General features: G+C 35.5%; 3 protein-coding genes across 4 annotated transcripts; 2 read left to right on the plus strand and 1 right to left on the minus strand.

Moving 5' to 3' along the window:
* The first annotated feature begins 32,732 nt into the window (after positions 1-32,732).
* LOC143532486 (protein JASON-like) lies at positions 32,733-38,441 on the plus strand. Its single transcript, XM_077027523.1, has 7 exons — positions 32,733-32,936; positions 33,015-33,075; positions 33,577-33,665; positions 35,360-35,598; positions 36,042-36,741; positions 36,843-36,925; positions 38,067-38,441. Exons 1-7 carry the CDS (start codon positions 32,862-32,864, stop codon positions 38,167-38,169), a joined length of 1,350 nt encoding a protein of 449 aa, XP_076883638.1. The 5' UTR covers positions 32,733-32,861; the 3' UTR covers positions 38,170-38,441.
* Positions 38,442-40,041: 1,600 nt separating this feature from the next.
* On the plus strand, positions 40,042-43,307 carry LOC143532467 (uncharacterized). Its single transcript, XM_077027505.1, has 9 exons — positions 40,042-40,176; positions 41,179-41,240; positions 41,340-41,423; positions 41,500-41,531; positions 41,632-41,713; positions 41,792-42,020; positions 42,085-42,312; positions 42,399-42,691; positions 42,771-43,307. The coding sequence occupies exons 1-9, from the start codon at positions 40,069-40,071 to the stop codon at positions 43,135-43,137; spliced, it is 1,485 nt and encodes a 494-aa protein (XP_076883620.1). The 5' UTR covers positions 40,042-40,068; the 3' UTR covers positions 43,138-43,307.
* A 438-nt stretch (positions 43,308-43,745) lies between these two features.
* On the minus strand, positions 43,746-47,465 carry LOC143532485 (putative receptor-like protein kinase At2g42960). Of its 2 annotated transcripts, XM_077027521.1 has the most exons (8): positions 47,353-47,465; positions 45,874-46,616; positions 45,684-45,788; positions 45,338-45,460; positions 45,021-45,191; positions 44,803-44,932; positions 44,417-44,623; positions 43,746-43,950 (listed from the first exon to the last, which is right to left on the minus strand). In XM_077027521.1, exons 2-8 carry the CDS (start codon positions 46,509-46,511, stop codon positions 43,864-43,866), a joined length of 1,461 nt encoding a protein of 486 aa, XP_076883636.1. In that variant the 5' UTR covers positions 46,512-46,616; positions 47,353-47,465; the 3' UTR covers positions 43,746-43,863. The 2 variants fall into 2 exon arrangements, with proteins under 2 accessions (XP_076883636.1, XP_076883637.1); XM_077027522.1 differs by lacking the exon at positions 43,746-43,950 and having other exon boundaries at positions 44,516-44,651; positions 44,748-44,932.
* Positions 47,466-60,948: the final 13,483 nt, after the last annotated feature.

The raw sequence follows: 60,948 nt of genomic DNA on the forward strand, positions 1-60,948 counted from the left end.
AGCCTATCCGGTGTTTAAAAGAAGTGCCGATGAAAAAAATGCCCAAGGATGTCCTAAAGGATCTGAAATGGTGGTATGTCGATAGTCAAACAGCTGAAGCGGTTATGGAGGATGAAGATGAACAAGAGGTGCTGAGAGTGTATGATCCTATGCACTTGGTGAATTTGTCTCAAGCTGACTTGCAGGTGCTGAACGAGAAAAAGATATTCTATATTCCTGCATGGAAAGAAGAAGACCACCAGAGAGTTGTCTCTGTCTGTGTAAGACAGGGAGTTCATGCTTGAAGACGGGAGATACAAGATTTTGGGATTACCAGACACGTGATTAAAGATAGAGATATGAAGCTACTGCCAAGGGGGAGTCTGTTGGTACATGATGTCAGTAGTTCAGTATCTAGTGTTATGTTTGTGTCTGTAATCGTGTTAGTTTGTTTTGGTTTGATTTAGATAGGATGTCTCACAAGTTCGCCTAATATAAGCGAACTTGTGGACAAGCGAAGTTATTGACAACTTCGCCTAGTCTGTTAGGCGAAGTTGTCGTAACATATATATACATATGTTACGGGTTGTATTAGAAAGTTTTCTGAGAACGTGTAATTGTGATTGGAACATCACGTGTTGAGGGGTTGCAATACAACGTGTCTCTTGAGTATTGTAACGTGTGTGTGTGCTTGGTTTTAACGTATATCGCATCTAATGCTCGTATCGTCTTACGTAGGGATTCCGCACCTACGTAGTACGAGATACTTCCGTGTAGATCCGGCTGGGAACCTTCAAAAATGGAAGCTATTAGAGAAGCTAAAAGGTGCGAGCAAATTTGTTGAGGTTCCTATAACCTTGCTTTCACATGAAGAATACTCTAATTTAGTTGCAAAACATCTTTATAGTTTCTTGCAAGATGTTATGTAAATTGATTATTGTTTTTATACTTATAACTACATAAAACAACATATTATTGATGCTACTTTGTAAGGCCCCGTTACCGGTGCCCTACTTTGGACATTGGATTTACTCATAAACACAGTTATAAATATCATAGTTAATTAAAAATTTACGCGGAATATAAAACTTCAACCATAACATATTACATAACGTTCATATCATGTCTTATCAAACATTCATAGTCATTTAAAAACAAAACATAGTCTTCAAAACATCATAAAATTTCCTTGAGATGCCAGTACCTTCGATTCCATACCATGTGTCCTCATCAAGCGAGCTGCCTCATCCTACTCACCTGCGTGTATACTAAAAGTCAGCTACGCTGAGTGAGTTCTAGTTAATCACATAACTTACTTTACATACACAAATACGTGCCCAAAGTTACACATTATATACTTAAGATGTTCATCATTCTTCCATATACGTTCATAACTAACCTTACATTAAAAAGAGAGTTTCGCCCCACATACCTCGGATATTATTAGGGTCCGGTACCCTCCATCCTTGGATATTATTAGGGTCCGGTCTCCCTTCGTCCTCGGATATTATTAGGGTCCGGTACCCTCCATCCTCGGATATTATTAGGGTCCGGTCTCCCTTTCTTCCCTACTATCATGACATACCTTTCTATACATATAATTGTAAGTTTCATACGTACATACATCATTCATCCATCATATACAACAATCATATCATCAAACCATCACCTAGCAGTGCATGCAATATCTGAAGATCATTCACGCACCGACAAGCTTTCATTCACATTTAAGATATACATAAATAACATACAAATCATACATGGAATACACTTACCATTTAAGGTTAGTGTATTAACTATCACATCGAGTATGCACACAGCCCCGAAAACATAACAAGGAATGGGGCTAGAAACTCACCTGAACTCGATTACGTTCACCGTTATGTATTATTCCTTTCCTTAGTTATGCGCGACTAACTGTATAACAATTACACGTATCAATTAACTATCACTACTCATATCGCGTTTCTAATCTAGTTATAACCCTCAACGAACGGGGGTCCGGGGGCAGCGCCCCTGGCAGCAGGGTTCTAGGGGCGGCAGACCCTAGCAGGGTCCAAGGGGCAGAGCTTCTTTGTAATTATTATTTTATTTCCATTAACTGTCTTAACACATTTTTCATTAGAATTCTTAATTATTATTTTATTTGCTAACTCAAAAAGTTAGAGGGCTTCTTTGTAATTAATCCATTTTATTCTAAGTCCAGGGGCCTTTCTGTCATTCTTTCAAACTTCTAATTCATCCCAGTCCCTTAACGAATGGGATTCATAACGAATGGACCCATTCATTACTTCATAACGAACTGACTATTATAACGAATCTGTCTTAATGATGAATCGGACCTTATAACGAATCGGTCCTCATAACGAACTGGTCCTTATAATTAATTTGGATTTATTCGTTTGGTCTGGTTAACGAATGAACCCTATAACGAATGGGGTTCATTCGTCCCTCACTTAATGAATTTCCTTAACGAACGGGGCTAGTTCTTCATTCTTCCCTTGACGAATTAGTATACGAATTAAGGCTCGTTAGATAAACTTTCGCTAATGAATTAAGACTTGTTCGTTAAGTTTTCGTTAACGAATTAGGTTTAGGTCAGAGAATGTCGGAATATTCCCTGACATTCTCTAAACCTCGTACCTACATTCTCCGGCGCCGTCATCGCCGAAAAACCGGGATCTCACCGGAAAAGCGAGATCTCAGTTATTTTTCCACCGTTTTTCAATGTTTTTCGTCCTGTTTGATCCAGCTCTGAGCTAGATCCCTAGGCTCATCTTTTGTTCGGCTTATACCCGATTCCACCCGGATCTCATGACTTTAACGGTTTAAGGGTGTCGGCCCGTCGTTTCGCAACTAAATCTAGCGAGTTTGGGTTCATACAATATCATACTATCATTACCTCCGGTCAGAAATCAGTTCTTCTTATTGGTTTCGGCTAGAGAAGAGAGAAATAAGAGAGAGAGAGAGAGCTTAAGTGTGTGTTTTGGGTGGTGTATGGAATATGTGAAATAAAAAGGATTATGTAGTAATTATTGTTTATATATGATGGATCATGGGCTTAAGCCCATGGTCTTTATTTCTTTCCTTTTTAACCCAAGTCCATAACTCACATCTATTTAACCCAAAGCCTAACTCATAATAACTCATATTTTATTTATTAACCGATACAAGAAAACGGGATGTTACATACTTGAAATGACTGAATGGGTTGGGTGATTTCTAATTTTTTTTCTTGAAAGTTTTTTAACATTTCTATTATTTGGTTTATATTTGTTCATTGGATATATATACATCGGTAATCGTTCGTTCATTTTCAATGGTTCAATTTCAATTCAGTTGAAAAATAAGAAAAACATAATTGATTTGTCATTTTAGTTTGATTTTATACAAACCTATCACTTTATAACACCATTTATCCAATATATATGCATATGTCAATATGCATGTGTACAATCAAATCACGTATGCCCATCACTTTACCTTTTTTTACAATTCATTGACTGACAACTTGGTGGCTTTAACTTGAGTATTTATATCATCTCCTTATTAGATTTTAACTCTAATTACTCAAAATCTAACATACATTCAATCAATTATGTTGATTAAAAATCACAAAACCCAAAAACCTACTCTATTAACATATATTTCACAAAACACGATGCATAGTATGCACCTCCGCACAAAATTCACCCAACAAACCATATGCACAAGCGGCAGCGTGCTCGCACTGATAACCCATTACACAACACATCAAACTACACAAACTAGTACAAGGGAATAAGTTGCGCAAACCCGCAACAACGCGGGGCACTTATGCTAGTCTCTATGCCAAGACTATCTAATACAAATTTTAACTTATCTTTATTTTCCACTTGTCAAGTTAGTGAATCGTTGGATTTTCTATAGATAAAAAAATCTAACATTATCTCCATATTATATATAAAATTTCTATATGCCAAGATTATCTAATAAAAATTCTAACCTATCTTTATTTTCCATTTGTCAAGTTTTCATAGAATCGTTGGATTTCTTATAGATAAAAATATTCTTACATTTTCTCTATTTACTATTATATATATATATATATATATATATATATATATCCAAGTTTATCTAGTACTTTAACTTATCTTTAGTGTCCATTTGTCATATTTTTGTTGGATCATTGGATTGTCTTCAGAAAAATATTAAATATTATCTTTATTTAATATTATAAAAATATAACAATATCACATTATTTTGTTTGTATAAAAAGTGTATGGACATGCATTCTTATCCATCATGAAATATTCATTTCTATAATGTCTAGTAGAGAAAACTCGTCTTAGAAATCCGATTTATCGAGTTTGAGTGAGTGTAATGCGTGGGAAGAACAAGCTTTTCAAAGATCTACAACTTAATGTCATCATGTGTGAATTATTCATAAACTCGTATGGCACATCAAGAAAGCGATATTGTGAAGGGGAACGTGAGCAAGGCGAAGCACATTTTGTAACAATTCGGGTTTTCGAACTTATACTTTTACCAGACTCGGTTCAATGTTCGGGTAAGGCCCCGGTCCCGGTGCCCTACTTTAGGGTTGGATTTACTCATAAAAACAGTTCTAAATATCATAGTTAATTAAACTTTCGCGGAATATAAAACTTTCAATAAACATCTCATATCATTTAATAAACTTGTCTTAAACAAACATCTTTTGTCTTTCATAGTAAGACATCATTCACAAATACTTCATAAGTCTTCGGATGCCAGCTTCTTATTCCTCTGCCATGTGTCCTCCTCAAGCTAGCTGTCTCATCCTACTCACATGCGTGCATACTAAAAGTCAACTACGCTGAGTGAGTTGTAGTTAATCAGGCAACATACAATACATTCATAATTACATACTTAACCTATTTTGCTTTCTTTAAAGTATATACACACATACATACTTTCTTTCATACTTTATACTTTCATGCTTTCGTTCATTATATACTTACTTACCTTCATATTTTCTTTCTTTCATATTCATACCTTACGTTTTAAAGAGCATTACGCTCTACTTTCTTCAAGTATTATTAGGGCGCGGTTCCCTCTTTCCTCGAAAATTATTAGGGTTCGGTTCCCTCTTGCCTCGAGTATTATTAGGGTGAGGTTCTCTCTTGCCTCGAGTATTATTGGGGCTCGGTCCCCTCTTGCCTCGAGTATTATTAGGGCCTGGTTTCCTCTTGCCTCGAGTATTATTAGGGCACGGTTACCTTTTCTACCATACAACCATACCTTACTTTTCCTTACCTTTATAATCGTAACCATTATTTATATTTTCAATAGTTGCATTAGCATAAATATACTATTCATACATACTTTCTTTTACGTACTCATTCCATACTTACAACACATTATTCCCACTTGCAGTACGTGCAATATCCGAAGATCGTTCACGTACCGTCAAGAATTTATTCATATCATAATTATAACTATCACATCAATCATTATAACTTACACTTACCACATAAGGTAAGTGTATTAAAATTCACATTGAGTATGCACACAGCCCCGAAAACATAACAAGGAATGGGGCTAGAAACTCACATGTCTCATGTTTTTCGTCTTATTTTATAGTTTACCCCTTCTTTAATTGAGCACGGCTAACTTTATGATAATTACATATAGCAATCACTAACCTTTTACACGTCATTTAAGTTTCCTCCTAAATTTCTAAGTCTGGAGTATTCTATTCGAATGGGGTATTCCATTTGAATGGAGTATTCTATTCTAATAGAGTATTCTACTCGAATGGGCATTCTACGAATGCGTATTCCATTTGAATGGAGTATTCTATTCTAATGGACATTCTATTTGAATGGGTATTCCATTTGAATGGAATTAATTTCTAAGTATGGAATATTCTATTCGAATGGGGTATCCCATTTGAATGAAATTAATTTCTAAGTTTGGAGTATTCTATTCGAATAGGGTATTCCATTTGAATGGAATTAATTTCTAAATCTAGAGTATTCTATTCGAAAAGGGTATTCGAATTGAATGAAATTAATATTTTAAGTATGGGTATTCTATTCGAATAGGGTATTCCATTTGAATGGTATTAATTTCTAAGTCTGAAGTATTCTATTCGAATAGGGTATTCCATTTTAATGGAATTAATTTCTAAGTCTGGAGTATTCTATTCGAATAGGGTATCCCATTTGAATGGAATTAATTTCTAAGTCTAGAATATTCTATTCGAATAGGGTATTCCATTTGAATGGAATTAATTTCTAAGTATGGAATATTCTATTCGAATGGGGTATCCCATTTGAATGGAATTAATTTCTAAGTCTGGAGTATTCTATTAGAATAGGGTATTCCATTTGAATGGAATAATTTCTAAAAATGGAGTATTCTATTCAAATAGGGTATTCGAATTGAATGAAATTAATTTTTTAAGTATGGAGTATTCTATTCGAATAGGGTATTCCATTTGAATAGAATTAATTTCTAAGTCTGAAGTATTCTATTCGAATAGGGTATTCCATTTGAATGGAATTAATTTCTAAGTCTAGAGTATGCTATTCGAATAGGGTATTCCATTTCAATGGAATTAATTTCTAAGTCTGGAGTATTCTATTCGAATAGGGTATTCCATTTCAATGGAATTAATTTCTAAGTCTAGAATATTCTATTCGAATAGGGTATTCCATTTGAATGGAATTAATTTCTAAGTCTGGAGTATGCTATTCAAATAGGGTATTCCATTTGAATGGAATTAATTTCTATGTCTGGAGTATTCTATTAGAATAGGGTATTCCATTTGAATGGAATTAATTTCTAAAAATGGAGTATTCTATTCGAATAGGGTATTCCATTTGAATGGAATTAATTTATAAGTCTAGAGTATGCTATTCGAATAGGGTATTCCATTTGAATGGAATTAATTTTCTAAGTTTGGTGTATTCTATTCGAATAGGGTATTCCATTTGAATAGAATTAATTTCTAAGTCTGGAGTATTCTATTCGAATAGGGTATTCCATTAGAATGGAATTAATTTCTAAGTCTCGAGTAATATATTCGAATAGGGTATTCCATTTGAATGATATTAATTTCTAAGTATGGATTATTCTATTCGAATATACCCACTGTAGTGTTGGGTTTTAACAAGATTATCAAAGTGATAAAATCCTTATTTTACCAAAAACGCAGCGGATATAAGTTTTAAATCTTGTTAGTTTTAGTGTATAGAACCAATTCAATACATGCAAAACCCAAACCCGGATCCAAATACGAATTACACACTATCAAACACATGCATGTCACTATAAGTTCATGCATGTTAATCAACCTTTCAAGTAACCAAAGAAGTGTGAAAAGGATGATGATTGAAAGGCAAGAACTTGAATATGGAAGCTCCTCAAGCTAGTATACCCCAAGCTTCAACAACACACCTTCTTAGCTAGGATTTAAACACTTGATTAACACCTTCTTCCTTGCCTTAGTTTGGCCGAAATCAAGAGAAAGAAAGGAAGAGAGAATTGATGTTTACTTGCATGTATGTTGCATGTGTTATATGAAAAAGAGAAAAGTTTGGTTTTATTCAAAGCCATCTTTCTCTCCACCAATCAAACCCTTTGTAAGTCTCCACTCAATAATAAAAAAAATAATATATTTGAAAGAGTTATTACCTTTTTCTTTTATAAAACTTTAAACATATATATATATCCATACATATATACTTTTATAAGTTTATAACTTATAACTTATAAAACCTATTATATGTTAAGAGACATGCTTGGTTATTATTATTCACATATTGTTATTTAACCAACTTAAATAATACTATGTAATGTTCTTTCATAAAACATAAATCATCCATATGATTTGTTTATTACACAAGTACATTTTATTTAGAAACCCCTTTCCAAATAACTCAAGTGTTAATATTCATTTGTTATGATCACATCATATATGAACGAATATTATCGGTGTTTGTCTAGCTTGTTATTGGGTATGACCCGACTTGGATCATAACGTACTAGCCACATCAATTTAATATGTCTCTTGGGCAGACCGAGTCCAACAATCTCCCACTTGCACAAGATACATAGAAGATTGATGCAAGTAGCAAATACCGCCTAACTACGGTTTACTACCCCTAATACGTATGACGAAGTGCCATTCAATAACATCATCTCTTTCAAGTCCCATACTTGAAAATGATTTAGGTGAAACTATCATTTATCCTTTTGCCACAAATGTCATGTTAAATCCAGAGACACAGAGTGATCATTCTCTGTTGATTTAACTTGTCAGGCCTTAGACATTTAACTCTCAACGAATAAGAGGGACAAATCCCATATTGACCACATACGTCTCTCACTATCACCTTGTACTATAATTGAGTTTAGCCTTATGTACTGACATATTTCAGAGCAGCGAAGAACTAAGTCAAAGCATAATAGTCAATGAATATCAAGGCCCAATATGTATCTCAGGTCGGAGGATACAATGAAGTTCGCCTTTACTCAAATTTACTTATGATCACAAATCCCAAGGATTCCATGCAGTAAAATTGAGAGCGGGTCAGTCCAATATTTATCCCATAAATATCTATAAACCTTGGCAGCAACCCTTTGCTATATTCATACCTCATGAATATCTACCAATCCAAGTTCAAATAGTCTTACTTTCACATTTGTTCCCACAAATATGAACGACTACGGACGTTTAGAATAATTCAAATTATTCACGGATTTAAACATACTAAAATGGAACATAACTCAAGAACATGACCATAACCAAAACCATATGATTGAGTTAAAAAAAATTGTTCCAATATCCAATTACAAATTTTTGATCAAATCCAATCACTAGAATATCGAAGTCCTAAGGCGCAAGTATGACCCTCATGCTTCGGCCTTTCAAGGAGTTTCGTGAGTGGGTCCGTAATGTTTTGATCAGTGTGAACTTTGCGAATACATATCTTTCCCTTTTCAACTTCATCTCTTATGTAGTTGAATCTCCGCTCAATGTGCCTAGTCTTTTGATGTGCGCGGGGTTCCTTGATTTGAGCAATCGCACCCTCGTTGTCACAAAAGATTTCTAGAGGATCCTGAATGGTACGGACTACCCCTAGATCGGTAATGAACTTTCTAATCCATGCAACTTCTTGAGCTGCCAATGAGGCGGCGATGTATTCTGATTCAGTGGTGGATAAGGCTACCACATCTTGTTTTGCACTCTTCCATGAGACAGCACCTCCATTGAGAACGAAAACATATCCCGATTGTGATCGAGAATCATCTCGATCAGTTTGGAAACTTGCATCAGTGTAACCCTTTACTACGAGTTCCTCTTCACCAGAGCCATATATTAGAAACATATCCTTAGTCCTCCTAAGGTATTTCAATATGCTCTTAACAGCCATCCAATGGCTAGTTCCCGGATTTTGTTGGTATCGACTTGTCATGCTCAAGGCGCATGACACATCCGGTCTAGTGCAAATCATGGCATACATGATGGATCCTACAGCAGATGCATATGGGATACCACTCATTTTGTCTTGCTCATCCTTTGAGCTTGGACATTGAGAAGCACTCAACATCGTTCCTCTTTGAATAGGTACCAAACCTTTCTTAGAGTTTTCCATCTTGAACCTTTTCAAGATCTTGTCTATGTATGCACTTTGATTCAAACCTATCAACCGCCTTGATCTATCCCTATAGATCCTTATTCCCAGAATATAGGCGGCTTCACCAAGATCCTTAATGGAAAAACAGCTTCCAAGCCAGGCTTTTACACCTTCCAAGGTTGGAATGTCATTTCCAAACAGTAATATGTCATCGACATATAATACCAGAAAGGTTATGATGCTCCCACTAGCTTTCTTATACACACAAGCTTCATCAGCGTTTTTGATGAATCCAAATTTCTTAACTTCATCATCAAAACGGTAATTCCAACTTCTAGATGCTTGTTTCAATCCATAGATTGATTTCTTCAACTTGCATACTTTGTTAGGATGTTGTGGATCGACAAAACCTTCAAGCTGAACCATATAAACATCTTCATTAAGATGCCCATTTAGAAAAGCAGTTTTGACATCCATTTGCCATATCTCATAGTCATAATATTCGGCTATGGCAAACAATATCCTAATAGACTTTAGCATCGCCACGGGCGAGAAAGTTTCATCATAATCAACCCCTTGAGTTTGAATGAAACCCTTTGCTACAAGTCTAGCTTTATAAGTATCCAAGTTTCCATGCATATCAGTTTTCTTCTTGAAAACCCACTTACTTCCAACGAGTTTGGAATTTAGAGGTGGAGCAACCAAGTCCCATACTTGATTTTCATGCATGGATTGCATCTCAACATTCATGGCTTCTAGCCATTTGTCACAATCAGATTGCGACACTGCATCTCGGTATGTGGTGGGTTCATCCGAATCTACCACATAGCATCCATCCATAAAAAATCCATATCTCTCAAGTGGGGTGCTAACTCTACCAGATTTGCGAATGTTTTGTGTGTTTTGATCAACCATTTGATCATCCTCAACAACCTCTTGTTGATTGCTAGTGTCAACCAAACGTGTATCGACTTGTAGTTCTCGATCTCTTCGAGTTCTACAGTTCTATCAGTTCCTTCCATAAGGAACCTTCTTTCCAAGAACTTAGCCTTTCGAGCTATAAACACTTTATGCTCGCTTGGATTGTAGAAATAATATCCCATCGAATCCGTGGGATATCCTACAAATATACACTTAGTGGATCGACATTCAAGTTTGTCAGGGGTGTAGATCTTAACATAAGCCTCACAACCCCATACCTTTAAATATGAAAATTTTGGAGCCTTTCCATGCCATATTTCAAAAGGTGTCCTATCCACTTTCTTGGTTGGTGCCATATATAAAATACGGGCAGCGGAGATCACAGCGAAACCCCAAAATGATAGAGGTATTGAGCTTCTAGCCATCATGGATCGAACCATGTCCAATAAAGTTCGATTTCTCCTCTCGGACACACCATTATGTTGTGGTGTTCCAGGTGGAGTAAGTTGTGAGACAATCCCACAACTCCTAAGATGTTCTAGAAACGCATCATTGAGGTATTCACCTCCTCTATCAGAACGTAGTACTTTGATTTTTTTGTTGAGTTGATTTTGTACTTCATTTTGGAAGACTTTGAACATTTCAAAGGCCTCATTTTTGTGTCTTAACAAGAACACATACCCATAGCGACTATAATCATCGGTAAAGGTAATGAAGTATCTTTCACCATTTCTTGTCATTGTCCTAAAAGGTCCACATAAATCCGAATGTATGATACCTAATAAGTTTTTCGCCCTCTCATTTGTTCCATTAAAGGGCTCTTTGGTCATCTTTCCCAATAAACAAGATTCACATTCATCAAATGAATCAACATTTGATTTCAAAAGACCATTCTTTCGAAGTGTATGAATACGATTCTTGTTTATGTGACCAAGACGACAATGCCAAAGAAAAGTATTACTCAAATCCATTTTGAGTCTTTTGGTGTTAGCTTGGTACAACGAGTTATCAATGTATGAGTCATCATGAATTAATTCATAAATGCCATTAAACGGCATCGCTTTAAAATAAAAAACATTATCCATGAAAACATAAATACCATTATCAACAAACTTAAAGTCATAACCAGATTGTCTTAATACAGAAACAGAGATAATATTCCTAGTCAAACTAGGGGAATATAAAATGTTTTTCAAAATAATTTCCAAACCATTTAGAAGTTTTAAAACATAATCTCCTCGGGCTTGGACGTCAACCTTTGCTCCATTGCCCATGAAAAGACTTATATCTCCTTTCTTCACTTCATTTCTTCTTTTGAACCCCTGCAATGAATTGCATATATGAGTTCCACATCCGGTATCCAATACCCATGTGTTAGAAGAAATAATATTAAGATCAATGTGAATCATGAAAGTTGTACCTGAGGTTTGCCCCGCATCCCTCTTAGCTTTCAACTCCTTGAGATAGGTCGGACAGTTTCTCATCCAATGACCTATCTCACCACAACCAAAGCACGGATCCTCAGCGCTAACCTTTAGCTTCTTTGGTTTTGGTTCCACCATTGCCTTTCCCTTGAACACCTTCTTGACTTGCCCCTTGCCAACGGAAACCCTTGCCTTTGGTTCCGGGTGATGCCTTTTCTTTGATTCACCCTCATTGATCGCAAGAACGGGTAAAACCTTTTTACCCATGCCGGCTTCGGCTGTCTTAAGCATTGCGTGAAGCTCACCAATGCTTTTGTCCCATCCGTTCATGTTGTAGTTCATGACGAATGTCTCCAACCTTTTAGTTAAGCCATTTAGGATCAAATCCGTGGCTAACTCTTTTGAGACGGGACAGTTAAGCCATTCAAGCCGATCAATGTGGCTCTTCATCTTAAGTACATAAGATGAAACAGATTGGGTTTCTTCCATATTACATGCATGAAGCTCTCGAACCGTTTCGAATCGCTCAACCCGAGCTTGAGTAAGGAACATTTCCTTAAGCTGGGTAATCATGTCATACGCCCCATGATTCTCGAAATCCTTTTGGATCTCGGGAATCATTGTTCCCAACATGAGGCAAGAAACTTGCACCGAATCCTCGTTGTATTTCAGCCAATCCGCATAGGCATCCAAGTTGTTGACATCGGGTTCATCGGGAATAGGATCGTCTAAAATATAAGACTTCTTTTCTTGCTTGAGAACAATTCTCAAGTTTCGATACCAATCCATGAAGTTGTTAAAGTTTAGACGATCCTTATCCAGAATGGATCTTAGTGATAGATTATGCACGTGTGGGATAATTGCGTTCGGTGCGTTGTTTGCGGCCATCTAAAAGAATTTTAACAAAGTTCAAATTAGTATTTTCGATATTAATAAAATTTTGATCTTTAATACCCTTTAATGTCTCCAAGACAATTATTGATTAAAATCTAGAACCCAACGTTTCATTCAAATAGTAGTTAGGTGACCTTTATCCTACTATTCGAATTAACAAGGTAGTCAACGTTTGACAATTGCAACCTTTTGCAACTTCTAGTTTTATGGGATCGGTTAAACATCATATGTTTAGTTGGTATATTAAATCCCATCAACACCTTTGAATGCCATGTTAAGGTGATCCTATAGTCATGGTTTCAAATCAAGTCGTCCTACTTATACACACGTGTGAGTTTACTCATACAAGTGGTTAGGTGATCCTAATGCCAAAAGTACTTGTAAAATCACCTTAAGATCACAAGTTTTCTTAAAAGTGCTTAGGTGATCCTAACCCACTATCAAGTCTACAAGTGACTAAGTGTCGTATAAAAGGATGATGTTTAACTTGTTTTTAAAAGGGATTTTAGTTTTCTAAATTCTAGATTGGAAAACTACTTATTGTACCTTTCATTTGCATGCATTCAAATGTATGGTACTTAGTTGAAAAACCCATTTTCAAAATTCCTTTTAATAAAAACCATTTTATTATGAAATCATTAGCTATTAATAAAACCAATTTTATTACCTAACGATTTCTAAGGAACCAATTTTATGCTAGTTGATTTTAAGTTGTTAAGCAAACCATATTGCAAATAATAAGTAAATCAATCATGCAAGCATAAAATATACACAACCACAAGTTCATAACCATAGCCTCCTAATGTTGACCATACTTGTTGACCGAAGACAAGTGTGTCAAAAAGTCTCTCCTAAGGGACCCAAAAGAACATGCACTTGTGTCGGTGAACTCCCACTTGATTCCGCATCCATATGCTCCAAGTGTTTACTCCCGGTGTTGTGGTCTTCATCATTTTATTTGGGCTTCCATCCATGCATCTTCTTTTACAAAATATATCCTAGTACATTTTTCTAATAAAAGAAATACATCTAATCTACTTATTATTACAAGCCATATGAATGAATAAATAGATTACAAACCCAAATAAATATTACAACCAAATCGAATGAACAAACAACCAACACAATCATTCAACCAAACACAAGGCCATGGCTAGGTTATGAACATCTATTACACATCCAAATATGCAATAATACAAGACCAAAATGGTTCCCCTTTTTGCCTCAAAACTTTCGGCCAAGCTTAAGCAAACCGAAAGTTTCGGGTTTTGTCCAAACAAACTAAACAATCATCCAAATGACTTGGTTTTTCAAGATTACCACATGCATGTAAAGTATAACCTTGAAAAACCATGGGGTAACCAAAACCCCTAAAATTTTCGGCCAAATGGTGAAACCCACCATAAAACCGAAAAATTTTGGGTCAAATGAAGCATGCATTCGTATAAGCGGCTCTTGATGCCATTGTTGGGTTTTAACAAGATTATCAAAGTGATAAAATCCTTATTTTACCAAAAATGCAGCGGATATAAGTTTTAAATCTTGTTAGTTTTAGTGTATAGAACCAATTCAATACATGCAAAACCCAAACCCGAATCCAAATATGAATTACACACTATCAAACACATGCATGTCACTATAAGTTCATGCATGTTAAACAACCTTTCAAGTAACCAAAGAAGTGTGAAAAGGATGATGATTGAAAGGCAAAAACTTGAATATGGAAGCTCCTCAAGCTAGTATACCCCAAGATTCAACAACACACCTTCTTAGCTAGGATTTAAACACTTGATTAACACCTTCTTCCTTGCCTTAGTTTGGCCGAAATCAAGAGAAAGAAAGGAAGAGAGAATTGATGTTTACTTGCATGTATGTTGTGTGTGTTATATGAAAAATGAAAGAGAAAAGTTTGGTTTTATTCAAAGCCGTCTTTCTCTCCACCAATCAAACCCTTTGCATGTCTCCACTCAATAATAAAAAAAATAATATATTTGAAAGAGTTATTACCTTTTTCTTTTATAAAACTTTAAACATATATATATATATATATATATATCCATACATATATACTTTTATAAGTTTATAACTTATAACTTATAAAACCTATTATATGTTAAGAGACATGCTTGGTTATTATTATTCACATATTGTTATTTAACCAACTTAAATAACACTATGTAATGTTCTTTCATAAAACATAAATCATCCATATGATTTGTTTATTACACAAGTACATTTTATTTAAAAACCCCTCTCCAAATAACTCAAGTGTTAATATTCATTTGTTATGATCACATCATATATGAACGAATATTATCGGTGTTTGTCTAGCTTGTTATTGGGTATGACCCAACTTGGATCATAACGTACTATCCACATCAATTTAATATGTCTCTTGGGCAGACCGAGTCCAACATGTAGGGTATTAAATACCATATTTATCATTTTCACTTCATATTATAACATCTATATATTCTTATATTTTAGTGTTCTTTTATCTTTTAAACATGCTCCTTTCTATTCTTGCCTAAGATCTAGCTTACTCATCAATAAAGTTTACATCTTTATTGGTTTCAAACCCGTTTAAGCTAGATCTAGGGTTTCTTCATGAACCGTTCTTACTCACAGGTTCATTAAGTCCACTTTTAACATCAAGTTTATATTTTTATGGTATAAAAAACCCGATTTGCCTTAGTACCAAGCCTTAGGGCAAACCGTTCTTAAAAAACACAACCTTTAACGTAAAGCACGTACCTTTTTACGTTTTATTAGCTACGGTTAGCTTCAACGTACAACTATGGACTTGTTCTTGCTTGTTAAGCTAAAGATCTATCAAGATCTAGGCTCGGTTCTTGGATTTCGGATCTCGGCCGTAAGGAGGTTTGTGTTTGAGAGTATTTGGCTCAAGTGTGTGTTTTTGAAGGTGTAGACTATGGTGTAGAGATGTATGGAAATGGAAAGGATAAGGGTTTAAGCGGTATTTATACTCCCTTAAGCCCATGGACCTTAGGCCCACCTTTCATTTTTAGTCCATAATAAATTTCATCTAATTAGTCTACTTATCCTTCCATCTTTATTATTTTATTATTTCTGTAATAACTCAAGTAAACTTTTCCATCATAAATAAATAATATATTAAATATTACTCTTAGAAATTTCGGGATGTTATAAGTCTACCCTCCTTAAAAGAAGTTTCGTCCCCGAAACTTGCTTAGTTCTTGTAAAATGAATACTTCTTGTATTCAAATCTTTTCTTGAACCGACTTAGCTTTTCCTATCTTATTGATTTATCCTTTTATCTCACAATAATCGAGTGATGTTCATTAGTTTTATGTCGTAGGTAGCTTGTCCATGAAGTCCTCGATGATATGCTTCCTTATATAGACCTGTGACCAGTTTTGGCTGTCTTTGATGCTTCAGCGACAATTGGGCAACTCCCTTAGCATATTTGACTACAAGCTTCAATTGTAATCCTTCTCCATTACTTTCTACAATTGGAGCCCTACTACTTTCGTATATCGCTCTGCCACACATTCTTCAAAAGGGTGTCTGGTTGACACGTGTCTTATCATAGTGTCTAGTACGACCTCCTCGTGCTCGTCTCTTTTTTAGCAGTCATCTATCTTATCTCTAATGAAACATAAACGTTATCACTCTAGGAATTATTTAGCACATGATTCGTAAGGTAAGTAGTTAATGACAGTGGCTAAGTGTAATTAACTCTTTACATTACTTCTCCGGTTTTACATACTTCCCTTTATGATTCACTTGTGCTAGTTTCTACTTATCACACAATCATGTAAACATACATATAATATTCTTATCCATAGTAATTAAGCTAGCATACACGCATTCTTTCTTTAGCAATTAAGCTAACATCATACATTCTTTCCACTTTCATATGAGATGCATATACATATAAATATAAAATCTTTACATGAACTTAATCACGTACCTTATCTTTCTCGAGCTTGCTTGAGTGACACATGGCTTACTTGAACTGGCATCTTCTTTATTTTCTTTCTTAAGTCTCATTCTCTGTTCAAGTCTAAGCATGTAAGATGCTTAATTCTCTCGAACTTATGCTCTGATTCAAACTTGTAAGGCCCCGGTCCCGCTGCCCTACTTTGGGGTTGGATTTACTCATAAACACAGTTCTAAATATCAGAGTTAATTAAAACTTTCGCGGAATATAAAACTTTCAATAAACATTTCATATCATTTCATAAACTTGTCTTAAACAAACATCGTTTGTCTTTCATAATAAGACATCATTCATAAATACTTCATAAGTCTTCTGATGCCAGCTTCTTATTCCTCTACCATGTGTCCTCCTCAAGCTAGCGGCCTCATCCTACCCACCTGCGTGCATACTGAAAGTCAGCTACGCTGAGTGAGTTCTAGTTAATCAAGCAACATACAATACATTCATAATTACATACTTAACCTGCTTTGCTTTCTTTAATGTATATACACTCATACATACTTTCGTTCATACTTTATACTTTCATGCTTTCGTTCATTATATACTTACTTACCTTCAAACTTTCTTTCTTTCATATTCATACTTTATGTTTTAAGCAGCATTACACCCTACTTTCCTCAAGTATTATTAGGGCCCGGTTCCCTCTTGCCCGAATATTATTAGGGTCCGGTTCCCTCTTGCCTCGAGTATTATTCGGGCCTGGTTCCCTCTTGCCTCGAGTATTATTAGGGCCCGGTTCCCTCTTGCCTCGAGTATTATTAGGGCCCGGTTTCCTCTTGCCTCGAGTATTATTAGGGCCCGGTTCCCTTTTCTACCATACAACCATACCTTAATTTTCATTACCTTCATAATCGTAACCATTATTTATATTTTCAATAGTTGCATTAGCATAAATATACTATTCATACATACTTTCTTTTACATACTCATTCCATACTAACAACACATTTTTCCCACTTGAAAGTACGTGCAATATCCGAAGATCGTTCACGTACCGTCAAGCATTCATTCATATCACAATTATAACTATCACATCAATCATTATAACATGCACTTACCACTTAAGGTAAGTGTATTAACATTCACATTGAGTATGCACACAGCCCCGAAAACATAACAAGGAATGGGGCTAGAAACTCACGTGTCTCCTGTTTCGTCTGAGTTAATAGTAATCCCCTTCTTTAATTGAGCACGGCTAACTGTATGATAATTACATATAGCAATCATTAACCTTTTACACATCATTTAAGTTTCCTCCTAAATTTCTAAGTCTGGAGTATTCTATTCGAATGGGGCATTCCATTTGAATGGCTTATTCTATTCTAATGGAGTATTCTATTCGAATGGGCATTCTATTCGAATAGGTATTCCATTTGAATGGAGTATTCTATTCTAATGGGAATTATATTCAAATGGGTATTCCATTTGAATGGAATTAATTTCTAAGTATGGAGTATTCTATTCAAATGAGGTATCCCATTTGTATAGAGTATTCTATTCTAATGGAGTATTCTATTCGAATGGTCATTCTATTCGAAAGGGTATTTCATTTGAATGGAGTATTCTATTCGAATGGGGTATCCCATTTGAATGGAATTAATTTCTAAGTCTGGAGTGTTCTTCGAATAAGGTATTCCATTTAAATGGAATTAATTTCTAAGTATGGAGTATTCTATTCAAATGAGGTATCCCATTTGAATAGAGTATTCTATTCTAATGGAGTATTCTATTCGAATGGTCATTCTATTCGAAAGCGTATTTCATTTGAATGGAGTATTCTATTCGAATGGGGTATCCCATTTGAATGGAATTAATTTCTATTTTTGGAGTGTTCTTCGAAGAAGGTATTCCATTTAAATGGAATAATTATCTAAGTCCGGAGTATTCTATTTGAAAAGGGTATTCCATTTGAATGGAATTAATTTCTTAGTATGGAGTATTCTATTCGAATGGGGTATCCCATTTGAATGGAATTAATTTCTAAGTCTAGATTATTCTATTCAAATAGGTTATTCCATTTGAATGGAATTAATTTCTAAGTCTGGAGTATTCTATTCGAATAAGGTATTCCATTTGAATTGAATTAATTTCTAAGTATGGAGTATTCAATTCGAATAGGGTATTCCATTTGAATGGAATTAATTTCTAAGTCTGGAGTATGATATTCGAATAGTGTATTCCATTTGAATGGAATTAATTTCTAAGTTTGGAGTATTCTATTCGAATAGGGTATTCCATTTGAATGGAATTAATTTCTAAGTCTAGAGTATGCTATTCGAATAGGGTATTCCATTTGAATGGAATTTATTTCTAAGTCTGGAGTATTCTATTAGAATAGGGTATTCCATTTAAATGGAATTAATTTCTAAGAATGGAGTATTCTATTCGAATAGGGTATTCCATTTGAATGGAATTAATTTCTAAGTCTAGAGTATGCTATTCGAATAAGGTATTCCATTTGAATGGAATAAATTTATAAGTCTGGTGTAAACTATTGGAATATGTTATTCCATTTGAATGGAATTAATTTTCTAAGTCTGATATATTCTATTGGAATATGGTATTCCATTTGAATGGAATTAATTTCTAAGTCTGAAGTATTCTATTCAAATAGGGTATTCCATCTGAATGGAATTAATTTCTAAGTCTGGAGTATTCTATTCGAATAGGGTATTCCATTTGAATGAAATTAATTTTTAAGTCTGGAGTATTCTATTCGAATATACCATTGTAGGGTATTAAAATACCATATTTATCATTTTCACTTCATATTATAATATCTATATATTCTCATATTTTAGTGTTCTTTTATCTTTTAAACATGCTCCTTTCTATTCTAGCCCAAGATCTAGCTTACTCATCAATAAAGTTTACACCTTTATTGGTTTCAAACCCGTTTAAGCTAGATCTAGGGTTTCTTCATGAACCGTTTTGCTCACGGGTTCATTAAGTCCACTTTTAACATCAAGTTTATATTTTTATGGTTTAAAATTACCCGATTTGTCTTAGTACCAAGCCTTAGGGCCACCGTTCTTAAAAACACAACCTTTAACGTAAAGCACGTATCTTTTTACATTTTATAGGCTATGGTTAGCTTCAACGTACCCTCAAGCCCATGGACCTCAGACCCACCTTACATTTTTTGTCCTTAATAAATTCCATCTAATTAGCCTACTTATCCTTCCATCTTTATTATTTTATTATTTCTCTACTAACTCAAGTAAACTTTTTCACCATAAATAAATAATATATTAAATAGTATTCTTAGAAATTTCGGGATGTTACAGTTCGGGTTATTTTTATTAAATAAATATAACTGCGTTTGTCTAGTTTAAATCGATTAATATATTATTTTTTTTAGTTATAATTATAACTTTTAGGTTTTGGCATATTTAGCCCAAAAATATAAATTTTATCCTTCTTTGTACAATCCTCAAACTCCAGGGTTCCAAACTGTAACTATGTTATAGCCCATACCACAACCTGGATACCCATGAACCAAACCCGGATCCATTTTTAGTTTTCTTGTACCCGAATATACAGTTGGCTTGCTTGAACCATAATTTTCGCTATAAACGTGTTGTTTGATCTCGTAAATATTTTGATTATGGTATTTTCGGCCTAACCGACGAACTAATCATGTTAACAATATCAAAATTGATCTATTATTCCTTATTAATCAAACCGTAACCCTAATATCGGATTTCTATATAAACAAACATGTTTTCTGCAATTAATTGATTCATTAGCATCCTTTACATGTCCCCTTCAATAACCCCATAATCAATTTCGTTTTGGTCTTGATCCCGATAGCATTTTGATGTAGTTTTTGGTCGTCAACTTATGTATCCCGTTCACCCTCAATCATAACGAATTAAGGTAATTGTTTTATATGTTTAAGATCAGTTTCCGTGGTGAATGAAAGCCTTATGGTTAATTCGTTTATCACTAACGGAATATATCAATTTAATTTGTTAGGGTTATGATCAAACTGGGTTGATTATACTTCTGTTTATATTTAACGGAAACTGGGTTATGTTGCACGTCGTTGGTAGCCCAACTGGTTATTTTGTTTACGTTTTCTTTATAAACCAATTAATAAGTATATTATTAATAATAATAATTAACTAAAACTATTTTATTGAAAACCGACTATATAACACTTGTTTTCACACGTCTTTCGTTCGTGTATGTATGTATGTATATGTAAGCATATATGTATATATACATATATATAATAACATAAAAAATAATATTTTGATATATAAATATATAACAAGTAAACAATATATAAATATATCTATAAAGCTAATAATAATATTTTTAAGGTGTGTTTTACTTTTATATAAACAAACTTACACAATATATCTTTATATACCTTATTATATTAAAAGGGGGTATAATATTAACTTAATAATCATGGTTATCGAGTTTTCATAATCGATCTTGTACATTTACTTAATGTATCTGTACTTCTCTTTGTTCCTTATTAGGCTTTATCATCAACGCGTGATTCCCACATCCTTAATATTCTCATTCACCTTTGTTCGTCTATTGAGGTGATGACCACATTCCCCTATTTTACTCATTTTCCACGTTTTGGTGACATATGCATCAACATATTATTTCTTATTTATATATATATACTCAAACTGCAACTATTGTCTTATGTGTAACAATTTTGTACCATACTTGTTATGTGCTTACATGCTTATGTGAATCGCATTCGGGGAGGTCCAGTATAATCTCATAATAGTATGATCATACGACAGTCGTAATAACTTCGTGCTTTACGACATCTCATTTATCTTTGTTCAATGGTTAAATTGCATATCTCATTTGACTTGTTGCAATACTTATTTTTATATTATATGTACATTAAAACTGGTGTGTTGCTTACTCAACCATGTGTTGACAAAACTATTTTATTTTTAACGCATATGCAGGTCATCGTGTGATGTGAAGTTAGTTCAAGATTGGAAAGATAACTTAAGAATCAAGATAGAGAAATAATAAGACATTTGTTTTATGATTTATCTTTTCTTGGTGAATTATTATATTTTTTTTTTTTGGATATTGTATTGATTAATTTATCTTAATTGAATTTTATTGAATAGATATTGAAATTTCCAATATTGCATGATAGTACCTTGAGAGCTATGAGCAATTAGTTCACGCCCCGGCATTTCCGCCGTAGGTTGGGGTGTGAAACATTTGATGGAAGATTGCTTTGTTGAAAACCCAACATATGATTAAACGACTTTTTGGCGTAGATTTCGCATGCGAAAACCACTTTTCCTTCCCATTGTGGAAGCTATTACAACCAATGACATATATTTCCAGCAAAGGCGCGATGCCACAGTTAGACAAGGTCTTTCACCATTACATAAATGTACTGGAGCTATACGGGTGTTAGCGTATGGGACATCGGTAGATGTGCATAATGAATATTTGAGAATGACTGCCACAACAAAAAGGATTGCTCTTATAAAGTTCGTCAGGTATTTCATGCTTCAGTCAACAGTACCTTTGAATGCCCAACGATGATGGCTTAGCAAGACTACTCCATGTTGGGGAAAATCGTGACTTCCCAGGAATGGTAGGCAATAATGGCGGATGTAGGTTAATGCTAGAGTTAGCATCCACTACCCCTCAACTTCTCGTCGGTAGTGTAAAAAGAATAAAATGGAGGTCGGTTTTCGTGTTTCGTTACCCCTGAAAAAAATAATATTACCGCTTTGCGTTTTAAGCTCAACCAATTTAAATATTTAACACAACTAAAGCCCAAACAAAAGTGTAAAGCCCAACCAATAAAACTCATTAACCCTTAAAATAATATATGTTACACTTAAAATAATATATATACACTTGTTAGACGATATTTTAGGTCTCACAAATACTCTATCAAAACGTCTTCAAAAAAATCAAGACTTGTTAGAAGCGTCTAAGCTGATAAGTGGGACAAACAGAACATTGAATAATCTAAGACAAACCGGGTTTGACAAGAAGTTGGCTAGAGTGACATCTTTTTGTGAAAAAAACATGATTAAGATGTTAGATATGACGAAAAGTTATGGTAATCAACAAAACTGAAAGAATAACATTACTAATCTTCATCATTTTAAGGTTAAAGTTTTTAATATCGTTTTGGATATGCAAATTCAAGAACTTGGAAATAGATTTAGTGAGGTCTCAACTAGTTTGATATAAAATATGTCCGGTTTAAATCCTTGTGATTCATTTTATATGTTTGGCATATCGAAGATAGTGACATTTTCTAATATGTATCCGAATGACTTTAGTAATGAAGAAATAGGGTGTATTTCGGGTGATCTCACAACCTTTTATCACACTTTAAATTAATATGATAGATTTGCAAAATTGGGTGGAATATGTGATCTTGCTCGTGTAATGGTGGAAACTTGAAAACGCGCCACTTTTCCTTTGGTTATCGTATATTGAAGCTAGCATTGGTTTTACCGGCTGCAACTGCAATCGTTGAAAGATGTTTTTATAAAATGAAGCTTATCAAGACTGATTTGCGCAATCGAATCGGTTATGAGTATTTGAACAATAATTTAATTTGTGTGGTCGAAAGAGAAACTCTTGATAGAGTAAAAAAATGTAACATCCTACTTTTGGTTATAATAATTAAATAAATTTCGTCTATTTTATAGTGGGTCGTTATCGGTTTAGATAAATAGAATATGAGTTGGGCTTGTGTTGGTTAAATGGATATGTGTTATGGACTTGGGTTAGAATGAAAGAAGGAAAGACCATGGGCTTAAGCCCATGATCCATAATTATATAAACCTTAAATCACCCATTTAATTCATTTCACACATATTCCATACACCACCAAAACACACACTTAAGCTCTCTCTCTAATTCCCTCCTCATATTAGCCGAAATCAAGAAGGAAACCGAACACCGACCCTAGGTAATAATAGTATGATGTTGTATGAGCTTAAACCCGTTAGATATGGTCACGAAACGACGAGCCGACACCGTTAAACCGTTTAAGTCATGAGATCCGGGTGGAATCGGGTATAAACCAAGCCTAAGATGAGCTTAGGGATCACCCTAGCTCAGATCTGGATCGAACGGGACGAAAAACGGTGGAAAAACGAGTAGGATCTCGTTTTTCCGGCGATGACGGCGCCGGAAAGGCGGTGCCGGAAAAACATGTACGAGGTTGTCAGGGAATGTTCTGACAAATCTGACCTAACCCTAATTCGTTATGGAAAACTAACGAATTAACAAGTAATTCGTTAGCGGAGGTCTAAGGAACTAGCTCTAGTTCGTATCCAATTCGTTAAGGGAAAAAGATAACGAATTACCCTTGATTCGTTAAAGTCATTCGTCATAAGAGATAACGAATTAGATGGAATGATTCGTTACATGGACTGGTTCGCTATGGACTGATTCGTTAAGGGTCCAGTTCGTTATAAGGTTCAATTCGTTAAAAGGACTAGTTCGTCATAAGGTCCAATTCGTTACAAGAACTAATTCGTTAGGGACCAAGTAACGAACTAGAAGTTTAACATAATGACAGAACAGTCCCTGGACTTAGAAAAAGAATGATTTAATTACAAAGAAGCCCTTGAACTTTTAAGTTAGCAAATTAATTAATGATTTAAAATTCTAATGGAAAATGTGTTAAGACAATTAATGGAAATAAAATTTAGCCAAGCTGACCTGGCAGCTCGACCTCAGCCAGGAGCTCTGCCCCTAGGGATGGCAATGGGACCCGAACCCGATGGGAAAACCCAAAACCCGACATAATTGGGACGGGTAATACCCGACCCATTAGGGTCTGGGATGGGTTTGGGATTAATTTTGAAAATTTTCGTGAGTTTGTGACGGGTTTGGGATTTGTAATATACCCGATTACCCGACCCGATTACCCGATAACATTAACCCATTTACCCGATTATATACCCGACATAACTTTTTTTATGTTTATATATATTATACTCTATATATTTTAAATATATCATAAGTTGAAACTTGTTTATAACAATTATTTGAGACATTGTATTTTTATGGTAATCATTATTTGTGATCTATTAGTTATAATTTGTCAAAATCCGATAGAAACCCGATGGGTTTTAGGCCAAGTATACCCAGCGGGTCTTTTGACAAAACCCGATTGGAAACCCGAAACCCGATGGGAAAACCCGAAACCCGACGGGTAATTACCCGATTAAAACCCGATGGGTTTGGGACGGGTTTGGGATGGACTTTCATAACTGGGTATGGGTTTGGGAATACCTAAACCCGACCCAAACCCGACCTATTGCCATCCCTATCTTCCCCTTGGACCCTGCTAGGGGCTGCCGCCCCTAGACCCCGCTGCTAGGGGCGCTGCCCCCCGACCCCCGTTCGTTGAGGGTAATGATTAGGCTAGATACGCGGTATGAGTAGTGATAGTTAATTGATGCGTGTAATTATTATACAGTTAGTCGTGCCCAACTGAAGAAAGGAATAACTGTTAATGGTGAACGTAACTGACTTCAGGTGATTTCTAGCCCAATTCCTTGTTATGTTTTCGGGTCTGTGTGCATACTCGATGTGATTAGTTAATACACTTGTCCTAAGTGATAAGTGTATGCCATATATGTTTTATGTGAAAGGTATGATTGACTGCTTGTCGATACATGAACGATCTTCGGATATTGCATGTACTGCCAAGTAAAGGTTTGATGATAAAATTGTTGTATGTGAAGAATGAATGATGTATGTATGTATGTATGTATGTATGAAACTTACAATTATGTATATAGAAAGGTATGGTATAAGGGTATGGAAGAAAGGGTGACTGGACCCTAATAATATCCGAGGATGGAGGGTACCGGACCCTAATAATGTCCGAGGATGAAGGGAGACCGGACCCTAATAATATCCGAGGATGGAGGGTACCGGACCCTAAGAATATTCGAGGTATGTACGGTGAAATTCCCTTTATAATGTAAGGTTAGCTATAAATGTGTATGGATGAATGAAGTACAGGTTATGTATGTAATGCGTACCTTCGGGCACGTATATGTGTATATAAAGTAAGTTATGTGATTAACTAGAACTCACTCAGCGTAGCTGACTTTTAGTATGCACGCATGTTAACAGATTGAGACAGCTGGTTTGAGATGGACACATGGCAGGATTAAAGAGGCTGGCATCCGAAGATTTGTCATGATGTTTGAATGTCATAACTTATGTTATGTTTTAAAAGACAAACTATGAATATTTGTAATGAATGGTCGATGTTTTATATTATTCCGCGAAAGTTTTAATTAATTATGATATTTAGAACTATGTTTATGAGTAAATCCAACGCCAAATGTGGGGCACCGGTAACGGGGCCTTACAAAGAAGATAATGTAATGGCTCGATTTTAAGCTTTCAAAAACCGAATGGGAGAAATATGCAGCCCATGTGTGTAAATTTATTTATCATCGTGCTTCTATATTTTTTTAGTTTACATTGCATGTAATACGGTTAAATTTTTTATTTTAAACGTTACCCTGACATTTGGTTCTAGATCCGCCACTGGTAGGCAACATTGATTACCGCTTGGGCTGGGCAGTATGCAGGTAGAAAAGGTAAACCAACAATTATTTTAGAAGTTGTTTCATCGTATGACTTATGGATATGGCATGGGTTCTTCGGAACACCAGGTACATGCAATGACATACACGTCCTCAACCAATCCCCTTTTGTTTGATGATATATTGTCAGGTCGCGCACCAAACGTTAGTTACGTCATGAATGGTAAAGAATATAGTAGGACATACTATCTTAATGATGGCATATACCCTTCATGGGCCGCCATTGTCAAGTCAATAACTTCTCCACATCTTCGGAAGCACAAGTTGTTCGCTACACATCAAGAGGCTGTTAGAAAAGATGTTAAACGAGCATTTGGAGTTCTACAAGCTCGCTTTACATTTCTTCGGCACCCATGTCTTGTGTGGGACAAGGATATGATAGGTAAAATTATGATTTCATGTATAATCATTCATAATATTATCGTTGAGGATGAGCAAGACACGTATCTTCACTATTATGATCCAGCTGAGTTTATAAGTGACCGACCTACCAATTGGCGACAAAGAACATACGTGGAAGATGGTGAACAACCTTTTCACTACTCTATTGAATGAATTGCAAGCCTATCAAATTATATGAACAACAGGGAACAACTTCGTAATAATGTATATTTGGTACAAACTGGTTTTCCTTCAAAACATTTATAAACAATTTAAAAACATTGAAAACGATGGGGATTTATGAGAAACTCACATTTGCCTCAACACAAATAACATATACGAGGTGATACACAACTGGTTGATGTCAAGACCTTAACAACAGTCCAATGATAATGATTTGTATGTTTACTTTTTTTTTAGAAAATTGTCTTTATATATTAAATAAAATGATCCAATTACAATTAAGTTAGGATCGTATCCTAACTTAACTCATTAATCCTCACGTGTCTTATCTATCATAATACAATAATTAAATTACGAACTTCTATTTTTTAAGAAAATCATAACTGAATCGAATGTTTCAAAAATTTTCTACAATAATATTTGAACAACTTAGTTTCAAATATTCTGTCACACCCCGATTTAGGGCCTAGAAGTTCGAATAACAGTTGGCACATGTTTTGTAAATACATCAGAGTTGCAGGTTTATTTTAGTGAAAGACTTTAAATTATAAAATATTAATTTATATTGAAAATTTACTCGAGAGTTAAACACCCAAGTATTCAGTTTACAAAATATTGTTTCATAATATTATAAAGATTTTAATTTTCAAAATTGAGCCATCTCATAACGTGAGCATCTAACTCCAAATCCTTGATGTAGCTATTGCACTTAATTACCTACAATGTGTGGTAAAAATACGTTAGCGATGACTTGGTGAAACGTTGACTGTCTCTAAAAGATTTTATAACAATCGTTAAATACAAATATAGCTTTCTGTTACAAACTCAGGACGAATGCTTGTCATTCCTTGGATTTGTACCACTGCCCTACACACACAGTTCAAAGGTTCTCCGAGTATAGTAACCAGTTAGAGAACTGGTTATGACTGACTTATTTGCATGCTTGCTTTGTCAGTTATGTTTGAATCCAGACACATATGTAATCGGTATGAGTTGTTTTTATTTCAAGTTGAAAAAAATCTGTTTGAATACGCATGTTTGATTGTTCCTTTAATGCTTTGAATACAAATATATTTTAATTGTATCGATTTGTATACAACTTCCAAACGGAGTTAAACATAATTGTTAAACCCCAAATACGTAAGGGGTACTTTCGTCATTTTCAATTAAAAAATTAACCCTGCCAAATTTGCATATAAGATCAATTAAAAAACTAATCCCAGCCCATTAGGAAAATACAACGTTTAAACAGTTAGACCTAACTCCCCTCTCATCCATACTCACTCGTCTTCCTCAAAGTTCTACACTTTTACGTAACCAAATGATGAAGACAAGTACATCAATATCTTAAGAGAATGGTACGTATAATTTTATATTTTGATTTAAAGCTTTTTATTTACTAATATTATAATATCATTTCATTTCAGTTTAGTCGGGAATGTTGCGTTTACTAAAAGCTATTAGTGAATTATACAGGATAACAAAACGCTAGACATCCACCCCGAGGTATAGTAGTTTTATCATTGTGAGTGAACTTGGTCAGTTAACATTTATAATGATAACTTACATAGGAACTCAACTAAGCCGGTAAAATAATGAATATGATGAAGCTTTTGAAGAAATATATGAACATTATAACCGAACTATGCTAAGTTATCGATATGTACTCTACATAATTATTTTTACAAACCATACTATCTATTATTTTTTTTATATTTCACGTATTACTATACTTATTGATCGACAAATTTAGTTCATAAAAATGGCGGAGCATCGGATAGTAACATTTTCTTTATATTTAAATTTATTAATATTTTAATCGGTTTTAAATACTTATAATATTTCACAAATTAACTAAATTGTTTAATTTTTAATTTCAAAGTCTTTCGATAAAACTTGCAAAGATGGTTTCTCATGACGTTAAATTGCATTATCAAGGTTAAAGTACATGTAAGGCCCCGATCCCGGTACCCTACTTTGGCGTTGAATTTACTCATAAAACAATTCTAAATATCATAGTTAATTAAAACTTTCACGGAATGATAAAGTCAACCATTCATTACAATACATTCACTTATCCTTTAAAATAAAACATAACATAGTTTATCAACACATCATGACAATCTTCATTGGATGCCAGTCCCTTCAGATCCTGCCATGTGCCTTCCTCAAACTAGCTGCTTCAGTTTATTTACATATGTGCATACTAAAAGTCAGCTACGTTGAGTGAGTTCTAGTTAATACAGGTAGCATACAATACATCCACATTCTTACTTATATACGCATTCGAAGATACATATAACATACTTAGCTTTTTACCTTTCTTCATACTTTCATACTTTCATATTTTCATTCTTTCTTTCATACATACATATATACATACATTTCGCCCTATGACCTCCACAGATATTATTAGGGTCTGTTCCCGACATTCGCAAATATTATTAGGATATGTTCCCTACATTCACAGATAATATTAGGGTCTGTTCCTTTCATTCGCAGATATTATTAGGGTCTGTTCCCTACATTCGCAGATATTATTAGGGTCTGTTCTCTACCTTCACTCTATCATGCTTTCATACTAACATTCATACAATTTCGCACATACCCTACTTTATCATTCATACACAATTATAAATTCTAACACTTACCTTCCTTGGCGATACGTGCAATATCCGAAGATCGTTCACGTACCGACAAGCTTTCATTCATATTCACAATATAATATCTATAACATATCTCATCCATGCATACACTTACCACTTAAGGTAAGTGTATTAACTAATCACATTGAGTATGCACAACCCCGAAAACATAACAAGGAAATGGGGCTAGAAACTCACCTGAACTTGGTTACGTTCACCGTTAATGGTTATTCCTTTCTTTAGCTGTGTGCGCATGACTGTATAACAATTGCACGTATCAATTGACTATCACTACACATATCGTGTTTCTAGTTTAATTATAACCCTCAATGAATGAGAGTCCGGGGGCAGCGCCCCTCGCAGCAGGGTTCTAGGGGCGGCAAACCCTAGGAGGGTCCAAGGGGCAGAGCCCCTGCCCCTGGCTGGGGTCGAGCTGCCAGGTCAGCTTGGAAAATTTTATTTCCATTAACTGTCTTAACACAATTTTCATTAGAATTCTTAATTTATTATTTTACTTGCTAACTTATAGAGTTCGAGGGCTTCTTTGTAATTAAGCCATTTTATTCTAAGTCCAGGGACCTTTATGTCATTTTATTAAACTCTTATTCATTATCCAGTTCGTTAACGAAGGAGGCTCCTTCGTTATTTCTTAACGAACGGACCCTTATAACGAATGGACTATTATAACGAATGAACCTTCATAGCGAATGGACTTTCATAGCGAATGGACCTTCTAACGAATGAGGGTTCATTCGTCGCTTCCCCGTAACGAATGGGCTAACAAATGTAGCTCATTCGTTACTTTCTCCTTAACGAATTGGCATAGCGAACCAGCTTAATGAATGAGAGCTCATTCGTCAATTCTCCATAACGAATGCGGTTAATTCGTCATTATTTCTTAACGAATTGGCATAACGAACCATCCTAACGAATGAGGCTCATTCGTCAATTCTCCATAACGAATGGGGTTAATTCGTCATTCTTTTCTAACGAATTCGTTATTCTTCCTAGGGTTAGGTCATAGAATGCCCGAACATTCTCTGACATTCCTTCAACCTCGTACGCCACCTTTCCGGCGCTGTCATGCCGGAAAAACGTGAGGTGGTTGGAAAAGCGTATTTTACACCGTTTTTCGCTGTTTTTCTTTTCGTTCGATCCAGATCTGAGCCAGGGTGACCCCTAAGCTCGTCTTTTGATTGGTTTATACCCGATTCCCTCCGAATCTCGTAACTTTAACGGTTGAGGGTATCGGCTCGTCGTTTCGCGACTAGATATGGCGGGTTTGGATCCATACAATATCATACTATAATTACCTCGGATCGATGCTCAGTTTCTTCTTGCTATATCGGCCAGAGAGAGAGCTTAAGTGTGTGTTTTTGATGGTGTATGGAATGAGTGGAAAATGAATGAATTATGGGTTAATTAAGGTATATATATATATCATGGGTCATGGGCTTAAGCCCATGATCTTTCTCCCTTCCTTATTAACCCAAGTCCATTAACCTATTACTTAACCCAACACAAGCCCATCTCATAACATCTAATATTATTATTTTATTAACCGAACGGGAAACAGGATGTTACAGTACAGAGACGGTATAAAAAATCAATTATCAGATACAAATGTTGTGTAAAAGGAAATGTTAAGAGATTTATGATTTGTTTATAGGATTGTTAATTATAACAATAACTTAATTGGTCCCTATATAATGTAATACGTTAGTTTGCTTTATAAAGTCATAACTCACATAATTTAAATGGTTCAACCCGTGTCGTATACATGTACCTAACCAATGCAACTGCAATTCATGTTCAACTTCTTTTACGTATTCCAGTCATTGTGTTTAGCATATTCAAGACCTTTTCAACTTATTAGAGGTATGTTAATTCTGATTTAGGTTATAAACCTCATAAATCACTATTACTACTTATTAAAGATTTCACGATTCAAAGAGTTAAGTATTATCATTGATCCTGCTGATTTGTCATATTGTTTACATCATATTTTAAACATACCCGTGTTACACACAAGTATCTAACTCTATTTCGACAAATTTATTTCTTTTTAGTTTGTTAAAAACAAAAATGAGACAAACTCGAGGCTAAAATTCGAATGACAGAAAAACAGAGGCGGATCCAGGGTATCACTACGGTGGGCGGGTGCCCACCGTCGGGCTGCCGGAGTGCCGCGTTTACGAGTACGCTTTTAGTATATTATGCCTCCACAAGCGGTCCGTGCCCACCGTCTGCTGCAGGTCCGTGCCCACCGTCGGTTAACATCATCATGGATTTACAGGGAGGCATCGACCTCCGACAATGGTCAGGTGATGCTGTGGAAGTGGAGCTAGTGTGAACAAGAGAGAGAGAGAGAGAGAGATCTAGAAATATGAAAAGTACATAATATGTTTTTTTTTCAAGTTATCCATACTTAATTAGTATTTAATTCAAAGACCCACTATTATTTTATTATATTATCTTAATTTTATCTAGCTTATTATAAGGACTTCTACATGATAATTGATATCCTCTCTCAGTTTTTATGATTGAGGTTTGATAGTTTTTTTTATCATTTTATTAATTTTGTTTAATATATTAATAGTATTTGGGTATGAGCTTTATCCTATGTTGTACTTTGTAACTTAATAACAATTATATTATTTGGTTTGATAAATAACTTTAGTTTGTCAAAAAAAGATTAACTATAATTATATATAAAAATAATTTTTTTAAATAATTAATTTGTGAACATCCTATTATTATCAACTCGTGAAGTATATACAAACAAAATGTATATTGTGACTCACCAATTAAAAGTTTCTTGTTCCGTTACCGAAGGTCGCAATAATGATAGTGACCCGAAAATACCAGTTTACACTCTCATTTGCTCCCAAAAGTTCATTCAACTATGGGTCTTAAAAATAGTTGGTTGACCCAGTTCTCTTTGACCCGACCCGTTTTTTACCCTATCTATTTTGTGTCCACCCTAGCGAAAATTTATAGATCCGCCCCTGCAAAAATATAAACTTTTGCTGGATTAAAAAACTAAAAGTCCTTATGTACGTAAAAAGTCAAACATGGTGGGGGAAGAAGAGTAAAATTTAAAATTCTCAATTCCCTCGTATTTCCTCTCTTGTTTCAAATTTCGAAAAGCACTCGCTATGCTCAAACTCAAGCATAAACATAATAATAACAGCACCTAGCTAGGGTTTCAAATTTAGTTTCTTCACCGGACCATGGGCTGCTTCTTCGGCTGTTTCCGCGTCCGAGACGACCGCCGCACTCCGATTCACCTTCTCTCTCAACCGAAGGTAACATCTCTACCTTAATTGTTAGGTTATGCAGTGAATTACACGTGGTTTATGACTGTTTGATGTTTATTCGTTCAGGATCCTGTTGTATCGTCCGCTCGGAATCCGTTATCGTCGTTGCTACTTTTCGACGGTACGTGTTGCTTATTGACCTATTTACGTTGCTCTGTTTCAGATCGATGATATGTTTCTGTTTAACGTGATTATTAGCTGACTTAAGCAGGTGCTATTAATTGTTACTAACTTACGCTCATATAGTTGACCTAATTGCATAATTTAGAGCGAATTTCGTTAATCTGTCTCAAATTGATGCCGTGTTAATGTGATTAATTAGCTGAATTAAGCAGGTGTGGTTAATTGTTACTAACTTATGTTCGTATTATTGACCTAATTGAGCATATTAGAGTGAATCCAGTACTCTTTCTCAAATCGATGCCGTGTTTCTGTTTATCGTGAATTAATTAGCTGAATTATTGTTGATTTAGCTGAAGACAGTAGGTGTTGTTAATTGCTACTCTCATACGTTCATAATTGACCGAATTGCGTATATTAGAGTGAATTCTGTTACTCTGATTCAAATCGATGCTACGTTATTGTTTAATGTGATTAATTAGCTGAATTATTGTTATTTTAACTGAAGATAGAGATCAATTGTCAGATAAGGATAGGAAACACAGTGTTGCAGGATCTGCTGCTTCTGATATCAATTTGCAGGAGTTGAAGGCTGAGGTAATCAGTTACTACCTTTTGTTTTCTTACATAATGGATATAGAGCTGAAAGTAGGGTTGGCACATTTATGTTGAACTAGAAGCTACACTTAGAAGGCCTTAGGTCACAATAGTCTGTAACTTTTGTGAAGCATGATGTGTATGTTTTAACTTCTATGTTCCAGTAAGATAAGCTTTAGTATCATGCTTTTATCTGTCCTTTTCTGATGATAGAACTTGATTTTCATTTCTTTTTGGAATTTGCTTACGCGATCTGCTTTGGTTATGTGTGATACTTTTCATTTTGATTGCAAGTTTTTTTGAAAACTATTGGTTCAAGTGATTTACTATCTTTTTTTTTCTCATATTTTGGAGATAGATTTTGTTGCTAACAAACTCTCTGTGGTCACTTTTAACTTCTAAGTACAATAATAGGTGCCAAATGTGAAAAGTGTCAGGACTCAGGACTTTTTAGAATATATAATTTGAGTATAAAAATGTATTAAATATTTTTGGCCAAGTGAGCCTAAATGTAATATGGTATGACTCATATTTTGAGAACTGCACAGTTTATTATCTGAACTTCTGAAGTGTTTGAATATGTTGCAATATGCTACTTTGGTTTTGCTAATATATATTTAGGAATATGGTAATGTGAGTTGTGTAAAAATAACTATTTAGACTACACATTTCAAAGTTTCTCTAACATGAAGAAAAGGGAGAATGCTTATAACTTATAAGGCGTATAGAACATTAATTTTCTAGCCAAGCAACAAAATGTTAGAGATCATCACTCTCTTTTAGCATTTTCGAGTAAAATGTCTAGAAGGAACCATATTGTAATGGAAGTGAAAATGTAAACAAATTTGCAAAAGTAAATACTAACAGATTCTAGTATTTTTTATTTTTAATTTTTTTTACAACAAAAAATACCCCTTCCTTGTGACAATCGTAAAAACTTTTCACTAGGGGTTTTTGTAATATACAATGTTTGCCTTTGAAATTCTTTTGTCAACTTTCAAAAGACTTTTATTGACTTATGTGCTAAGTCAAACATTGCAGTTTTTCACAGTAGTGGGAGTATTCTTATATCATAAAGCTTTCTATTAGGGTAATATGCCAGTTCTAGGTGCTTTATATTTCTGGAAATACAGCCTTATAATTGTTCTCATGCTGTTATGAGCAATTATAGTGCCAAATTGAGAAGGAGCTTTGGAGTGTAAATGACAGAAGTAATTTCTGACACAGTTTCAGAAACTTAACATAACAAAATCATAGTTGAATCACACAAGCATAATACATCTTCTGTTTAGTTACAAATTAAACTAAGGTAATGGTTAGTACTTAGTTTGTTACTGAGACTGAGAGGATAAGAACACATCGATATATCATAATTGCAAACCTTTCACCTATTGATCCACCACAATCACAACGAATGAGTAATCAGTAAATTTTCTAAAACCTAATATTAAACTCATTTCAGTGTATAGGTGTGAACAGTAGAAACGCTTTAAATGCGTTAACTGATGAACATAATTTTGTTGCTTATAGCATTTTACTCTACAGATGCCGAATTTATAACTCAATTTTGAATCTTAGGTTTCAGAATTTAACTTTAAAAAGTTATTACGTCTTTAGCTTAATAGGTATTACATAATGAAAAGGCAGGAGCTCTACTTTAACTGGCCACCTAACTAGGAATTGTGTCTCTACAGGCTAAATTTCTTAAAGATTGTGGCACTTTACTGCATACTCCAGCAGATATTCGGAACAATGAGAAACTGATATATTCAAAGTCTCAAAATGGAGATACAGATTCTTCAACATATCATTCGTGGCTTCAAGATGCTGGTATTGAAAAGGTCAAACTAGAAAAACAACCTGATTCGCAGCCAGTCAAACTATTTGAGGAATGGGAGAATGGTTCCTATACTTCATCACATTCACCAGACAGGTAATTCCTATTTGGAAAAATAACTGAAAGGTCGTTAGTTTCTGATTCTGTGCAGTTCCATCAGTTGTTTAGTTATAATCAGTCAAAATTATTGATAGTTTCTGATTTTGAAATGACCATGGTGCACTTAAGTTTTGAGTAGGATGGGTATTTTTGTGACCAGAGATAGCAAATTGGACAGGCCAGACGGGTCGGATAACGGGCCAAAATGGCTATGATTTAAGAAACTTTTTTTATTTAATCTTTTGAATTATATAAAGAAGTAATATGATTTAAAAACTATATTGTTGCAGTATTAACACAACTTTATTAAATAAATTCATTTTAGCGGTCATATGCATGTTTGAAATTTTTTCCTTTATATCACTGCTTCCGAAATAAACATATTTATAAGTTGTCACAAACAGAAAATTGACAGTTTGCGTGATGTTTGTGTTCTGCAGTTGTGTGACTGGTCATAGTTTAGAGAGGGTCAATTCCAGCTCAGCTCAGAAAGTCAAACATAATTTAGAAAACACTGATGTCCATGCTGATCTGGCTAAGTGCAGAAACAAATTTGTTCGATTTGACTGCAACATTGAGGCATCTCCATATTCACTTAATAGTTCTTCATCTGAAGTTACTTGCCAAGAATCAAAACCATCTGGATATCCAAGTGATTACAGCTTTTCAAAACCTTCACCTTACCCCACTCCTCTCACCTTAACCAATGACATGCAGACACCTGGCACTGTTTTCTCTTCATTTTTACACAATAAAGAATATCAAAAGAATCCAAGGGTTAGATCTCAACCCGTGTCACCAGTGCTGACCCCTGTTGAAAATGCAGCTCAACTGAAGAAACTAGTGGATGAAAGTTTTAGCTCTGATTGCTACTCTGCTCAATCAGAAGAACATTTTGAAAATGGAGAAAGTACAGCTGGCAAAGAGTTGAATGTGGATACTAGTTTGTCATCATGGCTGCCACCTAAGCAGAAGACCAATCAAGTCGGCAACAACCGTTCTTTTACTGGTAGGACTCCTGTGGACAGGCCTATACTAGGAATGGTTGCAGCTCACTGGAATGCTGATGAAGTTGTTGATTCTCCACCCAAGTGGTGGGATGGGAATGGAATCCCTAATTCAACTAACAAGTACAAAGAGGTAAAGTTGGTGGATTTATTTTACAGTTTGTTTTCTAATTGCTGTTGCATAATAATATAAACAATGTGTGACTTGTTTTTCATTTGGTTTTGGTTTTTCAGGACCAGAAAGTTAGTTGGCATGCTACACCTTTTGAGGAACGATTAGAGAAGGCTTTATCTGAGGACAGACTTATTGCTGAGAGGTATCATAAACTTTGTGCAGCCTCCTTTATATTTCAAATCAACGATATATATATATATGTTGTTAGTAGGGTGTTCATTAACCGTGGACACTAAATGAACCGTTTAAACAGAAGCAAGTTGTTCATTTTGGCTGGTTTGGTCTAGAGTTGGTTTTCAGTGGTTTGGCAGTTTAACGGTTCAGTTTATGGTTTAGAACTGTTTAATTTTTTATTACACTGTTGAAGTACACATTCATATACAAGTAAACAATTTTGAAAAACTAATTAATTGGTTCAAACTAGGGGTGTGCATGAAAACAAAAATACCGATCCGTAACTGAAAATACCGAAATAACCGAACACAATTAAAATTAATAGTTTGGTTTTATGTTTTCATAAAATACCAACTTTCGGTTTGGTTTTGGTTTGCATGTAATTAAAACCAAACTGAACCGAATGTATGAATTTTCATTTTTACTTTAAATGTTAAGTAATTTATAAACTCAAATATTTTACCCTAAATGTATGTTAATCCATTAATCATTAATTAACAAAATATTTGTTGACTCAAATACATGTATTTGTTGACTCAAATACATTACGCTCTGCTTGCGGTGCGCGCATATAATGTATATATGTGTGAACCCTTGGGTGGGTAAAAGTAAAATTGCACTAATTTTGACGTTATTTTACTAATCTCGTGAAAATAACGTTAAAAAGGTTAATCAGGCATCATGTGGTGGCGTTGATGGCCGAAAGACAAGGGCACATGCACCAATCAGCCGGTGTCCCGATCATTGAGTGTTATGTGCCTTATGTCCAAGGCTTGATGCAAAACTACTATCGAGCCGGGGGTCTCACCGGAAGCAGCCTCTCTATCCCTATGGGATAGAGGTAAGGCTGTCTACATCTTACCCTTCTCAGACCCTACCATACATTGCTATTGGTGGGATATACTGAGTACGATGATGATGATGATGAATTTTTTTTGTCTCAAGATTTTTAAGCCCAAATGGTAAACTGAAAAAATCAAAACCGAATCGAACTAAACTGACAAGGCGAAAACCCAAGAAAACAGAAACCAACTGGTTTTCAAAAACTCGACTGTATTTCTAGAAATTTTTTGATTAATAAGTGAAACTGAAAGGTTGTTGGTAAGCAGGAAGCAACTTGGAACGAGACCACTGCGACATGCAGACTTGAATGAGAAAGAGGAGCATGAAGCTTCAAGCCATTTTGAACCTGGGTTGATCATGACTGCATGAAGATTAAGATGTAAGTAGTTGTTGAGATTTCCATAATATAATGAATTATCAGCAATGTGGATTGTTTGGAGTGGTTTATTGTTTAAACTCTGGTGCTTGGTTTTTTGTTTGACCAAGATATGTTATTGTCTGTAAGCTTGGTTGGTTTTAGACAAATAATGTATATATAAAAACCAAAACTGTCCGGATCATTTGCAGTTGGTTGCAATGGAGCTTCAGCGTGTTTTTGTGTAATTCTAAAATATCTATGTGTTCCTATAAAATATTTGGACCAAGAGCTTTGATGTATCACAAGTCACCTTTTATTAACTCAATATTAACTTAGAAGTTAGACTTAGACCTATACATATGTCATGAACATGGATTATGGCATCCAAAAATGATGAGTTATATGCTGTTGTCAAATATGTATTTGAAGATGGTAATTGGAATGTTGATTTAAAGGGGAGGAAGGCGATGGTTGATAAAGGCATTAGGAAAGATTTAGGTTGTAGTTGGATTAATGCATATAAAAAAACCATACATGCGAGTTTCATGTATAAATGCACAGATTATGTATATAAACAATCATCAAACTACTTTGTTCATTTGTTTTATAGTTCTTTAGCACCAATATACACATGTTTAGATAATATGATACATAAAAGAACAGCTAAGCCAATATTTTCATCTTTTGGGAATTTTATGAGATTTTGTGTGAAAACCACATAGTGTCATTTTCTTTTATTTTAAAACTTTTTAGAATTGAAAAACAAATGTTTTTGTTCTGTATGTTTTCGTAACATATAGTGTCTTGTATTTGTATAGATCCATCCATTTCAAACATAAGCAAATTGAGGTTCACTTTCATTCAATTCGCATATATGAAAAGTCACAAGTTTAGTTTATCTTGGAATGGATCATCATGTCTTTAGACCACTCCTAATCTCCTATCAGTAAATACTTGGTGGTTTGTTTAACTATTTGAAAAAAAAAATAAAAGTAAAAGATCAAACAAATGGATAAAACCATTCGCATCACCAATCCAATGGACAAAATCACCCATCCAACCCACCACCTACAAAACACTTTACATCTATCTTATTTTTATCCTTGAACTTCTAAAAACTAATCATAAAATGATGTACACAATAGTAAAAATTGATGACATCTCTCACTTGTGGTCTAGTGGTAGAAAAATTTGAGTAACAATAAGAAAAATGTTCGATCTCTCACTTTTGTCACTTTGAATGGATATTCACAATGATAGATTTGAGTTAGGCCTTACGATGTTGTCAGTTCGGATCCCGAGCCCACCCGTGTTTTCATCTCATCGTGTTTTACGCCAGGGAGTTCTGCTCTTGTGGCGGCATAACGACTGTCAAGTGGCAGCCGACGGTATTATCCCTCGGGGAACACGAAGCTAGCGTATCCACTCAAAATAACATGGTCTGACATGAGTAAGCCAACAAGACTTTCAAAATTAAAGATTTCATCAACCTAAACACAAAAAGACAATAAAAATATTAAAATTGATCACGTATAAACACCCAAAAACAACCGTCAAAATGTGGATGTTTTAAAAATGTTCTCATCTATTCGGGACATTGTTTAGAGTTCTCTGACAAATTGCAGTGAAACATACATAGATAAAAAAAATAAAATGCTGCTACTGTTGTGTATAATAATAATAATAATAATAATAATAATAATAAAACAAATCATATGAAACGAAGGAGAGAGTAACAAAAATAGATCGTTACAATCTAGACATCTTCCGATTGCCACCAAGCAAGCAACCACAATTAATATTAATATTAATATTATCATCACCCTTCATTTTCTGAATCTCAATTTCCAACAACAACAACAGCAGCTGACAGTTAGTTCTTCAACTAGTCTACTACTATTATCGTTGCTATGACTACCAATGCTACAGAGGTCAGTTTGGATAAAATTAAACGACATTTGGCATCCGGGTCGGGTCGAAACCTCTTGCAGGGTCCTCTTCTTAAGCGATCTGAAACAGTACTACATCCTTTTTCCCTCATTTCTATTTTACAATCAATTTGGGTGATTTATTCATTAGGGTTTTGGTTCACCATCAGGATTTAGGGTTGTCACCTTACATTGGGAATAAACCAGTTAGATTTCTGATTAAATCATTGCTTTGTTGAAAAATGAATCGTTACATGTAAATTATAAAGCTTTCTGGATTATAATATAATAACTTTACTAACTGACAAATGAAACCCTAATTCAAATTTCAGAACAGTTGTAATATGATCTAGGGGTGTAAACGACCCGAGCTTCACTAGGCTCAAGCTCAGCTCCTGTTGACTTATGAGAGCTCAAACTCGGCTTGTTTTGAATTCATTTTTAAAGCTCCAGGTTGGCTCGTGAGTCGGTTTTTTAAGCTCGGGCTCGACTCATTTATTATTTATTAATTAATGATATGCATTTTTAATTATTTATATATATTTTGAGAAACAAGTCCTAAACGTTAAGGATCGACGGGCCTAAACGAGTTTCCCATAAAAGGCTCGAGCTCGGGTTTGATAACTAAGCGGGCTTTATTTTAGGCTCGAGTTCGAAAATCTCGGCTCGTTTCGAGCTTTCTATCGATCCGAGCTCGAGAGGCTCGGCTCATTTGCACCCCTAGTTTTATATATATTAGTTCAACTAACAATCAAGAAAACAAACTAGTTGACTAGTTTACACTTTACAATGGATAATAATATTATACTCCGTCCGTCCCATTATAAATGTCCATGTTTGAAAAACACAAAGTTTAAGGTGGATTGAATGATTACTTTTTTTTTCGTACCAAATGACAATAATGCCCTTGAAAAGTGGGTCCATCAATATTGTTTATTAATGTTAGTTGTGTGTGTTTAAGGGTAAACTTGGAAATTTGCTAATAAATTTTGAAAGTGGACACTTGTAATGGGACGGAGGGAGTAACTTATAACAGACTATTGCTCAGCTATTTGTTCTGACTTCTAGCTTTAATTGTTTTTATTGTAATAGCTAAGGAAATGGAATGAGAGATGGGTAATCTTAGACCCAACAACAGGAAAAATGGAATACAAGTAAGATTATGCGCGCCAATAATTTAATACTTTTTTTCATTAAAAGATATGGCAATATTCAAGTGTGTCTAATTTTTTTAAAATTATTAATGTTTACAGGATCAGAAGAAATGACCCGAATGTTAAGGGAACAATCTTGTTTGATTCATATAGCACAATCATGACATCACCCTATAATTTCCAGTAAGGTCACTGCTCAACATTATAATTTGCTGGATACCGGATGATTTCTTACTAATTGTATATGTTTTTTTTTCAGTGGACTACCGAAGTATGATAACTGTATAATTTGTATCCACCACATTTGTTATTGGATGTGTGTCATTTACATTCTTGTTATCATAATATTTTGTTGAAACTGCTGCATGTAAACCCTAACTTGATTTATTAGATATTGCAACACCACAGAAAAAAGAATATTTTCTTTGTGCAGAAACTCCTGCTGCAGCTAGAGCTTGGGTGGCGACGTTGCAGTAAGCGATATGCCGCTTTTATAAATCTTTGAAATAATTATTTGTATCAGATTTCTTATAAACTATATGCACAAACAGTGCAACACAGTTGGTATTGAGGGCTCATAAAGAGGCAGTAAACTCATTAGCTGGAAACAGTAACGCAAATTTAGGGACAGTTTCTGCTGTCGTAACTGCTGCAAATTCAACTGCTCTGGAAGCTTCCAAAGATATTGAAGCTGCTATGCAGATTTCAAGGAGAAATGCTTTGGGATCAGTGTTGAATAAAACGGCCGATGCCCCATTGGATGATCTAACAATCATGAAGGTAATTTAAAAAAGTTATAATCAGTCAAAAAAGCAATATGGCTAACTATCTCATTTTATTATAGGAGACACTAAAAGTGAAAGACGAAGAGCTGCAAAATTTAGCCAGAGATATTCGTGTTAAGGATTCAACAATAAAAGAAATAGCAGAGAAGCTAATGGAGACAGCTGAAGCAGCAGAGAGTGCTGCATCTGCAGTTCTTACAATGGATGAACAGCGGAGGATCACAGCTTCTGAAGTTGACCGGTTAAATAAAGAGTTGGAAAAACAAGCTGTGTCTTACAGCATGAAGGTTTGTAAATTTGTATATATATGTGTGTGTGTGTGTGTGTGTGTGTGATGATTTTACAAATGCTAAATTGGTTTTTGGTTTTATAGTTAAGAGAAATTGAAGAAAAGGTGATGGTTTTGTGTAAAGAAAAAGAACAACTTATTAAGGAACGTGACTCATCTTATCAAGAGGCGCTTTTATGGCGATCTGAGCTGGCAAAAGCTAGGGAACGTGTGGTCATTTTAGAAGGAGCTGTTGTTAGGGCTGAGGAGAAAGTTAGGGTTAAAGACGCAGAAGCTGAAGCTGCAATAAAGGAAGCAACAGAGAAAGAAACAGCTGCTAGAAAGGAAAATCAAGAACTTTTGGCATATATTAATATTCTACAGTTACAACTTCAAAGGTCCGTCTAACGAATTAACAACATTCACATTCCAGTATTCTTCATATTTGCTGATGTGGCGGGTTTGCTATATTAGCAGGCAGGAGGAGAATACTAAGCAAGTGATGGAGGAAAGAGGAGAATCTTGCTCACATCACGATAGTAAACCTTTGACCAAACACGTACATCCATCTGAGGAAAATGTGGATAAAGCATGCCTTAGTGATTCCAGGAATATTCTAGTTTCAGAAATAAATTTAGTTCATCTACCACCATCTCCATCTGTGGATGAAACCGGTCCGATTAATGATGGCGAATGGAACGATATAGAAGCAACAGAAGCAAGAATCGCTGATGTTAGGGAAATTGCACCCGATACTGAAAGAAGCAGTTTGGATATTCCCGTCTTTTTACAACCAAATGATACACAACAGGAACACGCAACAGATTCGTACCATCAGCCTTAATGCATGGCTACGCAAGAAAAAAAACATTTTTTTGTCTGTTAATGGAGGATGGCTTGCTTTGGATATAGGGTGAGTTGAGTTGTGAAAATGATTTAGAGTGAGTTATGCAAGTCATTATAATTGCTGGCTTTTGAGGCTTTGTGAATTGAGTGCTTTTGTTAATGTTATATGCAGGGTGTGTTTGGATGCGTGTTTTAAAATTAGTTACCACGATTTCAAGTTTGGATCATTTTGGATCGTTATGGCTTGCATCAAAACTGCCTTTCTCTTATTACAATGTTACACAACATAAACACATCTATCTGATTCTGATTACTGGTTATCGCAAAGTCGCTCTTAAAACAAGCATCTAATGTGCCTATAAAACATGTTCAAACCTGCTTTGATTATCCTATGATTATCAGAGTACAAACGACAAATGTTGGGTATTAAGTCAAAACATAAATAGTAACATTTGTCAGTTAAATAGGACTGTCAAGGTTGTCCATCCAACCTAAAATAGTACCAAAAACATCATTGATCATGATTATTATTAACACCCAAAAAAGGGGGAAAAAGAAAGAAGAAAGCTTGTTTGTTGTTATGTGATTTACAGTCTTGGTTTTACTGACATCAACCACCTTACATCCACTCACCAGGCACTCCTGCTAGTGATAAACCAAGAATGATTCCAACCAGTTAACAGTTTTCGTTAATTCTGTTCAGTGCATCCAGTCAGATTTCAGATTAGGCCGCGGGGCTTTCTATGTCAGCAGCACCGCTCATGGTATCACTATCCATGCTGGTGGTGCGGCTCCTCCTGTTCCTTCGTTCCTGTTTTCAAAAGTCAAACGTGTTAAATTATCATCAAAAGAACTACCAGAGTATAAATGGTCATGAAGATTAAGGTTGTATGCACTTCTCTTTTTGGAACATCAACTGGATATGGGATGACTAATTCAAAATCCAAAATGACCACAATACCCCTCTTTGATTTGTAAGATTAAGATCCGGAAATACTTTTGACTTCATACATTCAATGCAATAATTAGAAGAGATGACAATTTAACACATAAAACCTCCTAATCATTATAATAAAGCGTATTATAAAAATCTTTCGAACCATATTTAGCACACCAGTTATTTAAAAATAACAAATAAATATATTAATTTAGAACAAAAAATAGGCTCGGATTATCCCAACCCATTTAGACTCGTACCAAAACAACACATGTTCCCACCCATTTAGCAACTCTAACCAATGCCTGTTAAATATCAGAAGAAAAAAAAAAGGTATTACCTCACGATATGGGAAATCTGAATCAAGCATTCTCACAACTTGACTCATTTTAGGCCGTTTGCTAGAGTCAGGATCAACGCATCTAAGGGCCACCAGAAGTGCGCGTTTTAGAGCATGTGTTGACGGTTTAGGGTCAAGATTTGGGGCAACAACTTCCTCTGCTCTCCTATTTCCGACCATCATTTTCAGCCACTCAACAAGATTGACCTGCCAAAAGTTTAAAAATGATTGAAACCTGTAGCACTCTTTACTGGTCAATTCTGGATTTGTTTTCTCTCTAGCGAATCAAACCAGCAAATAAAAAGATAAGCTTAAAAGTAACCAGCTAAACATATGTTTATAAAAATAATACAATTTTTGTAATAATATGACACTAGTTATTGTACCTCATTTGCAACTCGACTGTAATCCACTGGATCCCTTCCGGTTACGGCTTCTAGAAGGAGCACACCAAAACTATAAATATCACTCTTTTCATTTAACATGCCAGTATTTGCATACTCTGGAGCCACATAACTGTGCATAATACAACATACATTATTCAACCAACTATATTATAACACATGTTACATAGAATAATGGTAACAAGAAGTTGACATCTTACCCAAATGTCCCCATAACTCTCGTATTTATGTGACTTTCTCCTGCATCTAAAAGCTTGGCTAATCCAAAATCAGAAAGTTTGCCATTGAAATCATGATCGATTAAAATATTGCTTGATTTTATGTCTCGATGCACAACCTTTGGTTCTATAGCTTCATGCAAGTAAGCAAGCCTGCAAAACCAGTACCCAAAAGTTCAGATTCTCAAGACAAAAGTCAAATATACATTTATGGACAAAAGGCTCATGTTGCACACATTTTTAATTGGTTAAGTTGATTAAATTATATAAAAGCAATTCAATAAAAAAGATTCACTTACGCTTTTGCAATACCAAGAAGGACCTTCATTCGTGCTTCCCAAGTAAGCACACCGCTTTCTTGAGTATCTCCATGAAGCCATTGTTCCAGGTTTCCATTGTCAACATATTCATAAACAAGCATCCTAATTAATTCAATAAAACATGAATTATAAGTCGTTTACTTTGGTTGTGCATTATTTTCAACAGTTCCAATGGCCCAAATGGTCAAACATGTTGGAACTTAAAAGCGACCCAAAATTTATTTTTATTGCATACAACATCCTAATCGTTTTAATTTAAAAACATGCAATATTATTTTTTCAGTAATCATAACTAAAGCATTAGTTATCGATTAAAAAACTGCACCTTTGAGTCCCTTCAATGCAATACCCTAAGAGCCGTACAAGATTCTTGTGTCGAACATGTCCTATAGCTTCCACTTCAACTCTAAATTCTTTTTCTGCCTGTCCCCTACCACACAATAAAAGTTTTATAAGATGATAATAAACCTTAATAATCACAAAATAGCACATTCACAAACAAATAATAAACTCACAAATTGTTAAGTAGCTTCTTCACCGCGACCTCGGTCCCATTTACCAATGTGCCCTTATATACCACCCCATACCCACCCTCACCAACCACATTTTCACTCGAGAATCTACCCGTCGCTTGTTCAAGGTCTCTGAGAGTAAACCAGTGGCCCCACCCTAAATGTGAGGTTTCAGGTAAGCCGACAAAAGGAGAACCCATTGCTCCACGCGAAGATTGCTTCCATAAACTTCCAGAAGTTCCTTCTTCCCCTGATCTTGACCCGTATCCTCTTTCATACATTGAACTGCTTTGACTTACATTATCAGCATCACCATATTTACTCACTCCAAGTTGAAACAGCATCTTTCCTGAACCTTTATTACCACCAGATTCATTATTACCGGTTGCAGACGAATGCTCAAAATTATTATGTGGGCCCGGGCCTCCGACACTATCCACTCTGATATCTTTTGGTACATTCGGTATTTGTGAAAGTGGGTATTTATTCCTTCTTCTTGATTTCTTTTGGCACATGACCCACATTGATAATAAACATATACACATACAGATTAACACGACAACACATACGCAGATCACGACCCATAGTTTAAGACCCATAATCGACGTCTTCTTCGATAATTCCGTATCTAAAGTTGACATTTTTGGTAATGATTGTATAATTGTAAGATATTAAATATTTTCTGGCTTCTGCTAACCCATCAGTTTATCACACCACTTGATTACAAACTTCAAATTCAACATCAACTACAAAATATAAATACAACCTTTAACAGAAACACTAATTCCCAAATAAAAATTAAGTCTTTAACAACATATGAAAAACAACTGAAATATTTTTTTGAAAAATGACATGAAATAAATATATTAATGTAATTAAATCTGTAACTCATGGGATTTGAACAGGGCATTTTTATCAATTTATCACACCACTTAATTACAAACTTCAATTTCCTGATTTTGTGATACAATTAAGCCAAAATTATCATCAATTACAAAATAAAAATCCAATCTTTAACAGAAACACTAACCCCAAATCTTGAAATAACTAGCTTTTATAACAAAAACACTAATCCCCAAATAAAAATCAAATCTTTAACAGAATGTAACAAAAGAATTAAAGAATTTCAAAAAAAAAAAAAAACATGACATGAATACATTAATGTAATTAAATATGCAAATAATGGGATAAATAAAAATCAAATCTTTAACAGAATGTAACAAAAGAATTAAAGAATTTCAAAAAAAAAAACATGACATGAATACATTAATGTAATTAAATATGCAAATAATGGGATAAATAAAAATCAAATCTTTAACAGAATGTGACAAAAAAAATTAAAGAATTAAAAAAACATGATATGAAATGAATATATTAATGTAATTAAATATGTAAATAATGGGATTTAGTTAGGTTTTTTTTTAATAGAAAATGAAGTGGTGATCTAAAATAAGGGAAATGTGTAGAAAGACTAAGACTTACTGCAAATGTGATTTGAATCTAAACCCACAAGAATCAAGAAGAAAGAATAGTGGTTAGATTATGATTACGCAAGAAGAGACTTTCTCAGTGCACGCAAAGCCACCGAAAGAAAGAAAGACAAAATCTTGAACCAAAAAGGAGATTGTTTTGAGTTTGAGGTGAGGAAGAGTGGGCCAACAATTTTGAAGAAATATAGGTACAAAATAATAATAACAATCTAGGAAATATAAATGACTCATAAATGTTAATATTTGTTGACTTATTTACTAATTTCATTTCAATTTTATTTATGTTTTTACGCCATTAGTTTGATTCTGTTAAATATTACTTCAATTATTATTATTATTATTTCAAATTAAATCTTTTATCCCATTATTTTGATTCTGGTATTAAAGACCAACTCGTAAATGATAGTCCCATAACTTTTTTTATAGATGGTTGTGGACCCGAGTTTCGTATGAAATATTTTGGTTTCGTGTTAAGCTAGTGGTCTTTTGAGACTGTTGTTAAAAGAAAAATAATTTAATTATGGTAAAGATTAAATAATAATGTTTGACATTAATTATTCCCATCTTAAGTTTATTAATGTATTTTTTGGTCAAAATGGTTTTTACTCCTTTAATTAATCATTTATGTTGCTGTTAAAAAAAACTTAAATAAATAAATTAATCATTTATGTTAGGTGGGGTTCGTTTATCTCTTTCAAATTGATGGAGTATTTCATAACCTTAAATTGTGACATGGTTTACAACAAACGCATTTATAAGCTTTTAGATTGTATTTATTTTTTAAACTATTAAAAATTTTACCTTTGACAAATGTTACTTATTCTAGGATTTATGTTTCTTGAATGTCAAAAGTATATGCACATTTGTTTACTTAAGTTCGACTTGACCAATTTTGCCCATAATCAGCATGGTCGGCTTAAGGACGAAGTGGCGAACCATTCATCAAGCATTCACATGATGTTCATTATTTCGACTTACTACCAACAGCCAAAGACATCCACTTTTGGTATTGGATATTGGTTTGGCTAGTTTGGTCATCTAGACTTAGCACAATTATTATCTAATATATTTAAGAAGTTTGGTAGTGTAAATCTGTTTTAGTATATATTTAGAAATAGTTTCATGTTCTAACATGAATGGTGCATTTGGTTGTTTGGTTGGGGACTTGACGTGTTTAACAAAGAAGAGGTTGGTGGTGGTTTGTTTCCTTGTCCCGGGTTCGAGGTTTGGTGCCCAAGAATTTTTGTTTTAAAATTTTTTTAGTATAGGTATTAATTTTGTCTTTTTCAACATTAATAGTGATTGATAAAGTTTAGACTACTAACTTAGAGGGACATTAACTTTGCGTCATGGTTCGTACAACCAATATCGGGTTTTGAATAAGTAGCTGGTATTTAGAGCCCGGCATTTTATACGGTTTGCTAGAGCATCGAACCGCCGTTTTCTGAATACCGGTTTCAACCGGCATACCGGTTTTAAGCCCAATAAATTTTTGATATTAATTTTGCGGGCCCATGTTTGCACACTTTTATTTTTTAAAAAAACTTTGTTCGAAATGAAAGTTGAGTTTATATAAAATCATAGGGTAAATTATTTAACCCGGTTAAACATCTTGGTACAACCCGATTCAACCGGTTATATCATTTTTTTATCTAATCCGGCATGTAGGGGTGTTCTTCGGGTTCGTTTTTCGGGTTTTTCGGGTCGGGTTCTTCGGGTTTCAAAGTTTTAAATCTTGACCCGAAACCCAACCCGAATCTCTCACGGGTTTTTCGGGTTCGGATAATTCGGGTTCGGGTTTTTTCGGGTTGGGTTAATCGGGTTTCGAGTATCCTATAAAACAAAACAAAAAAAATTAAATACTACAATGTTAAAACTATAATAACATATTATTCTTTGCTCGTAACTCAGATAATCAAATAATAAACCAACATAACTTGATAAAACAATTCAAAGAAGAGTAAAACTAACTCGAACCATAATCGTCTTTAATCGGGCGTGATTTGGTTGCTCAATTACGGTGACTATTAGTAATAAACAGAAAACATAAATTAACAATAAACAATCTATTCATAATAGTCGTAATGAGAACAATCAATTAGGACAATATTCTAATAACTTTAGTGGCTAAAACTAAGCCATTATACCTAAAAATGTATTTAATTTAAAAACTAAAACTTTATTCGGGGTTTTCGGGTTGACCCGAAACTTATAAATCGAACCCAAGAACCAACCCGAATTACTTCGGTTCGGGTTCGGGTTAGCCTTTTCTCGGGTTCGGGTTTTTTGGGTCGGGTTAGTTCCGGTTCGGGTACGGGTTTTCTCGGGTTGGGTTTCGGGTTTCGGGTAAAAGTGACAGCCCTACTGGCATGAATAAAATAACGGTTTTTAAAACATTGGGTGTACTCATCATTGAAGCCTCACAAATGTCCTAAGGCCTTACATGGCTAAGAATAAACTGAAAAGAAGCTTTTTAAATGAACGGGAAGATGACATTTTATGGTTATCAATTTGGGGAAGGAAATTGTTTTGGTTAAGGTATTGGAATGAACATGACAAAAACCAACAAAATTCGAATAGACTCACCGTGTTTTGTTTTAGTTAATGAAGATAACCGACTGAATTTTCGTAGACTGACGAGCTCAACGCCAGGGATTGATAGTTGTTAGGTTTTACCGACTTTCGAGTTTTACCGACTAACGTTGCCCCACTGGTTCATCTCGATTTTTATATATTTTTTTGTTTTATTTTTGGTTTAGTTCTGGTATAATAACGCACGTAACCGAAAACCTGCATTGAGTTACAAACTCAACGCTTGGATTTTACTACCGCCCATATTTTACCAATTTGCACTGGCGCAACGCGCCGGACAACACACTATTTAGTTAACAATTGGAATATGTCGAGTGTGTTCTATCTTGTCCTCCTTTCTTTTGGTATTCGTTAATGTTTTAGAATGTGAGACGGGCATACCAAAGAACTTGTAGCTTTATAAGCCGCGTGATGGAAATGCGTTCAATGTAACCCACATTGAATCACATTATGTGTCATTCTCGCACTAAAATGGCATGATGCCATCCACATGCTTGAGGAGTTGAGGATGGAAGAAAGAAACAGATTACTCTTAAACTTTGCTAGGGTGACAACATGTATTATCATTAAACTACGAGTTTTATATCATATCTTCAATAAACTTACCATCTAAAAGCTAACACATGTAGAACACTCTTGAAATATAGATGTATGTTACGACACATTAGTGAAAATAGCGTTTCGTATCATTCCCAGATAAAAGTTGGCGTCACTCTTTTCACCATATTTAACATGTACAATACCCTTGAAATATAAATGAAACAAGTAAGCAAAAAATAAAAATAAAAAAATCAGTTTCATATTATTTTTATCACATTTTTTCAAAGTTTAACATGTGAAAGTACTTTCACGTGCAAAAAGTTATTGATGGGCTTTTATGAGAATAAATAAGGTTTTTTTAATTATATTTACCCTAAATAATTATATGAATACTCATTTGTTAGGTATGTGAATAATGAGTTTCGCTATTCCTCGCTATGTATTTCAATGCAGAGACCAAGGTTGGATCATAATATACTAGTTCCTACATGTATGAGCGAACTTAATAAACGAATTTAGGCATACTTTTATATGAGGATACAATTATAATAGTAAATTACTATTACATTAAGATAATCATATTATTATTATTATTATTATTATTATTATTATTATTATTATTATTATTATTATTTTATTCTCTCAATTTAAATAGAAATATAGATATTACATCAACATAGCAGGTAGGCGGGCAACAAGCTGCGCCGCCACCCCTTTTTGAATTGCAAACCCTAACCTGCTAAAGACATACCCCTGCCCCTTTTGAGTCGACACATTGCTATGCACAACCCGTTGGACCCTGGTTAGGAAACAGATAGCTTCCGGTGCCAATGAGCCAAATGTATCAAAAGCCAGAGGGACAAAAACATGTTGGTTCTCTTCGCAGACTTTAGCATGTTTCTCTACCTTCTTCGTTTCAGCCCTTTTCATTGTTTGCCCAGCTACAAACCCATTATCCCTCAAACCAGCTAAGGGAGATACCCCTGTGAGGTCAACACAAGCGTATTTTCCCTCGGCCCAACCAAAGACGAGCAAATCTGCCGGTCGTAGAGTAGATCTCCCTTCCGAGGGGTCTGTAAGGAAGTTTACGGGGGCTTCCTTTTTAGCTGATATCCCAGCTCGCCTTAAGATGTCCCAAAGAACGTCCCGCACCCAATCATGTCGGTATTTGAACCCAGGCATCTCCTTGCAATGTACCGCATGCTCTCCGAATTTATCCAGGCAAGCCTTACGGCAGATCGGACATGTTTCGTCTTCTGGGTACATTGGGACCATCAAACGGTACTTAAGAATGGCCCTATACTCGACCGCAGACATGCTTTGGCCCAAGCCATCAATCGGGATAACGGTTAGAAAATCTTGGGCATGAGGACATTGTAAGTATTCAATAACCGCCTTCTGTCGGGGGGACAATCCAAAAACTTCTCCCAGGCTCTGAGCGATTTTGCCAAAAAGGGCATTCGCCAAAGTTTTTTAGGCTTTGGTGGGGGCGGTGTCCTTATTAGAGAAACCGCCAATGTCAAAGTCTGGGAGAGCGCCATTTAGGCGTTCCAGGGCCTGCACGTAGTCTGAGTCCAGGTCGAAAACTCCGCTATTCCTTAAGATGTGATTCTGTAGCTTCCAAGACTGAGCCCTCGACGCTACAAAAGCGTAAACCCCAACATCATGAGCCGAAAGAAGGCCTAAACCCCCCAAGCGCATCGGTAAAGATGCAAGTCGCCACTGAAGATCACCAAAGAACGGGCCTCCACATACAACTATGTCTTCGATGGCTTCTCGAAGCCCCTTATCAAAACAGGATACCGCATCATCCATCATATGGGGGTGGCATGTTCGTAACCCAAAAAGCAACCCCCATGCAAGACCTAAGCAGGAGGAGTTCGATCTGGGGATCCCTAAGGCAAGGTAAGAGTTTCATAAGATCAACCGCACAAGATGCTCTCCGCCTCGCCAACTCCTTAATAAAGTAGGGATCTCGACTAACAGCCCCTCCAAGGAGCTTTACCCCTCTCTCTGGTCTACCAATCTCACTAGGGAAAAGCCCATCTTTGACTTTCACCCCATTACACGCTGGCCAAAAAACCTTAGTTTTCTTAATATTAAGTTGCAGCCCCAATGATGGTCCTTCCAAGCTGATAATGTCTAGGGCTTTAGCGACTTCGTTGCGCCACCAATAATAGTCCCATCATCCAAGTACCAAACATGAAATGGGAGTTTACAATCATTTTGTACCCAGAGAACAAGAGGGTGTAATGCTAAGGCAAAGAGGAGGGGCCCAAGGGGGTCTCCCTGCTGAACCCCAGTAGTAGCCCTTATACAGTCATCACCAACGTACAACCTAGCCTGCTGGGCATAAAGGAACTGGACCCATAGATAGATAGACGGGCAATGATGATGAACCTCCCGGAGAAGGGCTGTGCGATCGACCATATTGAAGGCGTTGGAGAAGTCCACGGTAAGCATAGCTAAAGAACCGTCCGCGTGAAAGGAGTTAAGAAACCGGTTCGCGCTGTGAAGCACCGCCTCTGCCCCATTAGGGGTCCCTACCCCAAACTGAAAGTCCCCTAAATACTGAGTCATTTCCTTCCCAACCATCTTCATAGCCACTTTAGAAACCAACCTACGCCAGATAGCCCCCACAGCAATGGGCCGAATTCCATTATCCGGCTTTAATAAAGGGATAAGGGGGGCCGAAGCAATAAACTCAGCGAGCACCTTGGGGCATAGACCCCCTAGCCATAAGTTGACGACTTCAGTGATGGCTGAGAGCAGACCCATGGAAGTCACTGATCCCTCACCACTAAGAGCGTCCAACAAGTGTTGCGCCCGCATCCCGTCTCTCCCGCATGAGGTCGCTTTAGGAAATGATCGGATACATCGAAGCACACAGTCCCCATCCACAGAGAGTGTAGGCAGGGCGACAGAGCTAGAAGGCAAGGACGGAGGCAGCACCACTGGGTGTTTATCAATGAGGGCTTTCATGGTTGAATCTCCGAGAGGGGCAACCCCACTTGAGCATAATACCTTGACTGCAGCTGTGAAATGACCATCCCTGACTTTCCTGAGACATTGTTTAATATTGAGGCTGTTTTCAGAACCCTCCTCCCCTCCCACCTCTCTTTTAGAAAAAGCGCTTCCCCCACGTTATCAAAGAGAGAAAGAACCAAGTCAGCAAAACCAGATCCATCTTTCCACACCGCAAGTGCTTGTTGAATGCTACTACATTGCAAAGACTTTCGATTCCTTGACCTGCGTTCCTGCCTAGTGAAAGGTTTCACCACCCTTAAAGTGCAACGCGGCATCAATAGTAATTTGACCCAATTCTCAATCGAGCCTGGTGAATCCACTACCTTGCGCAAAGCGCATGCCAAAGTCTGAGCAAACGCCAAATGACAACTTGGGGGATGCTCTTAACCGTTTGAATGGGAAGAGAGAAAACCCGTTCCAAAAGGGATACTTCCCCAACCACTCCTACAGATGGACCTGGGTCCCTATCCACAGACACACGATTAGGTTTCTGGATCCCAACGATGAATTCTCCAGCATCTCCAGAATCCACAGAAAAAGAATAGACACCATCAGCATGTCTGCACCCCCTGCTAAGGGCATGCAACGTCATGCACCTCCCACATAACCATTTATCCCCCGCCCGAAGGGCTTCCCCAACATCTATAAAAGGTCCAAATCCTTGGAGATAGCATCTTTTAAAAGGTTCTTCCGAGTATCCGTTTTGAAATGGGTACTTTGCATGTGCTCAAGTAGGCGGAAAAACCCCGAGGACCCAGGTCTACCATCCTTACACTCGTGGAAATGCTTAAAGGGGCATGGCCTTAAACCGTAAGTGGAGCTAGGACCAAGCCCTCCTGTATTTACGTTTCGAATTCTTTTTATGGTAGCCATGTAAACACGAGAACAGAAAACAAACAAATCACAAAAGACACCGGACCCCTAAAGACCCCGACTCGAGATGAGTTAGAGCAAGAATCAAAGACCAAACCCCTCACACTCGAAGGAGGGGAGCAACTATGGGTTGCTCACCCCCCATCTAGCACTCCACAACAACCGCTAAGGCATAATAGGAGGGAGGTATAACTTCAAAATAAAGCAAATTGGGTAGAACTCCAACTCAAAATACCCCCTTAAGCACCCAAATGCAAGTAAACAACCTTTAACTTATCCGAAAGTAAGTCATAATTTCGTCGAACACCTGGCGTGCAACACGTATTAACCACCAAAATAGATAATTTGAATCAACAATCTGGGCAGGCGGTTAGGCAAAAAGGTATCTTTTTCACCTCTGACAAAGGACTGGGTTCGGTTGAACACAAAACTAAGAACTTAATGAACAGTGGTGGTGTATTAGGGCGGCAAGGTGTGGGAGTGATTACCGGCGATGTTGATGTCAGTGGTGCGGTGGGATGGCGGTGGTGACTGTGGAAACGTGGAGGTGAAGTCGGTGCGGTGGGAGAAGGATGACGGCGAGGGTGGAGGTTGGTCGGAGATGGTGAGGTGGGGGTTTGGGATTTCCGGCGGTGAGGAGAGAGAGAGAGGTGACGTAATAGGAAATTCAAATTTTGTATAAATATACTATACAATTCTTACATTAACTACTTAAAATTTTATATAAATATACTATACAATTCTTACAATTCTTACTATTACATGTAAAAAAAATTATTTATGTTATAAATCATTACACTATAACTTGATGTTTCGAATCTTGAATTGGAGCCTACAAAATCATATCTCACACTTGAAAACTCGATTCAGGGTTTTAGTGAATCACATATCAAATAAAGCAACAATAGGGGTATTCAGTCAAATCTTTGGCTAAGATATCTAGACGATGACTTCATTTTTTAGGTACACACAAATAAGTCATTCAACCGTACAAAATATAAGAAGGATTTTGGATTGTTAGATTAAAAATCAATAATTGATATCATACAAAGATGCCAATTTTTAACTCACGACATTGCCGAAGGGTAAAACAATATTTTCTACCATTGTTGACTTTTTTCAGTTTTTCAACTTCTCTAATATTTTTAAGCTCTCCCATTATTTTAAGTGTTCATAAACTTTTTATACAACAATATTTGAAGAAAAAAATAAATCATAAAACCGAGCATTTAATTCTCTTTAAAAGAATAATGATTTTAAGAATGAATGATTGTACTTCTCCGACCCTTAGTGTTCAACCTAAGAGCAAACAACTGATGTCGTGTGCTGAGTGGTTTAAAATTGTTATGGAGGGGATTGGAATGTAGCTTTCGCTCAAGATTGTGTTTTAAATTTATAAAGTGATTTCTACTAAGACTAAACACACACAAAATAGGCAAATGTACCTATCGTATATGTAGAATAGTATTGGTAAGAACCAAGTATCGATCCGTGGACACAAATGTTTCTAATAATAAATCTTCAGTTTACTTTAATCGGAGAGTTTAATCATTTTTTGGGTTAATTTTTAAACTTGAAAAGAATTACTTATATATAATATATAGGTGACAAGAAGAGAAATTCTAAATTAGTAAATCAATTATATGAAGGCTACCAACTAAGATCAAGAATCCACTCCATTCTTCCTTGATGATTATGATGTAAATTTGTGATAAACTTGCCCTAATAATATATAATAGAATAGCCCCTCATTTCTAAGTGAACATATTCTTACGATATAAAAGAAAGTAGCATGCATATTTTCAAGTCCACCATTGCTTAATCTCATACTACCACGAGAATGTCAATTTAAATAGGCAAGTAGTTTAGTAAAGTAGAAAGATTAGGATTGACTTTGATTTCTCAAATACCAATTCTAACAACTTCGGGTGGTTATAACTTTAGTCACACAACTTCCCCTTGGTTGATTTAATTAGGTTATAATTACACATTTTTTTAACATATGATTTCTTTAACTAGCATGATAACCTAAGAAATCGTGTTAACAATGCTATTTCAAAATTACCAACACTAAAGAAATAGATCATAGCTCATATATCATCATTTTTAAGTACAATATAAGGATCCATGTTTTATCTTGAATAAGTTATCAAGGTATTCTTTTTACCATTTCTAGTCTCCAAGAACATGAGTGAATCATGAATGATCGTTAATCACCAACCTTGATTTGTTGAGTTAAAGTGATAAAACATTTTTCATCAAAAGATAATTGCAAAATAACCATGTACTTTACTAACCCAAATCACATATTTAAGATAATCATCAAGTAAAACAAAGCCTCTTCATAGAAATTAGATGGTAAATGGAGTTTAGCTCATAATGAGCATGGTTATGAACATTGACAGAGATGAAGATTGTAACAACTCGAATTTTCAAACTTATACTTTTACCCGATTCGGTTCAATTTTCGGGTTATTTTTATTAAATAAATATAATTTGCGTTTATCGAACTAAATTGATTTTTATTAATATTTAATTACTTATAATTATAACTTTTAGGTTTTGGCATATTTAGCCCAAAAATATAAACTTTTATCTTTCTTTGTATCATCCTTAAACACCAGGGTCCAAACTGAAAATATGTTATAACTCATTTCTTTAATTGGATATCCTTTACCCATACCCGTATTCAAATGGGTTTTCTTGTACCTGAAATCAAAGATCTTCAATATGGACCATAATCTTTGTGTAATTGTTAAATTTGATCTCGTAAATCGTTTATACTTACCAACTTCGACAGAACCGACAATTTAAATACGTTAATTGTATCATGTTGATTCGTCCTTCCTCTTTTAACCACACCGACACCTCTAAAGCCTTTTTGATCACGAAATCGTTGTTATATTCCAATTAATTTACATGATATGATCTCCTAACCCTAATAATCAGTAGCCCTATATATAATTGGATCAGTTTTATTGTTTAATGGTTCGTTCATACACCTAAATCGCCGGCCCTGTTTTGATCCCGTTCACCCTATCCTGATCATTGTTAGAGGCTTTAACGTTCTCGTGTGACTTTTCCCACCTTCTCATTATCTTAAATCACCTTTGTTCGTATTTGAGGTGAGTACCACATTTCCCGTATTTTATACATTTTCCACGTTTTGTGGACATATGCGTAAACATACTTTTCATATATACTTATACACAAAACTGCAACTATTGTCTTATGTGCTAACGAATTTTATACCATACTTGTTATGTGCTTATTTGCTTTACGTGAACCGCATTCGGAGAGATCCAACATAAATCTCATAATAGTATGATCATACGCCAGTCGTTATAGTGTTTGTGCTTCTCGACATCTCATGTATACTTGCTCATTTGGTTATTTTGTTATTCTCATATGACTTGTTGCAAATAATTATTTTTATATATACTATATGTATATCTAAACTGGTGTGTTGCTCACTCAACCTTGTGTTGACATCTCACGCCCCGGCATTTCCGCCGTAGGTTGGGGTGTGACAAAGATAACAAACACATGATCAAACTAGAACAATCTAACCAAATGGAGATGAATCTTCCTTCTTCAATGGTGATGGATGATGATGATGCTGATGATGATAGTCTCCAAGCCTTCAAACTCTCCACAAGACCTTCAATATGACTGTAAAGTGGGTGTTTTTATAAGAGAAACTCGTATAGAAGTTTTCTTCAGGCACACTTGTTGAATGCAACATGCTCACTATTTATTGGCAGTCTGGAGGACCAGGCACAACACCGTGTAAAGGGAGGCACGCCCCCGTGTCCATATGTCCTTTCGCATTTAATTCTCTTTCAAATCGTACATGATGACTCACCACGGGGGGCTTGCTTTATGGAGCACGGCCCCGTGTTTTTTATGTCTGTTATATTTTCTTTTGTCTTTTATGAAAGGTGACCACGGCCCCATGTATTCAAAGGCACGGCCTCGTGTCCAGTTGTCCAGTATTTTGTCTTTTCTTGCACAGGAAGCATGGATGCGTGTTTCATGAGGCATGGGGGGCGTGTTTCACTGTTTTCTTGGGTTTTCTTTGATTCTTCTTTTATTTTTCTTTGTCTTTTCATTAATTTCTTCGTTTGAGGCTTGGGTTTACCTGAAAATACATTTTAACATGATAATTAGCTATTTGAACTATATTATTTGATAGAAGTTGCAGTTTTATAGATTATTTGATATTAATAAGATGTATATTTTATATACATCAACATCTAATTCGTTAGAGGAAGAAACAGGAGAAACAAGTGTGATTGCCGCAAAACCCGCTAAGAGTATGACTTCTTGTAAGTGTTTTGGGGATATTAGATTTTCTAGGGATTTTGTTATCTTGAAAATAACTTGATAAATCATTCGTATAGGGATGCCGAAGCCAAAGTCTTTTAGCTTAGTTGATCTGGATGATCTCATTGAGGATAGGACAGTGGTGAAACAAGAACATTCCAAGACACTTTCCCCTTCGGTGAGAAATCCAACGACTCGCCAGAAAAGTGCTGCACAGAAGAAGAGGAAAGCCACTACTTCGGCCGAGACCGAGCCCTTTGCTGATATGACCACCACTGATGCTGTGGAGAAGCTTCAAGCTCTTTCTCACTTTCTTGGAACAGTAAGTATTTTTGCTTATCCTGAAAATAGTAATCTGCAGAAACACTAATGTTAATTTGGGGATAACAGAAAACCGAAAGTTATCGTCAGATATCCCAAGATGCTGAATTGTCCAAGAGAGAGGCTGAAGCCAAGCTCGTCGATCTCCTACAATCTGTTGATACCAAGGGCAAGCTGCTCAAAAAGAAGTAAAAAGAGATTTCGGATCTCAAAGCCTCATTTGAGTTGGAGAAGACTGAGTTCTTCGAGGAGACCAAGAAGTGTGCAGCCGCTAGCATTCTAGAGTCGATGATCAAGATGTTAGAGGAAGCACAAGCGAAAGGTCATGTGATGGATTCTTGGAACTCTGTAGCTTGGAAGAAAAAGCTCAAGATGCTAAGGGGGAGAAGCTTGAAGAGGATGAGACGGCTGGGACTTCTGAGGTGATCAAGGATGCTGGAGCTAGTGAGGATGTGAAGGAGACTAAGGCTGGGGAGGCGACGGATTTGGAGAAGAAGGAAGGCGACAATGCCGAGGGTGGAAAGGTTTGAACCTGTTTTTCAGGTTGTTTTTATGTGTTTTTTCAATGGTTGTTCTGAACAATTTCTATTTTGGTCATGTAAGGATAAGGTAATAAACTTAGGATAATGGTTTGGGTGGAGGGATCCTGGTTCAGGACGAAGCCCAAACCGTCTTTTATTTGCTGCTTTAGAACAATTATGATAGTTCGGGTGGATGGGCTCCGTTTTGAGTGAAACCCGGATTATATTTTCCTGCATTATGATATTAGTACGACTTTTTATGACTTATATTGGTATCCTTTCACTTTTTCCGTTTTTAGAAAAATATAAGTTTTATGAAAAATCTCTTAGTAATAGTTTAAGTTTTACCAATAAACCAATATTAAGTCATAAACTTTAAATAATACGAAAGATAAAATATTTGTAAATAGTAAATCATACCAAAACCGTGTATCAATTAACCTAGAAATTGTCTAGACCGTCTTATCCTTGCAATAATATCATTGTTTAGAATATCCTTCAAATCCTGGGGATATAGCAATAGAATTGTAATATCGGTATTATCCTGAAAATATTTTTAGAGATTCTGGCGACAAGGCCTAAATAAACTGGCGACAAGGCCTTTAGAAGAGATGGAAAATCTCTTAAACCATTAGAAACGAACTTGCGACAAGGCCTTTTAGAAGAGATGTAAATCTCTTAATCCTTAGGAATGAACTGGCGACGAGGCCCTTTAGGAGAGATGTAAATCTCTTAAACCTTAGATTATGGTACGTCTACCATAAACCTGAGGTTCAAACCAATAGCCGAGGATAGCGAGGTAACAAGTCACTATATTTCATGTGCTGGCCCCGCCTCTCGAACTAAGGCCGAATAAATCATGCGCTACAGGAGACTTTAAGAAGAGATGAAAATCCCTTAAACCTCGAGATTCAAACCAATAGCCGAGGATAACGAGGTAACAAGTCACTATATTTCATGTGCTGGCCCCGCCTCTCAAACCAAGGCTGAATAATCGTGCGCTACGGGCGACCTTAAGAAGAGATGAAAATACCTCAAACCTTAGAAGAGGTGAAAACCCCTTATACCTTAAGGATAAGCTGGCGACGAGGCCTTTAGAAACTGGCAACGAAGGCCCAAGTTAACTCCATTCCCTCATATCTACAAACAGTCAACTCTAAGTGAGGGGTGGGTGTTAGCCTTGCTAACACCCCTCCGATGTTTAAGTCAGTACCTTGTTTGAAGAATAATAATATTAAAAATGAATAAAAGTATAAATTAGAGTACATACCTTGACTGTTTAGTATAACAGTTATCCTCGGGATATAAGTCTTACATGAAATATTTTTTGAGGTGTATAGCATTCCAAGCCCTTGGTAATAAGTCACCATCTAAAGTAGACAATTTGT

The sequence above is a fragment of the Bidens hawaiensis genome, unplaced genomic scaffold (assembly GCF_021521415.1).
Source record: "Bidens hawaiensis isolate Kalapana, Puna unplaced genomic scaffold, B.hawaiensis_p1.1 tig00009447_1, whole genome shotgun sequence".
Lineage (NCBI taxonomy): Eukaryota > Viridiplantae > Streptophyta > Magnoliopsida > Asterales > Asteraceae > Bidens > Bidens hawaiensis.

Coding starts and splice junctions, on each gene's coding strand:
- LOC143532467 (XM_077027505.1), top strand. CDS start 40,069: ATGACTACCAATGCTACAGAGGTCAGTTTGGATAAAATTAAACGACAT. Junction 40,177..41,178: donor TTCTTAAGCGATCTGAAACA/GTACTACATCCT, acceptor TTATTGTAATAG/CTAAGGAAATGGAATGAGAG. Junction 41,424..41,499: donor ACATCACCCTATAATTTCCA/GTAAGGTCACTG, acceptor TTTTTTTTTCAG/TGGACTACCGAAGTATGATA.
- LOC143532485 (XM_077027521.1), bottom strand. CDS start 46,511: ATGTCAACTTTAGATACGGAATTATCGAAGAAGACGTCGATTATGGGT. Junction 44,624..44,802: donor ACAGTCGAGTTGCAAATGAG/GTACAATAACTA, acceptor AACTTTTGGCAG/GTCAATCTTGTTGAGTGGCT. Junction 43,951..44,416: donor CAGATTTCCCATATCGTGAG/GTAATACCTTTT, acceptor TTTTGAAAACAG/GAACGAAGGAACAGGAGGAG.
- LOC143532486 (XM_077027523.1), top strand. CDS start 32,862: ATGGGCTGCTTCTTCGGCTGTTTCCGCGTCCGAGACGACCGCCGCACT. Junction 35,599..36,041: donor TCATCACATTCACCAGACAG/GTAATTCCTATT, acceptor TGTGTTCTGCAG/TTGTGTGACTGGTCATAGTT. Junction 36,926..38,066: donor GACAGACTTATTGCTGAGAG/GTATCATAAACT, acceptor GTTGGTAAGCAG/GAAGCAACTTGGAACGAGAC.